This window comes from Oncorhynchus gorbuscha, linkage group LG07 (assembly GCF_021184085.1).
Source record: "Oncorhynchus gorbuscha isolate QuinsamMale2020 ecotype Even-year linkage group LG07, OgorEven_v1.0, whole genome shotgun sequence".
NCBI classification, from domain to species: Eukaryota; Metazoa; Chordata; class Actinopteri; order Salmoniformes; family Salmonidae; genus Oncorhynchus; species Oncorhynchus gorbuscha.
The window spans coordinates 77192639-77253638 of NC_060179.1; the positions used below are offsets into that span (position 1 = coordinate 77192639).

At 42.3% G+C, this 61000-nt stretch overlaps 3 protein-coding genes and 2 non-coding genes across 13 annotated transcripts in view; 1 reads left to right on the forward strand and 4 right to left on the reverse strand.

Annotated features, from left to right (window-relative positions):
- Positions 1–4396: 4396 nt before the first annotated feature.
- On the reverse strand, positions 4397–4512 carry LOC124040514. The gene has a single exon (XR_006839747.1). It is a non-coding gene; the product is annotated as a U5 spliceosomal RNA (small nuclear RNA).
- A 7837-nt stretch (positions 4513–12349) lies between these two features.
- Positions 12350–35383, reverse strand: LOC124040394 (alpha-N-acetylgalactosaminide alpha-2,6-sialyltransferase 1-like). Its single transcript, XM_046357545.1, has 9 exons — positions 35129–35383; positions 33367–33727; positions 33068–33233; positions 27279–27438; positions 16071–16209; positions 14117–14220; positions 13828–13911; positions 13238–13337; positions 12350–12933 (listed from the first exon to the last, which is right to left on the reverse strand). Exons 1-9 carry the CDS (start codon positions 35302–35304, stop codon positions 12721–12723), a joined length of 1503 nt encoding a protein of 500 aa, XP_046213501.1. The 5' UTR covers positions 35305–35383; the 3' UTR covers positions 12350–12720.
- Positions 13630–13758, reverse strand: LOC124040538. The gene has a single exon (XR_006839768.1). It is a non-coding gene; the product is annotated as a U6atac minor spliceosomal RNA (small nuclear RNA).
- An 18056-nt stretch (positions 35384–53439) lies between the features above and the next one.
- LOC124040397 (serine/arginine-rich splicing factor 2-like) lies at positions 53440–58238 on the reverse strand. 2 transcript variants are annotated; one of them, XR_006839716.1, is made up of 4 exons: positions 57683–58238; positions 55846–56152; positions 54562–54658; positions 53440–53987 (listed from the first exon to the last, which is right to left on the reverse strand). XR_006839716.1 is itself a non-coding variant. In XM_046357556.1 (3 exons), the coding sequence occupies exons 1-2, from the start codon at positions 58042–58044 to the stop codon at positions 55879–55881; spliced, it is 636 nt and encodes a 211-aa protein (XP_046213512.1). In that variant the 5' UTR covers positions 58045–58238; the 3' UTR covers positions 53440–54658; positions 55846–55878. The 2 variants fall into 2 exon arrangements, 1 of the variants encoding a protein (XP_046213512.1); XM_046357556.1 differs by having other exon boundaries at positions 53440–54658.
- Positions 58239–58652: 414 nt separating this feature from the next.
- LOC124040395 (E3 ubiquitin ligase RNF157-like) overlaps positions 58653–61000 on the forward strand; it is a 36744-nt gene continuing 34396 nt past the window's right edge. For 2 of the 8 annotated variants that reach the window (XM_046357553.1, XM_046357554.1), the window contains exon 1: positions 58653–59382. In XM_046357553.1, coding sequence (XP_046213509.1) covers positions 59295–59382 — 88 coding nt within the window. In that variant the 5' untranslated portion in view covers positions 58653–59294. The remainder of the gene's footprint in view (positions 59383–61000) is intronic. The other 6 variants (XM_046357547.1, XM_046357550.1, XM_046357549.1 and 3 more) reach the window with 4 other exon arrangements.

A 61000-nucleotide genomic window follows, 5' to 3' on the forward strand; every position in this document is an offset into this window, starting at 1 on the left:
CAAATATCAATGGTCAATTCTAGATACTCCCATCTCAAATACACACCCTCCTGAACAAGATCAGAAAAGACAGTGAGCCTCTTAGGTTATATACTAAATCAAGATAAAGGCAACCTCAGAGGGGACATACAATAGTTACAGACACATTCCCATAAGAAGACAAGCCTCCATTCTGCCCTCCTCCCCTTCTGATATTCTTCATAGCATCACATGGTTTAACAGATACATTGACATATGAAGACAAGCCTGACCTCTCCCCTCTCTGGGCCCCTAGTGACTAAGTCCCAGCAGAGAAGGGATAACTGCAAACTGCCAACAGTATTATCCAAAAGAAGACATTCTAATGACATATCTCACATAAGCATTATTATGTTTTATTTACATCTTATTTATCAATGTTACCTAACAAATTGTGATTCAGCCACGACATTCCCCTCTCAAGGGACATTGTCCCTTCTGGAGAATCAGAACATTAACTTTACACATTTATCTAACAGTAGTTGCAGAGTATATGCATTTTCTTTTTAATCAATATTTAAAATCAACTAAAAAAATCAAATCCCTTCAATGTCAAATACCTTAGCTTATATGTAAGCTTTCTCCCTTCTGAAACTAAATGTACAACCTTTATTCTACAAGACAAACTTGCACAGGTTTAATCACACAGAATAATCCATTGTTGAGGGGAAAAAAAAGAAGAAAAAACATAACATAGAAATACTCCCTAAGTTACATGAGAACCGGTGTCTAAACACAGGCCTCATCACAACATATAGAGCAGTCTTCCCTCTCAGTCCTTATGCTCAGAATAGAGAATAGGTCAGGGAAATCATTGATATTCCAAATCATAATTAACAATCCAACTATGTATCCATCCAAAATTTAGAATGACATCCCTCAGTGATTCAAATTGGTCTTATCACTCAAAGTTAAAATAAATCAATTTAACACACATCAATATTAGCAGAATTTACATTCATATTAACATTCAGTATAATTATCCCATAATTCTACTATTAACTTTTTAAAATCACGATTATAATACAGATCAGTATCTCAATCCATTCTTAATCTAAATTATTATAATCTTACGTGGTGTAGACCTCTACAATCAACCTGATACCACAAAAGTCTAAAACAATTTTATTGGCACAGTTGACCAACCCCCTCTCTCAGGCACTGATTCTTCTGGCGTCCTTTTCATTCTTCTTCAGATAACAGTTCAAAGTGGATGGCCCATGATAATGTCCCAATGTCATTGTCTCATCCTCACACCATCACCTTTACCTCCCATTATGTATGGTCCATTCGTCAACCAATATACCAGCATCATAAGAGAAGTTTATAGAACAGATCTCTCTCCATGCTCACTCCACGTGGACTCCTCTCACACTCCTGAGAGAAACATAAGAGAAAAGTTTATTGATAGTTTAGATCTGATACTGTACACTGATTTCTGGCTTGGTTCCTTTCTCCCGGTAGGAGTGGTTTGGAAGGGCCTTATTCAACACCTTTGTCACTCTTCTTCAGCCAGTTAGAGGGGGTTTTGAGGTACACACACTATTCGCTCCAATCATCTCTTCCATGCATTAAGATACCGTCTGATGTCACTTTTCATGATAACCTCGAAAGAACAGATCAGAACAACAGTTTAGTTCAGTTCATTAACGACATGATAAATTATTACTTTTACCAATTATTCTTAATACACATATCTACACATATCTCAAGGAGAATATCCACACATTGTATTGAAACTATTCTTTCAAATTGGCTTATACTCCCCATCTCACTGTCAACTCCATCGTAGAGCCAAGGATCAGGAAGTTAGACCTATATCCCCTCGGGAATAGAACAAAACAAACACAACAATACAATACACTCAACAATACAATTACACTCCTTCACATATCACTCAAGGTGTATAAACTTCAATCCAAAACCTCAAATAACTGAATCCTCACCCATTTGTTTTTTTACACATATCTAGCCATGAGGGTAATGTAAAAAACAAAACCACTACTGGTACAAAATATAAAACAAAATTTCAAATAACATAATAAAATAAAATCACTACTCTGAAAACTCCACAAAGAAAAATTATTTAACCCATATGGTCATAGGAGAATATAATTAAAGCAGCATTACCCGTAGTTAAAAGCAATTCCCTCTCCTTCTTCACATTGGTCTAAATTACAAGTATGGCTAAGAACTATAAACTCAATCATATTTATCAATTACACAAATTATCTTGAAATCAGTATTACAAATGACCATAAATTCATTATCCAAATAGCTTTCCAATGCGGGTGATCAAGCTACACCGGAAGGTCATCAGAGGTCATACAAAACCCTTCAAAATAGTCAAATAGTTCCTACATGTTGTATCCCGGGTTCCCAGAATATTCCTTTATCAAAATAATTAACGTGTTTAAGTGAACATAACGCGACAAACAAACAGAGGTTTTTTGGATATAAAAGTAATCTTTATGGAACAAAAGGAACATTTGTTGTGTAACTGGGAGTCTCGTGAGTGAAAACATCCGAAGATCATCAAAGGTAAACGGTTCATTTGATTGCTTTTCTGATTTTCGTGACCAAGCTTCCTCATGCTAAGTGTACATAATGCTATGCTCGGCTATCGATAAACTTACACAAACGTTTGGATTGCTTTCGCTGTAAAACATAATTTCAAAATCTGAGACGACAGGTGGATTAACAAAAGGCTAAGCTGTGTTTTGAAATATTGCACTTGTGATTTCATGAATATGAATATTTGTTAGTAATATTATTTGACTGTTGCGCTATGCTATTCAGTGGTTGCTGACGAAAATGATTCCGCGACAGGGATGGGTAGCGTCAAGAAGTTTTAAAAAATCACTCAAATAACCAAATTCAACCTAGCTAATTTCCCAAAACATATGAAATAGTTTTTACTATATAGGTAACAAAACTATAATTAAAATATAAAAAACCTCATGGCAACAGATGTACAAGATCCGCCATGAGAAATGACTGTATAGTTCCCTTAAGGAAAAGTACCTTTAGTCAATCTGCTTTCAGTGTGAGAGCTTCCCATGTCTGGAATACCCTGCCATTAGACACACACAACTGTGATTAATGATGCACTGTCCCTGTAAAAATAAAAACTACTCAAACTGCAATCAACTTTAATGATCTGACATTGTTCCACGTAATGGAAACAGATTATAATTTAGACTACATGAACTTTCCTGCTCAAATTCACTGGTGTTACCGAAACAATCAAACCAAGAATCAATAACCATCAGAATACATTATCACAATGTTTCCTTACTCACATCTGAATCACTTTCAGTTTGACATATCCTATTTATTTTTTCCCAGTGGGCAAAAATATAACCCCTCTCATTTCAACGTTCGTAAGATTAAAACCAAACTTTTCAACTTTCTCTTCTCTTTCCTCTTCACACTTATGAAATGTCCAAGACTTTAAAAATAACACACACAGCGCCAACATTACAACATGTGTCAGTCAATCTATAAGAACGAAAAACATCTCACCATAGCGCCATTATCTCTCCGCTACTATTTATAACTTCTTTAATTTAGGTAACTGTCTCCTCTATTGACACAGTAATTTAAATACGACTCAATTCTCAATACATTATTCCAGCAGATCATTTAGTGAACAGACACCGTCTTGCATCAAAATTCGCTTCGCTATTATTTTTAATTGAATGAATTAGTCATTCAATTTGAACCAAACAAGCTATTTAAAACGTTCCGTTCATATCTTCACCAAACACAAGCGACCGTATCTTTCCAGGCAAAACATACAAATAGTTTAATTACACTCAAAAACTCCAATTTTAGTCAGAGCATTGGCTGGGAACCGAAATCGCGCCTCCTCGCGTGGCAGGCGAGAATTCTACCACTGATCCACCAATGCTTTTGACTGACCAAGACAGTGTTCCTCAATGCAGTGGTATTACCACAGAGTTTCTAAATCAGCTTTTGCCTTTTGGTAGGCCGTCATTGTAAAATAATTATTTGTTTGTAACTCACTTGCCTAGCTAAATAAAGGTTAAATAAATAAATTATAATTATATGATTTTTAAAAAACAAATAAAACGCTGTGCCAATCAAGACAGTGGCAGCACACGCTCATTAGTGGGCTTAGCAATAAATATAGCAAGACATACACTTTCAGCAACTATATGTCTCTAGCGTTCTGGCTACTTAATCAAGTGTTCCAAATCACATATTTCTTTAGGTAGATAAACTCTGAATGAAACTGCACATTGAACACATCTCCAATACAACGTATTGCATGTAGTGTCCAAAGCCTCTAATTACAAGAATGACGAACTACTTAAATCTCATGCATCACGATTGTATTTAAACAAGTGTAGGAAGCCCAGCCGTGAAGCCGGGCATCAAAAAATTAGTTGATACTCATAATGTTCCTCTCCACGGAAATCTTTAGTAAAAGGCGAAAGATTTATGCGATCTGAAGAGAAACCAGAGTGTACTACCGATGTAAAGGGGGTGAAACCATCTAGATTCGCGGCACAATCATTCCCGGTAACGGATTAATATTGTTGCGCACAACAATAACGTGTGGATATAGACATAAATAAGGCGTCCACTATCATGTTCATGTAACTCTATATGTAAATATTTTGGGTGAAATTACGATTAAAAAAATCAAATACCGTTTCCAAATACACATGCGAAGGGGACTCTGGGTAATATAGCATACACTACTTCCTGATTGTTACAGCATTGACGTCTGGAATGGCGCTTTACAGTTTACAACAACAACAAAAAAACCTGCTGAACGAAATTAAACGTTTATTTTTTAAACTTTATAAGTAGTCTGCATTTCACAAAAACAGAGACCGATTTGGCAAATAGGCATGCGCAGTTTAGACCCACATACATCCACAGCTCAAAAACACTTCCCAAACTTGAAATATTACTTTGCCAAAGAGGAATGCACAACTTCAATACTGACAGGTACATCACAATCATGGCTCAAACTGTGGTGGTGTATTACTTATTACTAGGAATAGGTAGAAAGACACATACACGGGCATGAGAACAGCAGTTTAGCCTGGTCGCTCCGAGAGACTTGTACCAAATACAGTACAGTGTGTGCTTGTACTATGATGGAAAACCTGGAATTGAAAATATATTGGTTCCCAGCGAAACATTTTTAAAAAACAAATTAGAACGGAACTTGAAAGGAGAAGAACCGCATACACGAAACGTGGAACGGGTGAACAATGGGACGTTCTTGACTTTTGATTCGCTTAACAATTTGTTTGGGGGGGGTTCAAATCAAACTTTATTTACCACATGCGCCGAATCCAACAAGTGTAGACTTTACTGTGAAATGCTTACTGACAAGCCCTTAACCAACAGTGCAGTTCAAGAAGAAGGAAATATTTACCAAGTAGGCTAAAATAAAAAAGTCATAATGTAAATGTGATGTAATGTACAATGCATGATATTAACCCCCCCCAAAAAAACAGTAAAAAGTGAAATAATAATAAAGATATACTATTTTTAAAGCAAAGCATGAAAACACCTGAAAGCGACAACAGCGCTCATGCAGGAAAATCGACTTTCATTGACACCTTTCTGTGTTTGCAAACATTGGCGCAGGAGGGCAAATTGGTGGCAGAACAAGGGGGAGTTCTTATAGGATGCCAGCAACAAAAAAATCATAATTTCACACTCGTTTTGGAATGTAATTCAATTTTAAGGCACGTATGAATGTCCTGCTTAATATAATGTTTGTATCATCATCGCAATTCAACTGCGTTATACTTAAACCAGTGGCTAGCATTAGCTACAGCCTATAGCAATGAGCATTAGCATTCTACCTAACAACTGATGCATCCAAAATAGCTATTTTGCAAAGATCACAACCAAATATATTCTTAGCGACTGTAAAAGCAAGAATAAAAACATCGGTGTAAGTGTATGAGAACCCCAAAAAGTGATTTTGTTTAAGTAATAAAAAAAAACGTAAATCGAGGCTATGTTGAATGGGCGGTGATGGATTTCTTACTGCCGCCAAGAGTCCGTTTTTCGTGTACTGGAAAAGTCTGTAGAAAGAAGCTTGACATTAATCCATGCCCAGTCCAAATCCTACAGTACAGCTACCAACAGTGGCTCACGGAGAAAATGAACCATTGCGACACACAGTGGTAGTAGAAGCTAGCACAGCGAGGCAGTCGCAGGGCGTGTAACTGTCCACCGGCAATTACTGATGCTGCGTTCAAGACAACTGGGAACTCGGAACAAATGTCAGACTGGAACATTTGTTTTGAACGGTCATCTGACTTTCCGTCCAAACACTTAAAAGACACACCCGATCCCCTCAGCCCTCAAATTAAGTGGACACTTCTGATGATGTATCATGACGTCTGACGAGTATACACTTGCAGGGAAAGGGGCGAGGGAAGAACACAGTTGGTGATACCATCGACGTTGTACATCGCCTCTGCAAGAAGCAACAGCAAAACGATTCAAGACCCAGGGGTATCATCATCCTATTCACTACCAGATTCTATAGGGATGCTGTCTGGAAAGCTGCTGGGAAGAACGCCTTCGTTCAGAGCCATGGTATGCGTTTCGCCGAGCATCTCAGCCCGGAAGACATAGAAAGAAGGAACAAGTTGTGGCCAACGATCAAGATAGCACGAAGTGAGGGGAAGGCTGCTTACTTCGTCGGAGGACGAGGTTTCATCAACGGTTCAGAAATCCATATTCCTCCCTAAAATCTCACCAGAAGGAACAGGTTGATGGTTTCAGCCATGGTATTCTCATTTTCCTTATGTGGTTTACCTAACAAACATCAGGTGATTATTTTACAGGAATACTCAGGTATTTCAATTCATTAGTTTGTTCTTGTATGACCAGAAGTCTTATTTTGTTTACAAACTTACGAAGAAGATTGAAAGCTGAATTTATGTTTTATGTATACAGTAACTAAGATACTGTTTTAAATGGCATACAGGTTTTTGCTTTTTTCAAGAGTCTCACTCAATTTCGGCTGATGCCAACTTCTGGAGGTCACAGTGGGGCATAGATATTTGGCTTTCCCATGGATCTGAACACCCTGCTGGTGTCACTACAATGAAAAATACCTTTGATGGTAATATTCTACACTCGGAATGTGACCCCTTTGGTCACTTTATTTGTCTTGTGATCAGTTACAATGACATTACACTCATTACTGTAAACTTCTACGGGTACAACACCAAACATGAGAATGATGAGTTGCTTGAATCTATAGAGAAACATATACTTCATTGGTTATCTAAATTTCCCAATTCGTTATTATTGATAGGAGGGGACTTTAACATTACAATAGATAACTCAACTGATAGATGGCCCCCAGGTAGGCCAACCAATCAGAATTAGGTTTTAATACTTTTTATGGAAAAGTTTGATCTTACTGATATATGGAGTGAGAGGTTTCCGGCCCAAAGATCATTCACTTGGAGTAACAAAACAGGCTCCAGACAATCCAGAATAGATTTTTGGCTTATATCCAAATGTATTGATAGTGAGTGTGTTACTACAAATACTTGTAATACTCCCCTCACAGACCATAAGGCTATTTACATTGATATCAAAATATTTACCCCTGATACGAACCTTGGTAGAGCATCCTACTGGAAGCTAAATAGCTCATAATTAAATAATGATATAGTTACATTTGAGGTTAAAGATCTGCTCTCACACTTTTGGGAAAGGGCTTGTGAAGAAAAATCTTATTGCAAGAACTGGGAGCTCTTTAAATTTGAGGTGTCCAAATATCTTAGAAAAAATGGTAGTAATCTTGCTAAGACCAGAAGAGCTGAGGAGGAAAAGGTGATCATTAAGATAACTTCCCTTTCTCAGAGGTCCCCAGCTGACCTCTTGGGGGAGAAGAAGATGGAACTAATTGAGTTACAAAATAAACTGGATAATATATATAAATTAAAAGCAGAAGGAGCCTTTATTAGATCTAGGAAAAAATGGATTGAGGAGGGAGAACAGAATTCATCTTATTTCTTTAGACTTGAGACATTTCACTCTAAAAATAACACTATCCATAAGTTAAACATTGATGGTGTTATTACAGATGACCAAAAATTAATCGCTAAATACTGCAGCAATTTTTACAGAAAATTGTATAGCTCTACGTACTGTCAAGAATCCACAGATATGTTTTTTAACTCACTGAATAATGTTCACTCTATCAGTGATATAGAATCTAAACAGTGTGATGAACCCATCAAAGTTGAAGAGATTATAGAGTCTATCAAACATCTAAAGAACAATAAATCACCAGGTGTTGATGGAATTACATCATAATTTTACAAATAATTTTCTGAACAAGTAGCTCCCTTCCTATTTGAAGTCTTTTTTAGAGAGTATTAAAAACAATGTTCTCCCTCCTACAATGAGTCAGGGGTTAATAACACTGATACCTAAACCTAAAAAAGAAGTGCTGCTCATCGATAACTGGCGTCCAATTTGTCATCTTAATAATGACTATAAGATATTAGCCTCACTACTTGCAAAAATAATTAAAGAAGTCCTGGATGCAATCATTGATGAAACACAGTCTGGCTTCATGAGGAACAGACATATTTCTAACAATGTCAGACTAGTATTAGACACTTGACCACTCAGACCTAATAACTGAGGATAGCTTCATATTATTTTTAGATTTTTATAAAGCATTTGACACAGTAGAGCATCAGTTTCTCTTCCACTCCCTTGAGATACTTGGCTTTGGGGATTTTTTTCTGTAAGGCTATTAAGACTCTCAATGCAAATGGTAACAGCTCCATCAAATTGAAATATGGCACCTCACCTAGATTTGAGTTAAAGAGAGGAATTAGGCAAGGTTGTCCTATCTCTCCGTACCTGTTTTTATTAATCACCCAACTTCTTGCAAATTCTTTAAATAATAGTCCTGTACAAGGTATTTCCATAGCTGGTAAAGAAATTATTATAAGCCAGCTGGCTGACGATACTACACTTTTTCTGAAAGACGCTAACCAAATTCCCATATCGATCAATGTGATACAATCCTTTTCCAAAGCGTCTGGTCTATATCTTAACATTAAGAAATGTGAACTCATGGCTGTCAAAGATTGTGTGACACCTTCATATTATGGTATTCCAGTAAAAGAAGAACTTACATATTTATGCATAACCATTACAAAGGATCAGAAGTCTAGAGGCTTACTCAATTTTAACCCTCTTATTCAAAAACCCAGAAGAAACTAAATCAATGGCTACAGAGGGACTTATCAAGGCTGAAGGTATCTCTAGACTAACATATGGTGCTCTATCTTTATATCTTGACCGTAAAATAAGCAAGAAGATAGACCAGATGCTTTTCAACTTGCTTTGGAGAAACCGTACCCATTACATTAGGAAAACTGTTGTAATGAACACTTATGAGAATGGTGGACTGAATTTTCTGGATTTTACTACTTTAAATAATACTTTCAAGATAAATTGGATAAAACAATTCCTAAGAAGACCCACTTCTATCTGGAATTTTATTCCTCATTCCCGACTTGAAATTCCAAGTCGGGAACTCGGGCCACTTTCTGGAGCTCTGTCTTTCCTACCTGAAGATCACTAATGTCATGATTTGACCTTGTATTTTTCAGAGTTCCCAGTTGTCTTGAAAGCATCATTACTACTGATCCCGGGTGTTGATGGCGCATAAAGAGGCCCATAAAAAGAACAAGTAACCTCTGCACTGTACATACAGTGCCTAGTTCCCACTATCTGAGATACCTACTGCAGCCCTTATCCTCCACATACAACATCCGTTCTGCATTCTGTTAAAGGTCTCCAAAGCACACACGTGAAATTTGATTTGATCCCTGTGTCTTTTCAGTTCACTGCAGCTAGCGACTGGAACAAGCCGCAAAAAAACACTCAAACTGGACAGTTTTATCTCCATCTCTTCATTCAAAGATTCAATCATAGACTTTCTTACTGACAGTTGTGGCTGCTTCACCTAATGTATTGTTGTCTCTACCTTCTTGCCCTTTGTGTTGTCTTTGCCCTATAATGTTTGTGCCATGTTTTGTGCTGCTACAATGTTGTTCTCCTGCCAAGTTGTGTTGCTACCATGTTGTTGTCATGTTGTATTGCTACTAGGCTGTGTTGTTGTTGTTGTCTTAGGTCTCTCTTTATGTTTTTTATTATTTTTATTTAACCTTTATTTAACTAGGCAGGTCAGTTAAGAAAAAACTATTATTTACAATGATGGCCTACCCTGGCCGAACCCGGACGACCCTGGGCCAATTTTGCGCCGCCCTATGGGACTCCCAATCATGGCCGGTTGTGATACAGCCGGCCGAATCAAACCAGGATCTGTAGTGACGCCTCTAGCACTGAGATGCAGTGCCTTAGACCGCTGAGCCACTCGGGAGCCCCTATGTAGTGTTGTGGTGTCTCTCTTGTTGTGATGTGTGTTTTGTCCTATATTTTAATTTTAATCCAAGTCCCCATCCCTGCAGAAGGCATTTTGCCTTTTGGTTGGCCGTCATTGTAAATAAGAATTTGTTCTTACCTGACTTGCCTAGTTAAATAAAGGTGAAATACATTTTTAAAAAAAATGAAATGTCTTGATTGAATATGTCTTCACACCCCAGAGTTAATACTCGCTGCGAACACCTTGGCAGCCATTTCAGCTGTGAATAATTTTGAATAACATTCTACCAATTTTTCACAACTTTTAGGAAAACATACAGTATACTGTAGCCATTGTTTTTGTCAAAATCTCTCAAGCTCAGTAAATTTGGTTAGGAATCATTGATGGACAGCAATATTCACACTCAAAACCTCCTGGAAAGCAATTATGGTGTGTCTTTGGCATTACAATTTGTGTAATTGTCCTGCTTAAAAATAAAACTATCCTGTGGCGTGTTTTCCTCAAACTTTTTAACTGGGTTTTGCTAATTTCATATGTATTTTGATCCTGACAAACTTCCCTGCTGATAACAAGTATACCCGGACCAGGCTCCATGAGGGGGCTAAAGAGGGCTTAGCCCCCTCAGTTCAAACTTGAGCCCCATCAGTTTTTGTTTTATGTCCCTATATAAGAAATAGTCGAAAGGTTACAATGAAAAGTTAACATGATTGAGTGACAGGCTGACACAAAAACATTCATTTAATAGGCTATGTTTTGGTTATTTGGATCCCCGGTTTTGTTCTGTTTGCATTCATTCGTTCCAATTCGCGGTTGTGTCGGTATTCTAAGCCAAACTGCAGTTCAGTATTTTTGTTTGCAAAATAACTAGGCTACTACTTTCAGCATTTTATTTGCATTATTTTGGTAAGACGGTTGTGTGTGCAACTGCATTCACATAGGTTGTTTGTAATAGGTGAATTTCCCAATCTATCTTGTAGCCTGTATGCATTACCAAAATGGCCTTGCTGTAGGGCGTTGTCCATTGTGCTGATACAGCGCAGCAGAGATAGGCTACAGATTTCAAAAGCACTCAGTGATCTCTGAGTCTTGGCATTTGAACTTTGTTTATTGTCCCATCGCGCTCTTGCGACTCCTTGTGGCGGGCAGGGCGCCTGCAAGCTGACCCTAGTTGCCAGCTGGACGGTGTTTCCTCCGACACATTGGTGCGGCTGGCTTCCGGGTTAAGCCAGCAGTCTGTTAAGAAACAGTGTGGCTTGGCAGGGTCGTGTTTCGGAGGACGCATGGCTCTCGACCTTTGCCTATCCCGAGTCCATAGGGAAGTGGCAGCGAAGGTCCAAGACTAACTACCATTTGGGGTAAAAAAAATAAAAGATTGGTCCAGCCATGTCTCAGTCAGGCAGATGGCAAAGCATTCCCCGTAATCTCTTAGTTCGGATCAAAAGCAGGAGTTCATACATTTTTTGGAATCGGACATTCGATAGTAGCAAGGCAGGCAGAGGGGGCCAGCTCATCTTCCATGTCCGGGTGTATTCTCACCTGTAGGCAGTGACCAGGTACGTTGTTAGTCAATTCCACAGGTAAAGAACGATGTTGTGGATCAGAAACACTTATACGATTTCTCCCTGATGCTTAGTAGTTCCAAACGACTGTATTTGTGTAAATATTTAGACCTCCGTACAAAGAACATGGACAAAAGTGAGAGACAGAATCAGCGCTTGTACCGTGACAAGCCTCACGGCCACCATTTTCGAAAGACAAGACTTGGAAGACCATTGAAATAGGAAATGGGAACAAAACGTAGTGGCTTTGCCAGCTGCTTCATAATCACAGTGTTTCACACAGTAAAATACTAATCAGTGTGTCTTGAGTCCTTGTACCTCCAGTCTGGCGTCAGTCACTATCAACAATTATTTGAGTTTTATTTTTTTTATTTTTTTTACAAGGATAGTGCACATTAATAATCAACGTTTCAGTGAAAGTGCAGGTTTAGCCAGCCGGCTAATTTTCAACCACAGTCCCTGGGTTGACTATTATGAGTTTAATCCATAACATACAGCATCGAGTCTAGTGACCACCATCAACCCGAGATTCACAAACAGAACACTGGAAATCATGTATATTACAGAAAATAACAATATATCAATTTGCTAACATTGTGTTAACCACACAACTAAATATGAACGTTATTGATCTTACAATTGTTCTTTAGGGTATTTTGTAACAGACACATTTTGATGTATCTTTGTCCACCTCTGCAGACAGACAGGGTTTTATGGTTGTTTTGTTTTGCCCGTCTTTCCCTCTGGGTCCTCCTGTCTCTGATAAAGCCGGATGATCTCGGCGTCATGTAGTTTCTTCCAGGTCTTAATCTCTAGGTTGTAGTCGTGATTAGAGTAGAAGATGACTTTGGTTTTAGAGTTCCTCTCAACATAGTAGTTGGGATATTTATCGTGGTCCTCTGTGATAAATCCATACGCATCCACCTGAGAGGGGAAAGAGGGAGAGAGAAGAGGATCTCCGATGACACCATGTGTCCTATATGTAGACTAGCCCCCAAGTTCAATAAAGAGCTAATGTACCTAATCATTTCTATGGTACACTACCCCATGTTGTGTCTTCTTAAATATAATACATGCCATTTAAGCAGACAACTTTATCCAAACGATTTGCAGCCATGCGTGTGGGTGGTTCCAACTGGAATCGAACCCACATAAGGCCATCAAATAATTCAATGGTGATCACATTAATGTCTCCTTCATTGTGTGTGTTCGTGGGTAACAGACTCACCATGTCACAGGTGTGCAGGGCCAGGAAGAGTGTGAATGCTCCGTTAGTAGGTCTGAATATAGACCACAATGAACTCTTCATCTCCTGGGACCACATGAACCTACAGATGAGGAGCACACGCGCACAGTTTCATTTCAGAAGTCACTTAGAAGCGACTCCTGCACTGCAAGCTCTGAATGTGATCACAGGGTTCTACGTAGCTAGCTTGGCGCTATGACCTTGCTAAGCTAACTTGACTAGTAATTTCTATGGGAAATGCCCCATGTGTGTCTTCTTAAATATAAAATATGCCATTTAGCAGACAACTTTATCCAAAGACATTTACAGTCATGTGTGAATACACTTTTGAATGTGTGGTTCCAGCTGGATTCGAACCCACAATTATCGCGTTGCAAATAGTGTGCTCTACCAACTAAGCCAGAATGGACCACATTCAAGATGCCATGTTGAAGGCCAGTAGACTAGGGCTTTTTCCATCCTTGTCAAGGGGAGTGGTAACCTTCTCTCCTGTCATACAACACCTATTGGACAACAAATTAGGACAAATATTAGCACCCACCAAATTATTATTATTAGACACTTTGCTATACCTTTTGCGGATGTATCTGAGAAAGTCAGGGTGAAGAACATAGAAGCGGGTCTCATCAAACTGTCCTGAGTAGTCCTTCCACGGCCTGCAGATAAGACAGCAGAGACAACACTGAGCAGTGTAGAGGGTGTGTGTGTGTGTGTGTGTGTGTGTGTGTGTGTGTGTGTGTGTGTGTGTGTGTGTGTGTGTGTGTGTGTGTGTGTGTGTGTGTGTGTGTGTGTGTGTGTGTGTGTGTGTGTGTGTGTGTGTGTGTGTGTGTGTGTGAGAGACTATCCACATCACAGGCTTACTGTCTGTTCTTGTAGGGTCCTTTAGAGACTAGTGTCTTCCCAAATAGACCCTGTAGCCACTGGAAATCCCTCAGCCCCTCTGGAATCAGCACATACTTTATACCCTGCACAGAACAGAGACACTAAGCAGTCATCAGAATGTGTGTGTGTGGCTGCATGTGTGAGAACACAATACCATCTGTCGTGACTCTTACAGCCCACATGCAGTCTTATTATATTTTTAAATCATCACTTTGTCTAATAAATCACAGTTTATTTTTATAAAACAAAAAAACAAACATGTATATGATTTAATTCCCTTTGCCTTCTTGGGCCACTGAATTGCTCAGTCCGGCTGTGTGGGCGTAGGTATACAAATGTTTATTTATTTACATACAGCCCTGATTGGGGCCCACCCCCTGCCTGCCTTCTATTCAGGGCAGCATGGCATGATTATCTACAGGGCAGAGGCCCTAACCCGGAAGCCAGGCGCATCAATGTGTCAGAGGAAACACTGTTGAAATGACGACTAATGTCAGCTTGCAGGCCCGCCACAAGGAGTCGTTAGAGCACAATGAGAGAAGGACATCCCGGCAGGTCAAACCTAATCCGGGTGAAGCTGGGCCAATTGTACGCCGCCTCATGGGTCTCCCGGTCACAGTCGGCTATGACACGCCTGGGATTGAACCCGGGCTGCAGTGGCGCCTTAGCACTCATTGCTGAATTTGCGATTTCCAACTTGTTGTGTAATGTTCATGTACAGTGGCCGATGAGCACAGATGCATTTAATCTATAATTTCTCTTCATATGACAAGGATTAAAAGGATTTGCCAGCAGATTGCCGACTTGATGCATGATGTCTAGCTTGCTAGCTAAGATTTTGAAAGTATCAGTCCAATCAAAGCTACTGTAGATAAAACGTGATTTGATGTCATTTTATCTGTGGCCGATGACCTTGAGCCTTCTTGGATGGGCACTTCTAATGTAAGTCTAAGGCAGCACCCAAGGGGCTTGAATTTTCGAGCTCTACCCATAGATTTTGCGGTGACATAGTGTCCCCATGAGTGAGAGAACACTGAGCCAATTACGGCACAACTAGAAAACATTACCAACCCCTACACTCCGTATTTTCCCCTGGCTGCCTCACCACCACAGAAAGCACTGATCTAGGCTGAAATGCAATCATTTTGGAGCTGCCTTACTCAAGAAAGAAAAAAACAGACCATTTGTATGCAGCTTTATTAACTCAATGGTAATAGGTTTTTACATTGTTAGCAAACTGATATGTGACACGTATTGGCTCTGCGCCACCTGCCCTTCAATCATTTATTTAGAATTTATCAGAATACATTTTCCAGAAATATTTTTACGAGCTCCCGTTTATTGTCAATTTGAAATATCATCATTTTTCCATGTCACTATAATGCACTTTAGACTAAATCTCCATCAGAAAGTTTATTCGGGCATCAATCCTCAAGAAGAAGCATTGCAAACCATGAATAGCATGTCCTTTACTTTATAACTCGACATTTACTTCATGAATGGTTGCTGCTGATCGAAGCCAAATCAGATGACTGTCTTCCATCCGAACAATCTCTCTTGCTTTTGGGCGGGGCCACTACCAGAACTAGGATATATGCAAATGAACGTTCATTGATCTATTATAATCAGATCACTTTGTGACTTCATGCAGCGGGGCCAAACACTCTGTGGCAGGCAGCCTAGCGGTTAAGAGTGTTGAGCCAGTAACTGGAAGGTCACTGGTTCGAATCCCCAAAAGGCTCTTACACAAAAAGGGCATTTTCATAATTTCCACAATTTCAGAGTGTTATTTCAAACTCATATAAATCATATAATCAATATAATCAATCATATAGATATCACCAAACTACCAGGACAATCTAGCTTTTTAATGCTCTGGGCCTTTAAAAATGTTGCTGTGGTCTAATACAACAGAAGGACTGTGGTAACCTACCTCGTCATGAGGTGCATTGTGGTAGCCATATTTCTGGAATAGATAAGGAGACTCGGTGATGGCGTGGGCGGTGTGAATGTACACCGACGTTCTATTACCTACGTCCTCCTCATAACCCTTGGTTACGGCACCATTCATCCTAACAGACACAGAGACCGAGACAGACACAGGAAATGGGACAGATACAGCAAGAGAGACAGGGACGGGTACAGAGACGAGGAAAGAGAGAGACAAAGTCATTCATCACTCTTCATGAGCAATCTCCATTACATTATCATGGTCACTGTTATGTACACTCGTCGAAAAAAGGGTGCCAAGTAGATCCATTTAGGGTTCTTCCATTTGTTCCCAGATGAGAACCCTTTTTGATGCTAGGTAGAACACTTTGCAGAGGGTTCTACCTAGAACCCTTTATGAAGGGTTGTTTCTAGAACCCTCCATGAATGATTCTACTAGCCTTATTTGCATATTTTTTTATGACAGTACATTTCATATATCGTAAGAGCTTTCTTTCAGGGCCTAGTTATATTCTAACACAGTGGTAGGAAACTCCTGGTTTACAGGCCACATCAGGACTGAAAGTCACATTTCAAAGCCTTGCAAAGTGATACATAATTCCTATTGAACCCATGAGGCGGGGTTTCAATAGGGGATGTCCTTGTCTCATCGTGATCTAACGACTCCTTGTGGCGGGCCGGGCACCTGCAAGCTGACACATTTCTTGTTAACAAATTATAGTTTTGACAAGTCGGTTAAGACATCTACTTTGTGGATGAAAACAAGTAATTTCTCCAACAATTGTTTACAGACAGATTATTTCTGTGATAATGTTGCGTTAGGAGGTGGGTGAAGGAGTCAGGCGCAGGAGAGCAGAGAAGCGTACTTTCATTGGCAAGTCCACCAACACAGGTATGGCACAATCAAAAAGGTAAAAGGCCCTCGACAACAGATAACCCATACAAACGCACGGAGGAACAAACAAAGCTCCGACAATAACACACTCTTATTAAATCAGTTAAAACAAGAAATAGGGCATAACCTCACAGAGCTATATCACAATAAAATAATAATCCCGCACAAACCTAGGCAGGCAACAAGGTAAATATATACACACAGAAATGAAGGCAAATGAAACCAGGTGTGAAAAGAACCAAAGACAAAACAAACAGAAGAGGAAAAAGGGATCGGTGATGGCTAGTAGACCCAGCGACGCCGACCGCCGAGCGCCGCCCGGAGAGGGAGAGGAACTACCTTCCTCTCGTGACAATTTAACTTATAATTCGGTGTATCACAATTCCAGTGGGTCAGAAGTTTACATACACTAAGTTGACTGTGCCTTTAAACAGCTTGGAAAGTTCCAGAAAATTATGTAATGGCTTTAGAAGCTTCTGATAGGCTAATTGACATCCTTTAAGTCAATTGGAGGTGTACCTGTGGATGTATTTCAAGGCTGACCTTCAAACTCAGTGCCTCTTTGCTTGACATCATGGGAAAATCAAAAGAAATCAGCCAAGTCCTCAGAAAAAAATGGTCTGATGAAACAAAAATAGAACTGTTTGGCCATAATGACCATCGTTATATTTGGAGGAAAAAGGGGGATCCTTGCAAGCCGAAGAACACCATCCCAACCGTGAAGCACAGGGGTGGCAGCCTCATGTTGTGGTGGTGCTTTGCTGCAGGAGGGACTGGTGCACTTCACAAAATAAATGGCATCATGAGAAAAGGAAAATTATGTGGATATATTGAAGCAACATCTCAAGACATCAGTCAGGAAGTTAAAGCTTGATCACAAATGGGTCTTCCAAATGAACAATGACCCCAAGCATACTTCCAAAGTTGTGGCAAATGGCTTAAGGACAACAAAGTCAAGGTATTAGAGTGGCCATCACAAAGCCCTGACCTCAAACCTATAGAAAATCTGTAGGCAGAACTGAAAAAGCGTGTGCGAGCAAGGAGGCCTACAAACCTGACTCATTTACACCAGCTGTCAGGAGGAATGGGCCAAAATTCACGCAATTTATTGTGGGAAGCTTGTGGAAGGCTACCCCGAAACATTTGATCCAAGTTAAACAATTTAAAGGCAATGCTACCAAATACCAATTGAGTGTATGTAAACTTCTGAGCCACTGGGAATGTGATGAAATAAATAAAAGATGAAATAAATCATTCTCTACTAATATTCTGACATTTCACATTCTTAAAATAAAGTGGTGATCCTAACTGACTTAAAACAGGGAATTTTTACTTGGATTAAATGTCAGGAACTGTGAAAAACTGAGTTGAAATGTATTTTGTATTTGGCTAAGGTGTATGTAAACTTACGACTTCTACTGCATAAGCTCAGAGTCGATTCGTCTATTCAGCCCTTTGAACAGGACTTGAACAGGATGACAGAGTTTAGCACACATCCTTTAATAACTCCTACAAAGTCCAACCAGGTGAACCAGAGAGGAACATTACTGTGTGGTTGGTGTTTATTTATTCTTAATACATTGTGTCAGACTACAGTACATACAGAAATGAGGTGTCTCTCTCATATTCTCTATGTGGGTTGCTGAATGAATCCCAATACATGGAACCACACCTTAAGACAATATTGTACAACAAATATTTGATGTTGAAAAAGTCTGCGACACACTGGAGGAGCCAATTATGATGCCAAAGACGTTGTCACAAACAGTACTGAGGAGATCATACATGTACATTGACTATCCTGTTGGTGTTATAATAATTCACCCTGCTTGGACTAAAACCTTACTGGGACAAACACATCCAGTACAGAGCTGGCCAAGAGTAAGGCAGCTTTACCTGGTAAGGTCAAAGGGACAGGGGTAATTCCATGGCAACAGAATTACGCTGAGACTCAGCCTTTCTCACTTTGAAAGGTATACCAACAAAAAAACAATTCATCTCAAAATGTAACTATGCACGAGGACTACTTTTAACCCTTATCACTGAACATTTTACAAAAACCCATTTACAGAAAGAAATATGCAGATACAAAGTTTGGTAACTGAGGTAGATTTTACCCTGCTTCTGTTAGCAAACTTTGCATTTGCACAGTTTTTGCAGTAAACATTTTATTTTAATTTTATTTAGTATGTAAATTGTTCAAAATAGTCATTGTGCATAAGTTGTATGGTTTGTTAACATTTGAAATCCTTTTTAGTTGTTGTTTGGAATACATTTTAAAGTGAAATAATCGAAGTCTCAGCATAATTCTGTTTAACGTGGAATTGACCACAGGTTAAACTCATGGGAGTCTATCTCACACAATCCTGATCCAGAACCAAAAATAGGTTCCAGCCGAAACATCGTTATGGTTGCTGCTGGTTTCAAGATCCATGCGTCAAGACCTTGATGGAGTTTCTGTGAAATCCTCGTGTGTATCTAGCCTGATTTGCAATGCTGTCCGATGCGAAGTGTGCTGTGCATTAGCAGAGGTTCGGACGGAACTCTTCTGACACTTAATTATGAAAAATAAATCGAAGACAAATAAGACTAAGTGATTGTTCAGATGGAAGACAGTGCAAAGACAGCCAGGCATAATGCATAATCTCTCTTGATTTCGGGCGGGACCAGCACCAGAACTAGGAGGATAAAAGCAAATAAACATTCACTGGTCTTTTATAATCAGATCTTTTTATTTTATTTGTGACCGTTATTTAACTAGGCAAGTCAGTTAAGAACAAGTTCTTGTTTACAATGACAGCCTTCACCAGACAAACCCGGACAACACTGGGCCAATTGTGCACCACCCTGCCACGGCTGGTTGTGATATAGCCTGGAATCGAACCAGGGTGTCTGTAGCAGTGCCTTAGACTGCTGCGCAACTCGGGAGCCCACTCAGATCGCCTTGTGACGCTATGTGGTGGGCCAAAAACTCTATCCCTGAAATTCTAGCCATTTCTTTTCTAAACAGCTCTTACACAAAAAGGGCATAATTATAATTTTCACAATTTCAGTTATTTTTGACCTCATATCAATCATATAATCAATCAACCAAGGGGTGCACATTTTTCTTCCCCACTAACACTACACATCTGATTCAAATGATCAAAGCTGGATGATTCCTTGATTATTTGAATCAGCTGTGTAGTGGTAGGGCAAAAAAACTAAATGTGCAACCCTTGCAGTCCGTTTGTGAAACCCCACCATATAGGTACAGTTTTAAATATTCACACACTTATCTTTTTAATCTGATCAGATTACTCAACCCCTGATGTTAACATGTAAACACTAATGCTCAGGCACAATTGAAAAGAATGAACAAGACAATAAAAAAGCTTATTCAGGAAAGGTTCTATGTAGAACCCTTCTTTCCTTCCAAAGAATAGTCAAAGAATCCTTTCTTGAAAAAACAGTTCTCAAAATGAAAAAGGTTCTAGGAAGAACTCGATCCCTCCACAAAGGACCCTTTTGGAACCCGTTTTCTAAGACTGTATGCATTGCACACAGCTATTTTGTCATATTATATTGTTAGTAGAGGTCTATCCTAATTGGCAATATCAGCTTCTGACTGTCGATCCAATATGATTTCACCTACCAATCTACATATAAGCTCATAACCAATCAGTAGCAGTGCGTGTGTAAAATGACTGGGGAAGCCGAGCAAGGAAACAAAAAAAGCGATATTACAACCTGTTGTGAAAATTGAATTGTTTGCTCTAAAACCTGTTAGTTCATATGCCATGTGACCGTGATTTATAGGCCTAAGGCCGAGGCAATGAAAAGACACTGTAGCAGAATAAATTCAACCACACCTTTGTTTCATCACAAAACCGGAGAGCCACTTCTGTCTCGTGAAGTCCACAAAGCATATTGCATGTAACAAACTGTTACTGTAAATGACCTACAGCATGGTCAAGCAAGTTAATGTTTTCAACATTTTTGGACTACTAAACAACTATTGATTTAGAACCACGGAGGTATCACAAAGAAAACGGGAGCTGCCTCCACTATTCCAGCACCATTTCAACATTTCATCATCCTCAAATCACGTATGCCTAGTCTAATACAGTGACAACTAAAATATACCAAAAACAATTTAATCCAATCAATGTAAACTAAATATGTGGCTGTCCGTGGCTCTCTTTTGTAGGTGGGTGCGTTCGTTCGTGCAAGTAGAAACAACATATTGACTCACCCTACTTGTAGAGAAACGCAAGTGCCATCCTCCTCTCTATCATGTTGATGAAATGGTCTATGACTATCATACAGTACACGCTTTTCTTTTTTGTTGTCCTAAACTACCTGGCTAAAATGCTTGCTCGCTAGCCTGTCTTCCTTTCATGAGCAATGTTTGATAGTTAACATTAGCTTTCTACATCGAGCTACATATTGAACTTCCATCCTCTCAGGCCAGGGGCACTGTTGGTTGGATCAGAATCTCTGTTATAATCATCGGCCAGTACAGAGAATTAAGCAAAAGTCCAAATCCCCATCTCCATCCATGGCTCATTTAGAAAAAGGCCATTTTAGCTAGCTAGCTAGCCACCGGAAGACAACAATACAATGAGATGTAACAATTTAAAGTTGTTTCTGTCAATGGTGTATTGCGCTCGATGTGATTTAATTGGTGGGAAGCCAAATCCAAACTGGCTTCCCTTGACACTTTTTGTTGGTGCACCAGGACCAATCACAGTTGAGTTCACTCAGTTTAGCTCAAAGCTGATTGGCTATTATTTTATATATTTTTTTTAATCAAAAGGAGGCCAAATGCTCGCTGGCTTCTCTTGAATTCGAGCTACAGGTGGTAACAATGTCATACTGTTTTGGACTAGACATCAGATAGATGGCCTACACATACAGAGACAGAGGGGCACTGTTTAGCACACTTGGATGATTTCTCCAGTGAGATACATTGAAAGAAAATTATGAAACACAGAGAGACGAAGGATACATAATTGTCTTTTTGTCATTTTTTCCTGGTAAATGTTTTTGTGAAGCCTGGTTTCCCTTGGCATCCATTAATACACAGTGCTTTCGGGAAAGTAGACCCCTTGACTTTTTCCAAATTGTTTTAGGTTACAGCCTTATTATAAAATGTATTAAATCGTTTTATTCTTTCATCAATCAACACACAATACCTCATAATGACAAAGCAAAAACAGTGTATTAGACATTTTTGCAAATTTATTAAAAATAAAAAACTGAAATATTTACATAAGTGTTCAGACCCTTTACTCAGTACTTTGTTGAAGCACATTTGGCAGCGATTACAGCCTCGAGTCTTCTTGGGTATGACGCTACAGGCTAGGCACACCTGTATTTGGGGAGTTTCTCCCATTCTTCTCTGCAGATCCTCTCAAGATCTGACAGGTTGGATGGGGAACATTACTGCACAGCTATTTCCAGGTCTCTCCAGAAATGTTAGATTGGGTTCAAGTCCGGGCTCTGGCTGGGCCACCCAAGGGCATTCAGAGACTTGTCCCAGAGCCATTCCTGCGTTGTCTTGACTGTGTGCTTGGGGTTGTTGTCCTGTTGGAATGTGCTTCGTAGCCTATCATTAAGAGTAACTCTATTGCTCCTGCTGTCTCTAGAGAGTTGAAAATAGCAGGTCTGGGACAGGTAGCCCATGTGTGGGAGGTGGGACAAAGGAGGTATCTAAGGCATATTGAGTTGGACTAGGGGCTCCGCAGTAAAATAAAACAATGATAACTACCCTAAACAACAGTATACAAGGCATATTTACATTAGAGAAACATAAAGCGAGGCATAAAGCAATCATAGGTGTTGATTGGGAGAGCTAGCTAAGACAATGGGTAAGACAACCGGTAAAATGGTGATGAATGGGCAGAGAGGGTCAGTTAACTACACACAGGGCCTGAGTTCGAGGCTGGGGCCGACAGAAACTAAATGGAGTACCGTGATTAATGAAGCAGGCATCAGCTATGTATCCAGGTGATATTAGGGTCCAGTGAACAGCAATAGATGAAACAGGGAAGTCGTTAGTCGTTAATTGTAGATTGTCATTGAAACAGAAAGCCCATAAGGTTACCTTTCAGAATAGCTAAAAAGCTAATGAGCATGTCTCAGCTTAGAATGACAGGGGCGAATTCTAAGACTAACACTGTCAGAGAATTCTATTTTTATTTATTGTCCATAAACCGCCTCAAACGTTGTTTTAAAGAGTTTGGCAGTACATCCAACTGGCAGTACATCCAACTGGACAAACCACGTGAAACCACGCCAGCCCAAGACCTCCACATCCGGCTTCTTGCAAGATGTGGACCAGTCTCTTGCTGAGACCAGACCTGCAGGACCGTCCACCCGGACAGCTGATGAAACTGTGGGTTTGCACAACCGAAGAACTTCAACACAAACCGTCAGAAACCGTCTCAGCGAAGCTCCTCTCTGTGCTCTTCGACCTCCCCAGGGTCTTCACTTCTTTTTTTACGGTTTTGCACTGTAACCGACTTCAGAGAAACGCTCACCTTTGATAGCCACTGGCACGCTGGAGAAGTGTATTGCATTTTATCTATGGAAATTTAAATGCACAGAGAAACCTTGAAGAGATCCAGAAGCCCATTGTCATGGCCGATTGCCAGTGCCTTAAATAGTTTAATAGTAGCTGGCTAGGCTAGTCAAACTAACATTGGCTAGCTTTCAATACATTTGCTAAATGCTAAATGGTCAACGAAGTTACTGTACCTCTTCATACGATCAAGACAGTTCGTACCCCAACTATTTATTTTGTAGGGACACTGTACCCCTGGCAGTTGAGCAAATTTGCAGACATGAATGTTGAAATATACTTTTTATGAGGAAATGTGCGAGAATTGAAGGTGCCAATAAATTATATCGTCATAAGAATCTTTTACCGTCATATATAAAATATCTACCCCTCCCTCGACGGGGATCGATCAACCTCACGTTTTTTCTGCGTGAGCCCACCACCTATAACCCCTGCAAAGTCCAACCAGGTGAACCAGAGAGGAACAGTACTGTGTGGTTGGTGTTTATTTATTCTTAATACATTGTGTCAGACTACAGTACATACAGAAATGAGGTGTCTCTCTCATATTCTCTATGTGGGTTGCTGAATGAATCCCAATACATGGAACCGCACCTTAAGACAATATTGTACAACAAATATTTGATGTTGAAAAAGTCTGCGACACACTGGAGGAGCCAATTATGATGCCAAAGAGTTTGTCACAAACAGTACTGAGGAGATCATACATGTACATTGACTATCCTGTTGGTGTTATAATAATTCACCCTGCTTGGACTAAAACCTTACTGGGACAAACACATCCAGTACAGAGCTGGCCAAGCTTTTCCTGGAAAGGTCAAAGGTAATGGTTCAATTCCATGGTAACGGAATTACGCTGAGGCTGATTTTTCAGTTTAAAATGTACAATGCCTTCAGAAAATATTCATACCCCTTGACTTATTCCACATTTGGTTGTGTCACAGCATGATTTCAAAATGGATTCAATTGATTTTCTTCTCAACCATTTACACACTATACCCCATAATGACAATGTGAAAACATGAAAATTAAATGCAGAAATATCTCATTTACATAAGTATTCACACCCCTGAGTCAATACTTTGTAGAAGCACCTTTGGCAGCGATTACAGCTGTGAGTCTTTCTGGGTCAGTCTCTAAGAGCTGTGAGTCTTTCTGGGTGAGTCTCTAAGAGCTGTGAGTCTTTCTGGGTGAGTCTCTAAGAGCTTTCCACACCTGGATTGTGCAACATTTGCCCATTATTCTTTTCTAAATTCTTTAAGCTCTGTCAGATTGGTTGTTGATCATCACTGTCTTCTTGGTAAACAACTCCAGTGTAGATTTGGACTTGTGTTTTAGGTTATTGTCCTGCTGAAAGGTGAATTCATCTCCCAGTATCTGGGGTAAAGCAGACTGAATCAGGTTTTCCTCTAGGATCTTGCCTCTGCTTAGCTTTCGTCTCTATTTTTTTATCCTGAAAAACTCCCAAGTCGTTATTGATTACAAGCATACCAATAAGATGATGCAGCCACCACTACGCTTTAAAATATGGAGAGTGGTACTCAGTAATGTGTTGTATTGGATTTTCCCTCAGCATAACACTTTGTATTTAGGACAAAAAGTTAATTGCTTTGCAACATCTTTTGCAGTATTATTGTCATGTTTTGTCATTGGTTATCATGTCTTGTCTCTGTGCTTCCCTTCTATTCGTTTCCCTCTGCTGGTCTTATTAGGTTCTTTCCCTCTTTCTATCCCTCTCTTCCTCTCCCTCTCTCCCTCTCTTGCTCTCTCTCCTTATCGTTCCGTTCCTGCTCCCAGCTGTTCCTCATTTACTCTTTTCACACCTGTCCCCTATTTTGCCCTCTGATTAGAGCCACTATTTCTCCCTCTGTTTTCCGCTTCTGTCCTTGTCGGATCCTTGTATGATGTTCGCTGTTCTGTGTCCTTGTCTCGCCCTGTCGTGTTTTATCTTCTTCAGATGCTGCGTATGAGCAGGTGTCTTAGTCTGCTACGGTCGGTGCCTTCCCGAAGCAACCTGCAGTCTATGGTCGAGTCTCCAGTCAGTCCTCGCAACTACGAGTGGATTACAGTTTTTCCTGTTTTGTTTTCTCCTTGATATATATCCAGGATTATTACTTTTGTCATATACTGGATTAAAGACTCTGTTTTCGTTAAGTCGCTTTTGGGTCCTCATTCACCAGCATAACAATTATTTTAGTGGCTTGTTGCAAACAGGATGCATGTTTTGGAATATTTTTATTCTGTACAGGCTTCATTCTTTTTACTCTGTCAATTATGTTATTTTTGTAGAGTAACTACAATGTTGTTGATCCATACTTAGTTTTCTCCTATCACAGCCATTAAACTCTGTAACTGTTGTCAAGTCTCCATTGGTCTCATGGTGAAATCCCTGAGGATTTTCATTCCTCCTCAGCAACTGAGTTAGGAAGGACACCTGTATATGTGTAGTGACTGGGTGTATTGATACACCATCCAAAGAGTAATTAATAAGTTCACCATTTTCAAAGGGATATTCAATGTCTGCTCGGCCCAGAGGAGCGGTGCTGGGTTTCTGTGGTGGACATCTAGGACGCTTCGCTGACCAGGGATTTTCACCAGGGAGGGTCTACGTCACCAGCTTTCTATGCTTCACTGAACGGGATTCATTATCATCAACCCCAGACTGTCTTGTCTGATTACACACACCTTGTTCCCATTTCCCCTATTAGTATGTTATATATGTGCCCTCTGTTCCCTCTGTCTTTGTCGGTTATTGTTCCCATGTCCGTTGGTGGTGTGAGCACCTATGCGTTGGTGCAGCTGTTATGCTGCGTGCTACATATATTATTACGGGTATTGTCCCGTGTCGTTCACCGAGGTTTACCCTCGCTCTTTTGTTTGGGTACAGCCCAGTGTTTTTGTATACATGTTTGTTTTGGGTGTATTAAAAAAAGACTTATTGTGTATTCCTGCGCCTGTCTCCAAATCCTTTATACCAGCGTGACAGGCAAGGAATGTGGATACTTTCTGAAGGCACAAACAAAAACCATTGATTTCAAAGTTGAACAAACTATTCAACTACTCAACTGCTTTTACCAATTTCAAATGAACATTTGAACAGACTCTTCAACTCTATTCACAAGGAATGCTTTTACCAATTTCAAATGAACATTTGAACAGACTCTTCAACTCTATTCACAAGGAATGCTTTTACCAATTTCAAATGAACATTTGAACAGACTCTTCAACTCTATTCACAAGGAATGCTTTTACCAATTTCAAATGAACATTTGAACAAAAACACATTTACACGAAGAACTGTGCAGATACAACTTTTGGTAACAGAATAAAACTGAGGGAGATTTTGCACAGTTTTTGCAGTAAATTATTATTTATTTATTTGCTGTGTAAATTGGTCAAAGCAGTCGTTGTGCATAGAGTTGTATGGTTTGTTCAACTTTGAAATCAATAGCTTTTTTTTGGCATACATTTTAAAGCGAAAAATTGGACACTCAAAATTACATTACCATGGAATTGACCACAGGTTAAACTCATAGGAATCTGTCTCACACATTCTGGAACCAGAACCAAATATAGGTTCCAGCTGAAACATTGAAAAATCGACTTTGGTCTCTATGGGACTCCCTGCCTTAATAAAGGTTCAATAAAATTTCCTGATCATTGTGATGCACAGATGCATGCAGTCATAGGAATATGCACAGGCGCACGCACACAAACACACACACACTGACCGGAACACGTAGTCATGGGCATCGATCTCCTTCCCCATCCGAGAGCCATTGAGGATTCCTCCGTTGGCCACCACAGCACAGCGAATACACTTGAGGTTCCCCCGCGGCAGGAGCAGGGCCTCTCTTGGCTTGGGGATCAGGTTCACCACTGCCTTTATTTCTGTAACCAACCACACACAGTATGTTTTACTTGTCTGTGTCTTTGGGATTCCATAAAGCAAGCATCACTTGACTTGGCACCAGTCAATGGTAGAAGTATCAGGAAGTACTGTACTACTACACATTGTAACAACACAAAAACAGGCCAAGTAGACCTTTTTTTTAAATATATTTTCGCAGTGGACTTCCTCCGGGAGATTCTAAATTGGTTTTGCTAATTCCTCAGTCCTCTCCTCGCAAACTTTTTTAAAATGGTAATGACGGTCATCCAATATGCTGTAATAGAAATAATGCTCCAAATAAATCAATCACCCCCCCATCTTAAATGGTATCGACCACCACTGTAATACACAAATAATCCCCCCCAAACAAGAAAAATAATTGAAGAAATCAATAAATTAAGAAATATCAGAACGATAAATTTCAATGTCTGAATTCAGAATATAAATGTGTGGTGTATATTGACAGTATGGACAATATATAAGTAGGAAATACGTATGTACAGCAATAGATACATAGGAATCAGCTATGTACAGAATTTTATTTATTTAAATGTATTTATTTAACCTTTATTTAACCAGGAAAGGCTCACTGAAATGTGAAATCTCTTTTTCAAGAGCGTCCTGGCCAAGATAGGCAGCACCAAGTCATGAGTAAAAACTAGTAATCTAGTAAAAACCCATAGAATTCACAAGAGTATAACAAAATCATAAAACAGCACATTAAAAACCATTGACAGGTCAGGGAATCAGTCTCAAAATATTTAATCAGTGATTTAAAAACACCAATTGGGACAAGGACTTCCAGTTTTAAAGTATTTTGTAATACGTTCCAAGACGATGGCTCAGAGTATATAAAAGCCCTTTTACCAAATTCAGTTCAGACATTTGGAACAGTTAACAGGATAAAGTCCTGCGAACGAAGAGAGTACCCACCACATTTCTGAACAATAAAAATGCCCAAATAAAATGGTAGTAAACACAAGAATACAGTATGTACAGCAGTAGTTATGTAGGGTGATCTATGTCCAGAATACAGTATGTACAGCAGTAGTTATGTAGGGTGATCTATGTCCAGAATACAGTATGTACAGCAGTAGTTATGTAGGGTGAACTATGTCCAGAATACAGTATGTACAGCAGTAGTTATGTAGGGTGATCTATGTCCAGAATAGAGTATGTACAGCAGTAGTTATGTAGGGTGAGCTATGTCCAGAATACAGTATGTACAGCAGTAGTTATGTAGGGTGAGCTATGTCCAGAATACAGTATGTACAGCAGTAGTTATGTAGGGTCATCTATGTCCAGAATACAGTATGTACAGCAGTAGTTATGGAGGGTGATCTATGTCCAGAATACAGTATGTACAGCAGTAGTTATGTAGGGTGAGCTATGTCCAGAATACAGTATGTACAGCAGTAGTTATGTAGGGTGATCTATGTCCAGAATACAGTATGTACAGCAGTAGTTATGTAGGGTGATCTATGTCCAGAATACAGTATGTACAGCAGTAGTTATGTAGGGTGAGCTATGTCCAGAATACAGTATGTACAGCAGTAGTTATGTAGGGTGAGCTATGTCCAGAATTCAGTATGTACTGCAGTAGTTATGTAGGGTGAGCTATGTCCAGAATACAGTATGTACAGCAATAGTTATGTAGGGTGAGCTATGTCCACAATAGAGTATGTACAGCAGTAGTTATGTAGGGTGAGCTATGTCCAGAATACAGTATGTACAGCAGTAGTTATGTAGGGTGAGCTATGTCCAGAATACAGTATGTACAGCAGTAGTTATGTAGGGTGAGCTATGTCCAGAATACAGTATGCACATATAAATTGTGTAATCAAAGATCTTATTTTCTCAGAGATCAAATTACATTTCAACAGAATAATGCCGATCTTATCTGTTTTCTAACTACATAAATGATTTAAAAACAATAAACATTATACAAACATTTTTAGTGACCAGTGTTCAATGACTCAATGTACATAGGGCAGCAGTCTCTAAGGTTCAGGGTAGAGTAGCGGGTGATAGCCGGCTAGAGACTGTCACGGCTGACTGAAGGACTGGACCAAGGTGCAGCATGGTAAGCGTACATTTCCTCTTTATTCAAAAAACGACGCCGACAAAATGAAGAACAAAAACCAAACCGTGAAGCTTTGGGCTATGTGCCCTGAACGAAGACAAAGTTAACTTCCCACAAAACAGGTGGGGGGAAAGGGTACCTAACGATAGACAGCTGCCTCTGATTGAGAACCACACCCGGCCAAACACATAGAAATAGAAAATCGTAGAACATAGAACATAGAACATAGACTGCCCACCCAAATCACACCCTGACCAAACCAAAATAGAGACATACATCGTTCTCTACGGTCAGGGCGTGATAGTATCCCCCCCTAAAGGTGCGGACTCCGGCCGCAAAACCTGAACCTATAGTGGAGGGTCTGGGTGGACATTTCTCCACAGTGGTGGCTCTGGCGAGGGTCGTAACCCCGCTCCACCTCTGGCTCTGCCCACTTAGGTGGCGCCTCTAGAGCAGGGACCCTTGCCGCCGACCCCAGAGCGGGGACCCTCGCCGCCGACCCTGGACTGGGGACCCTCGTAGTGGGCCCCGGACAGGAGGGAGACTCTGGCAGCTCCGGACAGGAGGGAGACTCTGGCAGCTCCGGACAGGAGGGAGACTCTGGCAGCTCCGGACAGGAGGGAGACTCTGGCAGCTCCGGACAGGAGGGAGACTCTGGCAGCTCCGGACAGGAGGGAGACTCTGGCAGCTCCGGACAGGAGGCAGGCACAGGATTCACCGGGCTGGGGAGACATACAGGAGACCTGGCTCTGGGAGCAGGCACAGGACTCACGGGCTGGGGAGACATCCAGGAGGCCTCTTCCTTGGCCGAGGCACCGGATACACTGGGCCGTGGAGGCGCACGGGTGGTCTCGAGCGCAGAGTTGCGCCACCCGTTCTGGCTGGATGCAAGCTACCACCCGGCAAATGCGGGACGCTGGCACCGAGCACTCCGACCTGTGAATGCTCCGCCTCGACACCGTGAGCATCACCCCATAGCAAGGGGCCTGACCAGTCCCATGCTCTCCACGGTAAGCACAGGGAGTTGATATCCACCATACTATCCACCAAAAAATGATATCCACCATACTAGGCCGAACACAAAAACCAACATAGAAAAACAAACATAGACTGCCCACCCCAACTCACGCCCTGACCATACTAAACCAAACAATAAAATAACAAAACTATGGTCAGAACGTGACAATGGTGCTATAGAGAACCATTAACAAAAAGGTTCTATATAGCACCAAAAAGGGTTCCACTATGGTTTCAACCATTGACTGTAAAAGAAAATGGAGCCATTGATGACATCACCCCATTGTTTCCTATGTGAAGTCTGTGGCACATTTGTAGATCAGGAAGTGTGAAGTGTCGTTTCAGCGGGTTGCCATCTTGCTTCATGGATGAGTTTTTGGAAACATTGCATGCCCAGTTTGAGATACTCTCGGAAGTGACTTTGCAGGCTAGCACAGTGTTTCATTAGCTCATTGAGTATCTCTGTCACGGTTCATGAATCCACTGCCTCGCTCTCTCAATCTCAAGTTGAAAGCCATTAGCAACGAAATGATCGTTATAACTTCTTCTGTGTGTGATTTAAAAATAACCATCTCAAGGACATGGTGTAATAGAAGTAATTATCGGTACCATGATTGTCCTCAAAACATTTTTTATTTATACAATGATTGACCACTAAGTTTGCTATTTTCTCATTCACTATAATGGGGGATCCGGTTTTCTGAAAACAATGCCTGCACTAGACACAGGAACTTCCTCAATGAGCGGGGACAGTCATTCTCCCCTGGTTACAACCATTTTTGGTTCTTTATAGAACCTTTTGAATAACTTTTAAAAAATCATTGTAATTAGCTGTATTACATTGTTAAAATTCCATAGGTGTTACTATTGTGCTAATTCCCAAATTGAATCCGGTGTATATCTCTGGAACAGCTGGGGGTCCCTGAGGAGAGAATTGAGTACCACTGATTTTAGTAACCTAACGTAGCAGCCATAAAAGAAACGCCTGAAGCTAGATCTCTTACATACATACTGGTCTTGATAGGAGGAAAAACAACTGTCGGGGGAGGTTCTCTTCTGCACTGTTCAACCAATCCAGTAAATGTGGAGGAGGAGTTAAGATGGAGCGTCACCTTGTTAACGTCCAAAAGCCGAAGTCTGGTCACAGGCTCTCTTTCCATTTTTGCTGAAAACCGGAACATCAGGTTGTTGGGGATTTTTGTAAGAGGCTACTGATTTAGTAAACAGTTCTCAATTGACACAACGCCTTACGTGAGTCTTTAAATAGATACTGCTATTGGGCCTAATTATATTTAAGATATATTGACATAACAGAACAAATTAGATCAACTGGGATGACACTCTCGCTTGTCACGCTATCAAAGAAGAGCAAACCACGCCCCAAAATATTTGAATGAGTGGGCGCACCTACATTTTAATTATCACTAAAAGATTAAATAACCCTTTTCTGACTTGTAAAGAACCACTGAAGGGCTCGAAGGGTTCTTTGAGTCATTATGGTTCCATATAGAACCAACGAATTGACACTCTCCTCAATCACTTCACACTGAGGAGAGAGGATGGAGTAGTTGAGCAGAGGACAGTCTTTTGGCCAAATGAGAGTCTCCCAATAAGCCTCCATTTGCGTATACCTTGGTTTGAGAAAACAACTGCTAATTGAATGATTGACTCATTGTTCTCATTGACATTTCCTTTAAATCCTGTCTTTTCCATGTTTGAAAGTGCAGCTAAGAGGGAAGTTTGCCATGTAGCTGTGGTCTAACGTTGTAAATTGCTGACTTAATTTTGAGATCATTAAAGAAATTAAAAATAAATGTAATATTGAGAAGTAAAATGACTGTTTAGTTAGTGCTTCCCTCAACCATGCACCAGAATCTGTGTTTTGTTTTGCTTGATTAAATCATTGCGTTACCTTTGTCCTCCTTTTTGGCCAGTCTCAAAATAAAACCTCAGTAATTCAATTTGCATTGACTCTTGTGAAGTTGATGCATGTGTGGGAATTCATTATTCTGCCACTCAAACCGTTTGTAATGTGTGTTTGTTCCTAATGCTCTTATTTAAACATGGGGTAGCTGAGTATGGCAGTGAGACACAAATGCCACTTGCTTTCTCACTTCTCTTGCTGTTTCTTGATTTATGCCATGTTCCTGATATTGCACACCCTTAGCCAATGTAGACCCGCCCTCTTTAATCGTCTGTTACTGTGTACTAAAGGATGAAAGTTTGTCATTGTGTCAAAAGTCTACATGGATGAAGAGGGAGTTGGCCATACGAGCTGCGCTGCCTGCCAAGGGATTTTTTAAAATGGTTTTGATTCAACCTTTATTTAACTAGGCAAGTCAGTTAAGAACAAATTCTTATTTACAATGACGGTCTACACCGGCCAAACCCGGACGACGCGGGTCAATTGTGCGCTGCCCTATGGGACTCCCAATCACGGCCGGTTGTGATACAGCCTGGATAGCCATACTCCTGGACACACACACACACACACTTGCGTGCGCATGCTCACACTCACACTCACACACCTGTGTAGTTTGTGTATTCCATGAAGCCAAAGGGGTTATTGAAGTGAGCTAGCCTGTTCCACTCTGGCACGTTGAGTAGTTCATCGTGGAGGTACAACTGGACATCTGGTATAAAGGCCTGCTGGAAGCCTGGGTCCTTGGAGTTCCGCAGAGACTGGGGACAGGCCTGGCACACACACACACCACACACACCACACACACACACACACGCACACACACACACACATAGAGCTTATTTGGGATGTTTGTTAATATTTGCAAATCCTTGACCAGTGACCAGTCTAAAAACATAGGCTTACCGTCTGTCTCGTTTGCTTGTCCCGGATGTAAACATCCTCAAAATCCCAGTCGGGATATTGCTCGAAGTCCTTTTTTTGCAGGGGGAGCATAGGGGTCTCCTTGTGTGCAGACCTGGGTCCACCTGTTAATCCATTTGTCTGTTTTACAGTCTGCTTTAAAGTTGTTGGGTCAGTCGTCACGGAATTACTTTTTTCTTTGGTTGTGATTGCTGTGAAGTTACCAGCTGCAGTTTTCCTAGTTATATTAATATTTAAGTCCACATTGGAGGCATAGTGGAAGTTTTTCAACCATGCGGGCAAGCCCCACTTTTTAGATGTGTCATAGACAGCCACAATGTTTCCATCACCGTAGAAACGGATCCTGGACCCAAGAATGAGAGAAATACACAATGTGTGTTAATGGATTATTTAAATATGTCCTTAATAACTTTTGATTGATTGATTTGAGAGTGGTAAAAAGCCTATACTTCATGAATGTGCCAAAAACATCTGTAGTATTTTTACTATAGGATATGCCGTCCCCTAGGAAGTAGCTGTAGTTTTAGAAAATGGCTGAATAAAAAAATAATAGATGACATCATAGGGGGTTTTCTTATCTTTTTTTAAATACATAACATCTTGTTCTTTTTTCTCTCACTTATACAGACACCTATACATCCAGCACCATACCAGTGTCTGTATAAGTGTGGGGGAAAAAACAAGGATGTTCTGCATTTAAAAAAAGATAAGAAAACCCCATATGATGTCATCTATCATTTTTAATATGATGTCAAAAAGTGGTGAAGTGTCCCTTTTAACTGGCCAATTTCAACAAGTTACAGACTATGAGGCAAAGCCTAAATTCCACTGAAGTGTAATTTTCACTTAGTTATGCATTGATAAAAAAAATGTTTTGACATAAGTGGAATCTAGGATTTGACCCTATAGGATTCAGACACACAATAATTACAAACAGAAAAACAGCACTTTAGTGTTCTTTTATTTGTTTAAAAATATATATATTTTCAGATAAAAACCAATTTCCCTTTCGCTTCACAATTCCACCACTTTTCAATAATCAGAGCTTTTGGAGCATTTTGATTAAAAGTGATTATTATCCGTTTCCATAAAAACATTACACCACTGTCTTTATTACTATGTAAGTAAGTATAAATGTAATAACAGTGAAACAAGTATTGTAATTAATCATTTTAAAACTAAGTACATGGCAAGGTTAGGGTTACTGCAATTAGCTTACGGTGCAATCCCTTAAGACAAAGATATTGCAGTTAGAGTGCAATATAACTGCATAATGCTCAAAATACGCATCCAAAATAACCCTTTTTTTATACAGTCATTTTGCCGTTTGACTGTAGTTACAGTGAATTATAACTACAAGGCAGTTATTCTGCAATTACCTTGTCCAAAATTCCACTGTCCACTGCAGTCACTGAACTTTTACTGCAGTTTCAAAACTGCAATCTTTTTTTGTATGGGATTACAGTGTAAAACGGAATAGTGTGTGAATAACTACATGTAATTACACTGTAATTACTGCACTGTAATGTAAACTGTTTTCTTAACTTGTATTTGGGTCAAATACCTGCAATGGGCAACAAATACAACAATTGCAACAATAAAAAAATATATTTTGGAGTTTCAGTTTTTTATTCTTGTTGTGAATGTTCCCCACAGTTAAAAAAAAATACTAACGGCTGAATACCGTCCTTTGACTAACTCAACAAGTCAAATATGTTGCCATTTGTTGGTGCAGAATACATACCGGATGCTGTCTTCAGAGATGTGTCCATACAGAAGCACATAGATCAGTGCGCACATGAAAACCACCAGCGCCAAGGGCATAACTCTCCGTAGTCGGGCTGTCATTTCCAAGAGAGAGAAAGAGGATCTACCTAGGTACACTGAAAATGGACTATAGCAATATATTGAAAGAAGCATTTGGTCGTGGTGGGATGCGCTGAACTTTTTTGCGCTGATCTGTTTTGCCTCTCTCTTGCCCTCTTGGCCACTTGCCAGGTTTCACGCCATGGTGCGTAACGACGCATCAAGTGGCCAGAAAATAGGTTGGTTGAAAGCCTTTGTAATTTTACCTCTCAAACACTACTGTACTTCCGAACCCCAAGATCTGTTCTCTAATTAAGCTTAAAGTAATATTTTTAATAGTTAATAATAATGTTGCGCAGTATTTGAAAATTTTATGGCTTTCAAAAGCAAAACATAATACAATACAAAAAGATAAGCGCAATATAATTAATACAGACCTGGCAGACGGTTTGATTGGGATTAGGCTACTGTGTGACTAATTAACTAATAAACAGTGGTGGAAAAAGTACCATACTTGAGTAAAAGTAAAGATACCTTAATAGAAAATGACTCAAGTAAAAGTGAAAGTCACCCAGTAAAATACAATTTGAGTAAAAGTATTTGGTTTTAAATATACTTAAGTATCAAAAGTAAATACAATTCCTAAAATATACTTAAGTATCAAAAGTACAAGTACAAGTATAAATCATTTCTAATTCCTTATATTAAGCAAAGCAGACAGCCACATTTTCTAGTTTGTATTTACTTACAGACAGCCAGAGGGCACACTCCAACACTCTGTATACTGCCATAACCAAACAGGAAAACACTCATCCAGAGGGCACACTCCAACACTCTGTATACTGCCATAACCAAACAGGAAAACGCTCATCCAGAGGGCACACTCCAACACTCTGTATACTGCCATAACCAAACAGGAAAACGCTCAGCCAGAGGGCACACTCCAACACTCTGTATACTGCCATAACCAAACAGGAAAACGCTCATCCAGAGGGCACACTCCAACACTCTGTATACTGCCATAACCAAACAGGAAAACCGGTTGGAGCGAGTGGTCGCATCTGCACGTCGCTCCAACGGGTAGTATAACTTTTTCATTACTTTTTCATTATATTTCATTATATTTCATTATATCACAACGGTTTGATTTGTCTTATCTTAGCAATTTCTTCTCAGCTAGCTACATAGCCGTCTTTGTATCAAAGATAATTGCGTAATTATCGTATTTCGCCGTCCTAACGTAGTCTTCACTAGCCAGCTAGCTAACGTCCACTGATTAGCTGCACTGGAGAAACTGTTACACTCAACTGAACGACTTGATCAGTGTAGTGTTAGCTAGCTACATAGCTGTCTTTGCTGTCTTCGTATCATCGTATCATCGTATCCAAGATAATTGTGTTGTTTAGGTTTAGAGTGTGTAGTCTTAGAGTGATTATCTTAATTTACCGAGGTTAGCTAGCCAGCTATTTGTCGTCCTTAACGTAGGTGACTCTGCTAGCTAGCCAACAGCTAGCCAACGCTAGCCAACGTCTTCTGTATAGAACTCAACTACCCGGTCGCATTCACAGGTTGTATCACATTTTCACTTCATTTCATTACAGTACAACGGTTTGATTTGTTTGATCGTAGCTAGCTACTTAGCTAGCTACATAGCCGTCTTTGTATCAAAGATAATTGTGTAGTCTAGAGCGATTTTCTAGGTTCGCTAGCCATCTATTGTCGTTCTTTTAACGCAACGTAACGTAAACAACACTGCTAGCTAGCCTGCTAGCCCCCGAATAGCAACACTGCAGAAACTATTACACTCAATGGAACGACTTGATTAGTGTAGTGTCAACAACGCACCCATTGCCAGCTGGCCTACTTCAGCAGTACTGTATCATTTTAATCATTTTAGTCAATAAGATTCTTGCTACGTAGCTTAACTTTCTGAACATTCGAGACGTGTAGTCCACTTGTCATTCCAATCTCCTTTGCATTAGCGTAGCCTCTTCTGTAGCCTGTCAACTATGTGTCGGTTTATCCCTGTTCTCTCCTCTCTGCACAGACCATACAAACGCTCCTCACCGCGTGGCCGCGGCCACCCTACTCTGGTGGTCCCAGCGCGCACGACCCACGTGGAGTTCCAGGTCTCCGGTAGCCTCTGGAACTGCCAATCTGCGGTCAACAAGGCAGAGTTCATCTCAGCCCATGCCTCCCTCCAGTCCCTCGACTTCTTGGCCCTGACGGAAACATGGATCACCACAGACAACACTGCTACTCCTACTGCTCTCTCTTCGTCCGCCCACGTGTTCTCGCACACCCCGAGAGCGTCTGGTCAGCGGGGTGGTGGCACCGGGATCCTCATCTCTCCCAAGTGGTCATTCTCTCTTTCTCCCCTTACCCATCTGTCTATCGCCTCCTTTGAATTCCATGCTGTCACAGTTACTAGCCCTTTCAAGCTTAACATCCTTATCATTTATCGCCCTCCAGGTTCCCTCGGAGAGTTCATCAATGAGCTTGATGCCTTGATAAGCTCCTTTCCTGAGGACGGCTCACCTCTCACAGTTCTGGGCGACTTTAACCTCCCCACGTCTACCTTTGACTCTTTCCTCTCTGCCTCCTTCTTTCCACTCCTCTCCTCTTTTGACCTCACCCTCTCACCTTCCCCCCTACTCACAAGGCAGGCAATACGCTCGACCTCATCTTTACTAGATGCTGTTCTTCCACTAACCTCATTGCAACTCCCCTCCAAGTCTCCGACCACTGCCTTGTATCCTTTTCCCTCTCGCTCTCATCCAACACCTCCCACACTGCCCCTACTCGGATGGTATCGCGCCGTCCCAACCTTCGCTCTCTCTCCCCGCTACTCTCTCCTCTTCCATCCTATCATCTCTTCCCTCCGCTCAAACCTTCTCCCACCTATCTCCTGATTCTGCCTCCTCAACCCTCCTCTCCTCCCTCTCTGCATCCCTTGACTCTCTATGTCCCCTATCCTCCAGGCCGGCTCGGTCCTCCCCTCCCGCTCCGTGGCTCGATGACTCATTGCGAGCTCACAGAACAGGGCTCCGGGCAGCCGAGCGGAAATGGAGGAAAACTCGCCTCCCTGCGGACCTGGCATCCTTTCACTCCCTCCTCTCTACATTTTCCTCCTCTGTCTCTGCTGCTAAAGCCACTTTCTACCACGCTAAATTCCAAGCTTCTGCCTCTAACCCTAGGAAGCTCTTTGCCACCTTCTCCTCCCTCCTGAATCCTCCGCCCCCTCCCCCCTCCTCCCTCTCTGCAGATGACTTCGTCAACCATTTTGAAAAGAAGGTCGACGACATCCGATCCTCGTTTGCTAAGTCAAACGACACCGCTGGTTCTGCTCACACTGCCCTACCCTGTGCTCTGACCTCTTTCTCCCCTCTCTCTCCAGATGAAATCTCGCGTCTTGTGACGGCCGGCCGCCCAACAACCTGCCCGCTTGACCCTATCCCCTCCTCTCTTCTCCAGACCATTTCCAGAGACCTTCTCCCTTACCTCACCTCGCTCATCAACTCATCCCTGACCGCTGGCTACGTCCCTTCCGTCTTCAAGAGAGCGAGAGTTGCACCCCTTCTGAAAAAAAAACCTACACTCGATCCCTCCGATGTCAACAATTACAGACCAGTATCCCTTCTTTCTTTTCTCTCCAAAACTCTTGAACGTGCCGTCCTTGGCCAGCTCTCCCGCTATCTCTCTCTGAATGACCTTCTTGATCCAAATCAGTCAGGTTTCAAGACTAGTCATTCAACTGAGACTGCTCTCCTCTGTATCACGGAGGCGCTCCGCACTGCTAAAGCTAACTCTCTCTCCTCTGCTCTCATCCTTCTAGATCTATCGGCTGCCTTCGATACTGTGAACCATCAGATCCTCCTCTCCACCCTCTCCGAGTTGGGCATCTCCGGCGCGGCCCACGCTTGGATTGCGTCCTACCTGACAGGTCGCTCCTACCAAGTGGCGTGGCGAGAATCTGTCTCCTCACCACGCGCTCTCACCACTGGTGTCCCCAGGGCTCTGTTCTTGGCCCTCTCCTATTCTCGCTATACACCAAGTCACTTGGCTCTGTCATAACCTCACATGGTCTCTCTTATCATTGCTATGCAGACGACACACAATTAATCTTCTCCTTTCCCCCTTCTGATGACCAGGTGGCGAATCGCATCTCTGCATGTCTGGCAGACATATCAGTGTGGATGACGGATCACCACCTCAAGCTGAACCTCGGCAAGACGGAGCTGCTCTTCCTCCCGGGGAAGGACTGCCCGTTCCATGATCTCGCCATCACGGTTGACAACTCCATTGTGTCCTCCTCCCAGAGCGCCAAGAACCTTGGCGTGATCCTGGACAACACCCTGTCGTTCTCAACTAACATCAAGGCGGTGGCCCGTTCCTGTAGGTTCATGCTCTACAACATCCGCAGAGTACGACCCTGCCTCACACAGGAAGCGGCGCAGGTCCTAATCCAGGCACTTGTCATCTCCCGTCTGGATTACTGCAACTCGCTGTTGGCTGGGCTCCCTGCCTGTGCCATTAAACCCCTTCAACTCATCCAGAACGCCGCAGCCCGTCTGGTGTTCAACCTTCCCAAGTTCTCTCACGTCACCCCGCTCCTCCGTTCTCTCCACTGGCTTCCAGTTGAAGCTCGCATCCGCTACAAGACCATGGTGCTTGCCTACGGAGCTGTGAGGGGAACGGCACCTCAGTACCTCCAGGCTCTGATCAGGCCCTACACCCAAACAAGGGCACTGCGTTCATCCACCTCTGGCCTGCTCGCCTCCCTACCACTGAGGAAGTACAGCTCCCGCTCAGCCCAGTCAAAACTGTTCGCTGCCCTGGCCCCCAATGGTGGAACAAACTCCCTCACGACGCCAGGACAGCGGAGTCAATCACCACCTTCCGGAGACACCTGAAACCCCACCTCTTTAAGGAATACCTAGGATAGGTTAAGTAATCCCTCTCACCCCACCCCCCCTAAGTTTTAGATGCACTATTGTTAAGTGACTGTCCCACTGGATGTCATAAGGTGAATGCACCAATTTGTAAGTCGCTCTGGATAAGAGCGTCTGCTAAATGACTTAAATGTAAATGTCATCCAGAGGGCACACTCCAACACTCTGTATACTGCCATAACCAAACAGGAAAACGCTCATCCAGAGGGCACACTCCAACACTCTGTATACTGCCATAACCAAACAGGAAAACGCTCATCCAGAGGGCACACTCCAACACTCTGTATACTGCCATAACCAAACAGGAAAACGCTCATCCAGAGGGCACACTCCAACACTCTGTATACTGCCATAACCAAACAGGAAAACGCTCATCCAGAGGCAGGGCTCCGAGTGGCCGGGGACTTTAATGCAGGAAAACTTAAATCAGTTTTACCTCATTTCTATCAGCATGGTAAATGTGCAACCAGAGGGAGAAAAAACTCTAGACCACCTTTACTCCACACACAGAGACGCGTACAAAGCTCTCCCTCGCCCTCCATTTATATCTGACCATAATTCTGTCCTCCTGATTCCTGCTTACAAGCGAAAAGGATCTGCCCCTTTTTTCCCATTTTCGCCTAAAATGACATACCCAAATCTAACTGCCTGCAGGACCTGAAGCAAGGATATGCATATTCTAGATTACATTTGAAAGGAAACACTTTGAAGTTTGTGGAAATGTGAAATTAATGTAGGAGAATATAACACATTACATCTGGTAAAAGATAATACTAGTGATTCTCTGATCTACCTCTACGTAGACAACACCATTCTGTATACTTCTGGCCCTTCTTTGGACACTGTGTTAACTAACCTCCAGATGAGCTTCAATGCCACACAACTCTCCTTCCGTGGCCTCCAACTGCTCTTAAATGCTAGTCAAACTAAATGCATGCTCTTCAACCAATCGCTGCCCGCACCTGCCAGCCCGTCCAGCATCACTACTCTGGACGGTTCTGACTTAGAAGATGTGAACAACTACAAATACCTAGGTGTCTGGTTAGACTGTAAATTCTCCTTCCAGACTCACATTAAGCATCTCCAATCCAAAATGAAATCTAGAATTGGCTTCCTATTTCGCAACAAAGCATCCTTCACTCATGCTGCCAAACATACCCTCGTAAAACTGACCATCCTACCGATCCTCGACTTCAGCGATGTCATTTACAAAATAGCCTCCAATACCCTACTCAACAAATTGGATGCAGTCTATCACAGTGCCATCTGTTTTGTCACCAAAGTCCCATATACTAACCACCACTGCGACCTGTACGCTCTCGTTGGCTGGCCCTCGCTTCATACTCGTCGCCAAACTCACTGGCTCCAGGTCATCTACAAGTCTCTGCTAGGTAAAGCCCCACCTTATGTTAGCTCACTGGTCACCATAGCAGCACCCACCCGTAGCACACACTGTAGCAGGTATATCTCACTGGTACCCCCAAAGCCAATTCTTCCTTTGGCCGCCTTTCCTTCCAGTACTCTGCTGCCAATGACTGGAGCGAACTGCAAAAATCACTGAAGCTGGAGACTCTTACCTCCCTTCACTAGCTTTAAGCACCAGCTGTCAGAGCAGCTCACAGATCACTGCACCTGTACACAGCTCATCTGTAAATTAGCCCATCCAATTTACCTCATCCCCATACCGTATTTGTTTATTTATCTTGCTCCTTTGCACCCCAGTATCTCTACTTGCATATACATCTTCTGCACATTCTACCAATCCAGTGCTTAAATGCTATATTTTAATTACTTTGCCACCATGGCCTATTTATTGCCTTACCTCTCTTATCCTACCTCATTTGCACATGCTGTATATAGATTTTTCTACTGTATTATTGATTGTATATTTGTTTATTCCATGTGTAACTCTGTGTTGTTGTATGTGTCAAAATGCTTTGCTTTATCTTGGCCATGCCGCAGTTGCAAATGAGAACTTGTTCTCAACTAGCCTACCTGGTTAAATAAAGGTGAAATAAAATGGAGAAAAAAAAATCCAGTGTAGCAGTGTATGTGCAAATATTTAGACTGATCCAATGGACCATTGCATTTCTGTTCAAAATGTTGTATCAAGACTGCCCAAATGTTCCTAATTGGTTTATTAATACATTTTCAAGTTCATAATTGTGCACTCTCCTCAAACAATAGAATGGTATTATTCCACTACAGCTACTGTAAATTGGACAGTGTAGTTAGATTAACACAAATGGAAGTTTTCTGCCAATATCCAATATGTCTATGTCCTGGGAAATGTTCTTGTTACTTACAATCTCATTCTTATCGCATTAGCCTACGTTAGCTCAACCGTCCTGCGGGGGACCCCACCGATCCTGTAGAGGTTAAAGCAGGAAGCACCAGTGACTCAGGTCAATAAAAAGAGTGGTCAGATGAAGCAGATGCTAAACTACAGGACTGTTTTGCAAGCACAGACTGGAAAATGTTCCCAGGATTCTTCCAATGGCATTGAGTAGTACACCACATCAGTCACTGGTTTTATCAATAAGCGCATCGAGGACTTCGTCCCCACAGTGACAGAATGTACATACCCCAACCAGAAGCCATGGACTACAGGCAACATCCGCACTGAGCCAAAGAGTAGAGCTGCTGCTTTCAAGAAGCTTATAAGAAATCCCCCTATGCCCTGCAAAGTGCCAGCTCCAATGCGTGTCGATGTGGCAGGGCTTGCAAACTATTACAGACTACAAAGGGAAGCATAGACGAGAGCTGCCCAGTGACACGAGCCTACCAGACGAGCTAAATAACTTCTATGCTCGCTTCGAGGCAAGTAGCACTGAAACATGCATGAGAGCATCAGCTGTTCCAGATGACTGTGTGATCACACTCTCCACAGCCGATGTGAATAAGACCTTTAAACAGGTCAACATTCACAAAGCCACAGGACCAGACGGATTACCAGGACGTGTACTCCAAGCATGCGCTGACCTACTGGCAAGTGTCTTCACTGACATTTTCAACCTCTCCCTGTCTGAGTCTGTAATACCAACATGTTTCAAGCAGACCATCATAGTCCCTGTGCCCAACAACACTAAGGTAACTTGCCTAAATGGCTACCGACCCATAGCACTCACGTCTGTAGCCAGGAAATGCTTTTGAAAGGCTGGTCAGGGCTCACATCAACACCATTATGCCAGGAACCCGAGACCCACTCCAATTTGCATACCACACCAACAGATCCACAGATGCTGCAATCTCTATTGCACTCCACACTGACCTCTCACACCTGGACAAAAGGAACACCTATGTGAGAATGCTATTCATTGACTACAGCTCAGCGTTCAACACCATAGTGCCCTCAAACCTCATCACTAAACCAAGGACCCTGGGACTAAACACCTCCCTCTGCAACTGGATCCTGGACTTCCTGACGGGCCGTCCTCAAGTGGTAAGGGTAGGTAACAACACATCCGCCACGCTGATCCTCAACACAGGGGCCCCTCAGGGGTGCATGCTCAGTCCCCTCCTGTACTCCTTGTTCACTCATGACTGCATGGCCAGGCATGACTCCAACACTATCATTTAGTTGGCTGATGACACAATAGGCCAGATCACCGACAATGTTGAGACAGCCTATAGGGAGGTCAGAGACCTGGCTGTGTTGTGCCAGGATAACAACCTTTCCCTCAACGTGATCAAGACAAAGGAGATGATTGTGGACTCCAGGAAAAGGAGGACCAAGCACACCCCATTCTCATCGACAGGGCTGTAGTGGTGCAGGTTGAGAGATTCAAGTTCCTTGGCGTCCACATCACCAACAAACTAACATGGACCAAGCACACCAAGACAGTCGTGAAGATGGCATGACAAAACCTATTCCCCCTCAGGAGACTCAGATCCTCAAAAGGTTTTACAGTTGCACCATCGAGAGCATCCTGACGGGTTGCATCACTGCCTGATACGGCAACTGCTCGGCCTCCAACCGCAAGGCACTACAGAGGGTAGTGAGTATGGCCCAGTACATCACTGGGGTCAAGCTTCCTCTGACACCACCTATACCAGGTGGTGTCAGAGGAAGGCCCTAAAAATTGTCAAAGACTGCAGCCATCCTAGCCATAGACTGTTCTTTCTGCTACCGCACAACAAGCGGTACCGGAGCGCCAAGTCTAGGTCCAAGAGGCTTCTGAACAGCTTCTACCCCCAAGCCATAAGACTCCTAAACGGGTAATCAAATGTCCCAGACTAATTGCCTTGTCACCACCTCTTCTACGCTGCTGCTACTCCCTATTATTATATGTGCATAGTCACTTTAATAACTCTACCTAGATGTACATATTACCTCAATTACTTTGACACCGGTACCCCCTGTATATAGCCGCATTGTTGGTTAAGGGCTTGTAAGTAAAGCATTTCACTGTTGTATTTGGCACGTGACAAATAACATTTTATTTGATCATTTACAAGCGAAGCATGTGTTTAGTGAGTCCGCCAGATCAGAGGTAGTAGGGATGACCAGGGACGTTCTCTTGATAAGAGTGTGAATTAGACAATATTCCTGTCCTGCTAAGCATTCAACATGTAATGAGTCCTTTTGGGTGTCAGGGAAAATGTATGGAATAAAACGTACATAATTTTCTTTAGGAATGTAGTGAAGTAGAAGTTGTCAAAAATATAAATAGTAAAGATACCCCAAAAAACGACTTAAGTACAAATACTTTGAAAGTACTACTTAAGTACTTTACACCACTAATAAATAAATGCATAGGCATGTGACATGTAAAGACATTTTTAGGAGAAACATTTCAAATCCCAAAAGCGTTAGCAATACATTTAATGTGTAAGCTCAATAAAGCCTTACTGTAGATGTGTCTTATTGTCTTTGGAGAAGATGTTGCACAATCCTTCATGGAATGGAAGGCTGATGTCATCGCCTTATCTGTTGCTTCTTCAAAAACAGTTTCAAACTTAGTGTAAAAATCATGCAGTATGAATGCAGTAAGTATGCAACTCTGCACAGCTTTGATTTCTGTCTGTAAACGAAAAGGTCTCTACAAATAAAATATATTATTCATTATTATTATTATTACAGACATTTAGTCAGATTACATTGCCAGCCACACACTTGCACACACAGGGGAAACGACAAAATCCAGAATTGATACAACGATGACGCCATTACTTGTATCAAATACACAGTGTTTATTGCTTTGAATGGTATATTAAAGTAATATACAGCAGAAGCCGTGTTGGAGTATCTAATGTAGATGTTTGTGTTCGCACCAATGATGTGTTTGTTCAAACAGAGGCGTCTAGAGGGAAATGGTGCTCCATGGGAAAGGGTGCTCCATGGGAAAGGGTGCTCCATGGGAAATGGTGCTCCATGGGAAAGGGTGCTCCATGGGAAAGGGTGCTCCATGGGAAAGGGTGCTCCATGGGAAAGGGTGCTCCATGGGAAATGGTGCTCCATGGGAAAGGGTGCTCCATGGGAAAGGGTGCTCCATTGGAAATGGTGCTCCATGGGAAATGGTGCTCCATGGGAAATGGTGCTCCATGGGAAAGGGTGCTCCATGGGAAATGGTGCTCCATGGGAAAGGGTGCTCCATGGGAAATGGTGCTCCATGGGAAAGGGTGCTCCATGGGAAAGGGTGCTCCATGGGAAAGGGTGCTCCATGGGAAAGGGTGCTCCATGGGAAATGGTGCTCCATGGGAAAGGGTGCTCCATGGGAAAGGGTGCTCCATGGGAAAGGGTGCTCCATGGGAAAGGGTGCTCCATGGGAAATGGTGCTCCATGGGAAAGGGTGCTCCATGGGAAAGGGTGCTCCATGGGAAAGGGTGCTCCATGGGAAAGGGTGCTCCATGGGAAAGGGTGCTCCATGGGAAAGGGTGCTCCATGGGAAATGGTGCTCCATGGGAAAGGGTGCTCCATGGGAAAGGGTGAGGAGAGATAGCAATGGACGAGATAAGGATACGGCCGAGGCAAGGCAGGGAAGAGCTGAAAGGAGAAAGATCTGTTCAGATAAGAGTTTGATGTGAGGCTTGCTGAAACTGTTGGCTTTCATGGGTGTGTACGATATAAGAACCTCGTATTTTATCAGACCAATCAAATCACTCAGGCCCAACTATCCAAAGCCTGATTTGGCATCACCTCAGAATCTTTAGAGAAGAGTATGTGCCTCAAAACAGAGTGGACCTTTGAAACAACACCCCCTTGGAAACCCCGTGGACCATGTGAATGCACTTTAATCTTGATTGTGATCTTTATGTGGGATTAACATAGAGTAGAGTTTGGGGAAAGTAGAGTTAGACGTAGTACAGTCGACTGTGAGTAGACTAGGGGTTTAGATGGAGTAGAGTTGCTCCTCCACGTCTCTCTCTGACACCTCCCCAAACGTCTCCTGGTTCTCCTTCAGCTGCTAGAAGATGGCTGCCAGCTGCTCCCGTTGCACCCTGGGAAAAACACAAAGGTTTACAAATCTGAGTGTCCACTCTGCTGCCCTCACCTGGCCAAGGAAAAAGATAAAACACATTGGAACAGGCTGGTTTATAAACATCAAGTCTAGTCTACATTCATGCACAGATGGTTAACGACAACTGGTTCATGAAAAAAAGTGCAGAACCTAGGTCAGCAAAGCTAGATGATGGTGCAGCCTAGACAGAAAAAGCTATACGGACATTACTTACCTGTAACCTAACATTTAATTTCAGAATTAGTTAAATTTGGTTACGTTTTAGATTTTGGTTATTTGTTTTTCAGGTCAGCAGTATATGTATGGTCTCTCCCAGCCCAACTCAGCCAAGCGTAGCATGGAGAAACACAAAACAGTGAATATGGTGTGAGTAAAATGACCACTGAAATCATATGTTCATACTTTACCATGCTTTTATTACCATGTCTGTCTGTCTGTCTGTCTGTCTGTCTGTCTGTCTGTCTGTCTGTCTGTCTGTCTGTCTGTCTGTCTGTCTGTCTGTCTGTCTGTCTGTCTGTCTGTCTGTCTGTCTGTCTGTCTGTCTGTCTGTCTGTCTGTCTGTCTGTCCGTCTGTCCGTCTGTCCGTCTGTCCAATCGGTTTAGAGATAGGTAAAGTCAGTGGTGAACTCTACCCTGTAGAAATAGAGATCAGGATACAGATGTTACAGACAGACACCAGGCCTGGTTGAGTCTCTGAATACAGATGTTACAGACAGACACCAGGCCTGGGTTTCTGCTGGAGTAAAATTAAGCTGCCCTCCAACAATGATCCAAGGTCTGATTTGTGTTTCTCCCTCAACTCGTTGGGCGGTTTCCTCCTCTTTCTTTCTTTCACCTTGTTTTCAGAGCCTTGGTCAGTAATAAGTCCCCAGTGGTGCCGTGGATAGAAGTAGCTGCTATGCAAAATCACCTCACAGAGACAACACTCACTGACACTTGGAGAAAGGGAGAGGGGTTGTAAGGTAGCAGAGGACAAATCAATCAAATTCAAATCAAATTTATTTATATAGCCCTTCGTACATCAGCTGATATCTCAAAGTGCTGTACAGAAACCCAGCCTAAAACCCCAAACAGCAAGCAATGCAGGTGTAGAAGCACGGTGGCTAGGAAAAACTCCCTAGAAAGGCCAAAACCTAGGAAGAAACCTAGAGAGGAACCAGGCTATGTGGGGTGGCCAGTCCTCTTCTGGCTGTGCCGGGTGGAGATTATAACAGAACTTGGCCAAGATGTTCAAATGTTCATAAATGACCAGCATGGACGAATAATACTAAGGCAGAACAGTTGAAACTGGAGCAGCAGCACAGTCAGGTGGACTGGGGACAGCAAGGAGTCATCATGTCAGGTAGTGGTCCTAGGGCTCAGGTCCTCCGAGAGAGAGAAAGAAAGAGAGAATTAGAGAGAGCGTATGTGGGGTGGCCAGTCCTCTTCTGGCTGTGCCGGGTGAAGATTATAACAGAACATGGCCAAGATGTTCAAATGTTCATAAATGACCAGCATGGACGAATAATAGTAAGGCAGAACAGTTGAAACTGGAGCAGCAGCATGGCCAGGTGGACTGGGTACAGCAAGGAGTCATCATGTCAGGTAGTCCTGGGACATGGTCCTAGGGCTCAGGTCAGTTGAAACTGGAGCAGCAGCATGGCCAGGTGGACTGGGGACAGCAAGGAGTCATCATGTCAGGTAGTCCTGGGGTATGGTCCTAGGGCTCAGGTCCTCCGAGAGAGAGAAAGAAAGAGAGAAGGAGAGAATTAGAGAACGCACACTTAGATTCACACAGGACACCAAATAGTACAGGAGAGGTACTCCAGATATAACAAACTGACACTAGCCCCCTGACACGTAAACTACTGCAGCATAAATACTGGAGGCTGAGACAAGAGGGGTCAGGAGACACTGTGGCCCCATCCGAGGACACCCCCGTACAGGGCCAAACAGGAAGGATATAACCCCACCCACTTTGCCAAAGCACAGCCCCCACACCACTAGAGGGATATCTTCAACCACCAACTTACCATCCTGAGACAAGGCTGAGTATAGCCCACAAAGATCTCCGCCATGGCACAACCCAAGGGGACACTGGACAGGAGAGGGTTATAGTGAGTTGGAAAGACTATTTACAATGGCCGTGTCTGAAATCTGTCTTGTCTACTACATCCGAAATCTACATACTGTGTACTAATCATACTACATAGTATTTAGAACATACTTTTTTATTAAAAATGTATGCAGTAAGCAACAAAGATGAACATTCTAAGCTCATTCATACTGAGAAGGCATCATGTAATGCAAAATGGCGCTTGTTCCATGCCGCATTCACTATTTGGATAATTAGCTGTTGTCAAACGCATGTGGGTCTCAAAAGACTATCGTCTTCCTCAACAGTGTGCTGCAAATTCTACGAGATGAAAAGCTGAAATTAGTATGACATCCTGGCCTTTACTACATTTTCTAAATCTCACATCCTATAAAACATATTTTGGCATACCCAAAAAGACTACTATTTAGAACACAAGTATGGGTATTTGGACATGGCCAGTTACTGCTGGTAAGCAGTGGCACTTAAATAAGTGGAAAGGAGAGGAGACTAGGAGAGGAAGCCACGTCAGAGTATTGAGATGCTGCCCAGTCCAGTACAGACCTCTGCTCCTCATCCAGCTCCTCATCTTCTCCATCTGGCTGGTCCGCTGCATCCTGGGGGCGTATTTCATGGGCGCACATTCTGCGTCCACTTCTTCCATATCTGCTAAGAGAAAAGACCACCTTTCAGGGAACTGTAGGTGACCAAAGTATCTTCCTGGAATGTCCACCGACGCTGAGGCGGGGTTTGAGTTCCAGCACTGTTGGCCAGACTGTCAGAGATGAAGAGAGAGAGGAAGAGAGAGATGGAAGGAGAAAGTGAGGTTAAGAAACATTGGACTCAGGGCCAGCTCCAGGCACAAGCAGCATAAGTGGTCTCTAAGGACCCCTGACCTTATGGCTTGGTTTTTGCACCGTGTCAACCATGGAACCTTATAAATACAGGTGTGTGCCTTTCCAAATCATGTCCAATCAATGGAATTTACCACAAGTAGACTCCAATCAAGTTGTAGAAACATCTCAAGGATGATCAATGGAAACAGGATGCATCTGAGCTCAATTTCGAGTCTCATAGCAAAGGGTTTGAATACTTATGCAAATAATGTATCTTTTTTGTTGTTGTTGCTAAAATAAAATAAAAAATAACAGTTTTCGCTTTGTTATTATTATTTTTTTGTGTAGATCGAGGAGGAAAACATTTCCAATTTAGAATAAGGCTGTAACGTAACACGATGTGGGAAAAGTGAAGGGTGTGAATACTTTCTGAAGGCGCTGTATGTTGTGCTGCTGCAGTGATTTCATGCCAGTCAAAGCTTATGTAAATCAATTATATAGCTCATGTTTTTGACTTCTCCCTTTATCTGCTAGGTGCTGATCCAGCACTCGACTGTCTGTCTGACCAAGTCTCCTCTACTCCTCACTATTTATCTTCTCCCCCCCATTGCTTTACCTCTTTATTCCACTCTCTCTCAGAAGGCTACTGACCTGACACCTGACTCCCCCCTTGTGTCACCTTTGACACTCCCAAAGGAATAGGTCCGCTCCCTTTCTCTTTCCCTCCCTCCAAGGTGCTGACTGACACCGTAGTGTTTCTTCTCAGTATCTACAGTGATGGTTTAGTCAGTCAGACACAGTGGACTGGACTGCCACCCAACGTGCACTTCAGAAAATCATGCTGCAAGTAGCTTGTAGGCTACTAGCAGCATGGGCATGGCTAATTCAATTAGAGGTGCGGCTCTTGTAGCCAATCTGTGTGACCGTGCTTCTACACCTGCATTGCTTGCTGTTTGGGGTTTCAGGCTGGGTTTCTGTACAGCACTTTGAGACATCAGCTGATGAAGAAGGGCTTTAGAAATACATTTGTAAATTAGTTGGATGTGCAGAACTGTGTATTCTGATACATCAATAATGTTATAATTAAACAAAATAGGATAGGCTACTCATACAGAACATTATATTACCATAATGCCAGATTTCACAATTTCCTCGTGCGCGGCAGCGTGGATCCCCTCCTTCCAAACTGTCCTTCTGTCCGCTGCCACCGGATCCGTTATCTTCCCCACGAATCGGCATTCACTGTCCTCCTCCGGTTTGTCCGCAGAGGTTAGCCCTGCTACTGTCCCCTGTTTCTCCGTAAGATTTACCGACGGTCCTGATTGAACTAATCCAGTTTTCATCTCATCGCTCCCTCCTCCCCTGAGTGATCTGCTTTGGATGCTGCAAAGCCAGAGGACGAGTCAGCAGCAGTGTCGTTGTTACTGAACAACGAGGTCACCAGAGTAGTGGCAAGAAACGTGAAGAGAATATAATATATAATATAAAACTAAATTCCATTGTTGCTGACAGAAAGTGTGTAGAATATTAGAGTCAGCAAAAGATGATCTTCTTATCATATTGTCTTCTATTTTTGTCTGTAGGCTCTACCGCTTAGCCTATACCGGAGAAATACCGTTAAATTAGCCTTTCCCCGGTATTCTCACTCATGTGGTAGTCAGTCTCAGTTTGCCTCCCCGCGTCCGGGTGGCTTTGTTGCCGTAATATTACCGATAACTGTGTCCACTAGTGTAGCTCGGAGAATGTATGGTGTTTTCAAGTCAACTGGTAACTCGTACAAAACGTTGTCAAATCAAGACGTCAGTGATCTTCTTTGGATGACTATTCAAAACGATTTTACCCAGTCGGAGCTATTTTTCTCGAGTTTCCAGTTGTTAAGGACTCAATGCAGACGGGATGATTCCGAATTCCCAGTTTTTTTGAACGCGACAGAGGTCTTAGGAAAGAAAAGGTGCTTTGACCACGGTGACACGCATGGAATGGAAACGTAATGTCCGTAATCGATGCAGTGCACAGGTCTATGGTCCGTTACAGTGAACGGCCAAAAGCGGTGAGGAGCGCACTTCTCAAACGGTCAGTGCTATCCGGGGTACTTAGGACGTCCCTACACTAAACCCTCACCTTAACCTCTACCTTTAAACGTTTTAAATGTCCACTTCAAAGGTTAAGGGACTTCCCAATGATCCCGGATAGCACTGATCCTTCTCAAATCTAACAATATTCACAGCACAACCATGTCGTCAACAAGTATTGGAGTGGCACACACACCAAATGACAAGTCTGTGCATAGCTGTCAAGGCAAAGGGTGGCTACTTTGAAGAATCTCAAATATAAAATATTTTAATTTGTTTATCAATACCCCATAATGCATGATCCCATGTGTTATTTCATAGTTTAAGTTCACTAGTATTCTACAATGCAGAAAATAGTTAAAAATAAAGAAAATCCCTTGGATGAGTAGGTGTATTCAAACTTTTGACTGGTACTGTACATCTCTTTTCCATTACATTTTAAAACTAGTTTTCATTAGGAAGGCATATATTTAAATATAATTTTACTTTGCAAGTCGGTCCAACGCTCTAACCACTAGGCTACCTGCCGCAGATGAAGTGTTATCAAAAGCAATCTCTTTTTAACGTGAAAACACAGAATCCTACTCATTACTCCACATGCCTATCTATGGTGCTTTCAAGACAACTGGGGGAAAAAACGAGGTTAAATCATGACGTCAATCTTCAGGTCACAAAGTTGGAGTTCAAGAAAGATTCCAGTTCCCAGTTGTCATGAACGCACCGAAGTCAGAGATTCTCTACGTTCCCAGTTGTTTTGAACGTGGCAATAAGTGGTTAGCTGATGTTAAATACCGATCCAGGCGTTGTAAGATCCAGCAGTCGTCAGCAATGCCTGGGCAGAGGAACGCAGCCATGACGTGGTTAGCTGTTACATAAAACACCCAAGGAGGTGCACGTTTTGTCTTTTGCCCGAACACCACACAGCTGAGATCTGTTAGGCGTCAGTAACGCCTGGGCAGTGGAACACGCCCAATGCCTTAGTAAGCTTGACCCTAGCAGCACCAAAACACAGGGACCGAGTATTGGGTGACCATTACATTGCAAGCTTCTCACTTATACGTTGCCCTTTCAGCATGGCATACTTTTGATTGAGAAAATGGCATATGGGTATAGAGCAGAGGTATTCAAATTTTACCAAGGTCGGGAACCTGCTAATTTTCTGTTCTACATAATTCATTGCACCCACCTAGTGTGCCACGGTGAAAGCACTGGATTATAAAGGAATGACACTAATTGAGATCCAAATCGATTTGAGTCAAGGGCTATGCAGTGGTTCTCAAACCTCTCTTCATAAACCCAAGACGTTTCAGTTATGTTGTTGCCCTGAATTAGCTTACCTGGCTCACCTAGTCAAGAGCTTGATAATGAGTTGACAAGTAAAATCGTGTGTGCTAGCGCTTGAATAGCTCAAATACATAGAACGGATGGAGGTCCCACAGGAAAGGTTTGAGAACCACTTGTATAGAGTTAGCACTGTGTCAAGAACTGGCTTGTACAGAGTAAAGTAATGGGTCTCACATTGTCTTTTGGGCACATAAGGTCTGTAGACCTATAGACTTTGTGTTTAATGGAAGATGAGCAAAGAGGAGCGCTGATGCCCATATTAAAGCAGACACATACTTGGTAAATATGGCCATCAGCTTCATTCAAGGTGTAGCAATACAATCATTGACTAAATAATATTACAAACATGTTTTTTTCATTTTCAGAACTGTAGAATTGCTAAAATTGTAGTATGCTGTAACAACTCATGAGGAACCTAGTTTGAAAATCACTTAATGGGTATTGGCTATCGGTGTGAAGGAGCCATTACCGACAGGACTGTTAGGGCAGATCTTGTAACAAAACAGTGAATCAAATGAACCACAAATGTTTATTAGCATTCACCTAAAGCAGTTACAAGAAATCTTGCGAGGGTACACAAAATCCACAGATTCATTTGTTAAGCTAGTGGAATGCCCTTCATCAAACCCTCCCCTATCGAGCCTTTTCCATCAACAATGTACAACCAGCTCACAACAGAGGGACTAAACCACAGTTGGGGGGGGATAGGCTGGTGGAACAAGCTTGATCGAACAAGTTAAAACACAGCGATCAGGCTGGTTCCACCAGGCTAGGGAGAGAGAGAGAGAGAATGGGAAAAAGGAGTGTATTTGTACATCAGGAATGGGAAGAGACCATATGAGAACAACACAGGGGGAGAGATGGCGTGATCAGATCTACCACCACCAGACTCTTACAAACCAGAACAAGGCAAACGGCAGCAGTAGCACCAAGACGAGCGCCGGGCACTCACAGGGTACCGCAACACCCCCGCCAGCCACTGCACTGCCACCTCACCATCAGCACTGCATCGCACCTTAACAGCTAACCAGCAATACTCAACTGCTACACAACTGCGCCTAATGCACAAAAGATAACAAGAGAGGAGGGTTAGAATTCACAGGAAAGCAAACTTAGAACAGAGAAACGGCAAGAAAAAAAATGATATAGTAGACGTACGTTAGGCAAAAAACAAAAACACTGCTAGGCAGGTTAACCAATTACATAACACGTGACATTTGATACAATATTGGTTTATTATTGCTCCTTCTCACTTCCCTCTACATGTTACTGCTTTTGCTTAGAAAATAATGGAAAATATTTAGGGGCTATTCACTCTCCCTTTGCTAAAAATCAACTCTGCAAAAAAAACACACAACTCAAAAAACAGAATCTGTCTGTAGAGAATAAAAGACTACTAAATACAGAGAAAAGCTGTAGCTACTTCACCATAAAATGTTTTATTAACAAGATCAAATCAAAATTCAACAAACCAGCACTAACAATAAGACAAAATCCAGTATTCACCTCACAAAACCTTTAAACGTGTCCTCTACTCTAGTCATGGTAGTTACATCGCCTTGGTAATTATATAGTAGAGTCTTTCTGGGCAACTGAAACCAAATAAATCAGTTTAGACCAAGTCACAATAACCTTTTGGTCAGTATTCTGTGGGGCATAGAGGGGTGTCCACTGGCAGACTTATGATCTGGTTGGCGTCCGCAGAGAAGAAGTCTCCATCGTATCTCACCTGGAAAGAAAAGACAAGCTGTGTTGGTGGCGGTCAAATGATACCCTGCTAGTTTGAGAACAGTTTGATTGTCTAGTTGTGTCAATCTAAAGTCAAATGTACAGATCCGACCATTCCACCAAGGACTTGTCGGTTTGTTTTTAAAATGCTGATTTAACATGTCAATTGTCCATGTTACTGGTACAGAACTGACCCTTTCCCTTGTGGGCAGGAAATAAGTTCGTAACAGCATCAGTCATCTTCACACTCCAAGGGCCCCCAACCCAAAGCTACCGCTCAATATCACAATTGTTTGCTTATTTTTACTCAGGCATTTATTGGACAACAAACCTTGGGGTCCTCCCTCCTTCACCAGTGAGACCACAGACACAGCGGTACAGCCAGCAGAATTCTGTCTGTGGTCCTGTGAAAGTTCCGTACCTCACCACCACCTCACACCTCACCAACTGACCGCACGGACCACGCGTCGCCATTGACGACCTGCTCCATAGCAACCGCCATCGCACCCACCAACTCAGCAACAGGCAGGTCACATGGGCGGGTCGCGTCACACCACACTAACTGCTCTCACACTGCCACACCCCCACCTCTCTGTTTGACAAGAGGACCGCAGCTTGGAGGAGAGAATTCCACATTTAGGTAAACGAATGTTTGATTTTAGCACCCCGCCATAAATATAGCATCTCAAAAATAATAGGCCCAGTTTATAAATATTGTAAACCATTTTTGCCTACTTTACTTCTGACCTTCCATGTAGATAAAATCCTAATGTTGGCTGATGTGTCAGTTTGGTTGGATGTAAAACATTGGTAAGACACCCACACACTCAAATAAAAGCATTCAAGTGTACAGATATCCAGATTTATTTCCTGACTTGACCTTTGTACCCTGCAACTGCATGTTACTTGATGTGTGCACTGCTTTCTGAACTGGTTCTAAAACCTAGTTTACAACCGTAGTTTCCCCTGCAACAACCCAGGGTCAGGATTCTGCAGTCTTGACTGGTACGCTGCAACGCTGGTGACTAAACAAGACTAAAGTGTCACACTCAATATCAGACTGTCAAGGCTGCAGAACACTGTCCAACTGCATTTGAATTTAAACCTACTCTGTAGTCTCTCCTACACGAAACAAACTATCCTTACATATATGTGATGGTCACACCCCTCCTCCCCTTCCTTGTGTACCGTTTTAATGTCTCCGGGCTGGAGCTGTTGTTACTAGGAGTCGGTTCCGTTGTCCTCGGGGGACTTGGGCCTGCTCTTGGACCGCGACCTGGATTTGGAGCCTCTGTTGGAAGCCGGGCTGCGGGAACGGGACCTGGAAGCACCACGGGACCTCGATCGAGATGGGGACTTGCTCTTGCGGGGGGTGCGGGACTTGGAACGGGATCTAGAGTCGGAACGAGACCGGGAGCGGCTGTAGTCACGGCCACGGGAGCGGCTCCTGCTCCGGGAACGACTGCGTCTGCGCCGACGGGGGCTGGCCGAACGACTGAGGGGGAAGAGGAGAAACATTGAGAAATCTTTACCCAGAGAAATGAACAGCAACACGGGTTAAACAAGTCCCTGTCCTTTTGCTAGACTAATTGGAGATTTGCAACTCACAAACGCAACTGAAAACATGGTACCTAGCTCTCTACAAAAAGTAAACAAACTACTTCCCCAGACAAAAACCCATGCAAATGCTTAACTTGCCTGGCGAAGTAGTTTGTTTACTTTTTGTAGAGAGCTAGGTACCATGTTTTCAGTTGCAAATCTCCAATTAGCTTAGGTTTAAAGTAGGAGTCCAGTGAAAAAAAATTGCAATTTCAAAAACTCCTACCCAAATAACGTGGACTCATCCTATAGTTTTATTTGTGTCCAACTCATAAAAAAAAATCTAAAACCCCACCTCAAATTTTTATCTCGTTTGAGATGGCAATTTCCCCAGAGGATGATGTCATCCCGAGGGTTAGTTTACCAATCAGCGGTCTACTTGCATTAATATTTTTAACAGCGGTATATGCCCACATTATTCGGTTGGGGTACACCCACACCACTTTAACATACCGTCCAACTTCAGTTAAAAAGCAGTTCTCAGCTGTTCGCAGCCAATAGCGAGGTAACGGCACACAAGCTGCACACCATGCTTCTACACCTGCACGTGCTTGCTGTTTGTGGTTTTAGGAAGGGCTTTATAAATACATTTGAATTGACATTTCAGCCTCAACAACAAAAAAACAGGTCGAAATGTATTGTTTACGAGGTTTAATGCTTAATGAAATAATTTGGTAATGACTCAAATTGCAATCATCCTATTTTAATTGCCAGTAAGAAACTGCTAGCCATTGGCTTCTAACAGCAGAGAACTGGTAGCTAAATAACAAGCACCAACAGGGCCGATCGCCCTCTAGCGGCGAAAGTAAGAACAGACGAAATTGCAGTCAGGATTTGTTTTTTACATTTTGGAGACTACCGTTACGTAACTCAAAATAAACTTAACACAGTATGTAAATGATAAGTACAGGAGATTACAAAATGTATAAACATGCTGGAAGTGAATGCTGTAATTAAATAATTAACTATGCAAAAGAGAAAAACCCGTGTGCATTAAGGTTATAGACACCTGGCTCAAATAAATGCCATCTCTAATAACACTGTTGTGTTCAGTGATTTAAGCAAATAAACGCATGGGCCACTAATTTAAGTTTTAGGGAACTTAATAAACCATTATTTTTTAAAGGAAAATTACTTAAAATATTTCATAGAAATGTGGAAACACGACTAAGTTTAAGTATATTCTCTGAAAATATCTTATTATAATGATTCATGAAGATGTTATTCACTAGGGTTAATATTTTAATAAGATAATTCAAATCAGAAACATTTGTAATTTTGGGTATATAATTTTGTCAACAAAAAGATGAATGTAATGTAAATGTAATGATGCTTTGACTGAACTTGTCCAGTTACGTCATCGTTGCTGTAGTTTTCAACAATTGCTAGTTACGATGTTTTAATTCAAACTGAACCAAAAACGTACCTCCTGCTCCTGCGACCATAGCCTCCGTGCCTCCTAGGAGGTCCACCGCCGCCTCGGCGCCCGAAGTGAGAGTCTGGTGGACGGCCATAGCGCGCCATCTGGACTCGCAGTTCCCGCCCGTCAAGCAAGGCCCCGTCCATGGCGTCCATCGCGTCTTCGGCGTCGCGGTTATCGTGGAACCGCACGAAAGCGAACCCGCGGCTCTCCTTGGTGTACCGATCGCGGGGGATGTACACGTCTCCCACCCGGCCGTACTTCTCGAAAACTCGTCGTAGTGTCTCGGGAGAAGTTCGGTAGGTGAGATTGTCCACTTTGAGCGAGGTCATACCCTCGACATCGGGCGGCGGCCTTCCGTAGCTCATCTTTGCTCCTCAATGTGAAACAGCCAGACGATTACAAATCGAAAACAGACTATTCAGGACTTGTTTTCCGATTAAAATAGTTATTTTTGGTCAAATTCGATGTTGTTTTGCCGATTTCCAGGCCTACCTCACACACGTTCTCTCAACTCCTTGCACGTGAAATGGCGGCGCCAGAGCTTCCTTGTTCTGTGTGGGCGGGTTCAGAACTCCTCCCGGTGCCCTACAGTGCCCCCTAGAGGACTGGAGGAGTACAACAGTTAACGCTCTCTGATCATGTCAAGGTGGAAATAGCAACATTGTTCAAGTGTATTTGCTACATTAGGTTATACAAAAGCGTACCGTTTGCACATTATAGGCTGCAACGCTGTAGCTATCTAGCCTACGTGGTATGTTATCAGTTTCTCATATTATTTTATCACTGTTCAGTTCAGATACAAGTCTATACTTGCCAAATTGCCTATCAATAATGATGCGTGTAGCCTAAATTGATTGTCTATTTCTGTCCAAATTTCAAAGACACATTTAATTATATATATATATATATATATATAATTACGCAGCTCTGCATGTCGTTGTAACAGTCACTATACATTGCATTATTAAGCCATCATCTGCTGCAGCATTGCAGTGATTCGTTCCCACATTTGGGGAAGGTCACGTTATAGCGAACCGGGAGCTGCCTGCCTGCTGATATTGTACTGCGCAAAACCCATAGTCCGGATTTGTGCCTGACGTCATGGGTAGCCACCATTAGATTCGTTCTTTGACAATTGGAGCACGGAGAGTCCAAGCAAAGATAGCCATCAGCATCCCCGCACGGCCTTACAAACGGGAGAGAACAAACAGAAAAGATGTCGAGTGGACCGTTATACGGCGCTACATAGGGAGATACCTCGTTTTCCTCCTCAAAGCGGCCCCCGAAAAGCGCTGCAGTGGAGAGGAGAATGCGTCGCTAAGTGAAAGGATACAAAGCTTTGCTGTTAAAGGGACGCAGTTGTTGCTTTTCTGCCTCTAAACAAATAGTGACAGTCCCACGGGGCTTTGGATAAAGCAATAACAACAACTAATCCCCAGAACGAGCACAACAACTAGGCTACGGCTGCTAACGGCAGGGAACCAAGGACATAAACCAAGAATAACAATGGAAACGGCAGCAGGAACTGGTTTAAGTTAAAGACAATAGAGTTTTTTGAGAATAGCGAATGTTTTCTTGGTATGTACGTTAATTTGAGATTTTATATTCTGTGGAAATGGGAGCTTTGACCAGCAGACAAAATGCAGGAGTGGAAGAGGTCGATGTACCGTCCAACTCGGTGTACCGCTATCCACCGAAATCTGGTAAGTGGTGCCTGTGCCTCATTGGCAACAGCAAACTCATGAATAGGAGCGACCCTAGCCTGGAAACGCCACATTAAACTCTATGTCAGGCATAAATTCGTTTATCAGGATAGTTTCCTGTCATTAGCTGTACAAGCCAGAATGTTGAATATAATTATATTTTAAAGGCCCTTTGCAGTCAAAAACATGATTTTTCTCGTGTTTTATATATATTTCCATAATGAGGTAGGAATAATACTGTGAAATTGTGAACATGATGATATACCTTTTTTTGTGTAAGAGCTGCTTGAAGATACCGCCTGAAATTTCAACCTTTTTTGATGGGATGGAGTTTTGGCCTTCCATGCTTATAACCACCATGTGTTAAATGCACTAATAGACCAATAAGAAAGAGAGTTCCAAACCTCTCTGCCAATAATATCTCATTTTCAGTTTTCCCCTCTCAGACCACTCCCCAAATTCTTGCTTGAGAAATTGCTCTTGCTAAAAAGCTATTTTTGTTTGTTTTTGACCATTTCAGTTGAGACCAATCACAGTACTTAATTGTTACCCAGACAATATTTGATATTAAAGTGTCCACTTACATTTTTCAAATGACCGATTTTAAAATCAGTTTATTTATGGCCCTGTAAACCCTGCCCTTATGCTAGGTATAAGATACAACATGAGTGGTAACGGATGTGTGTGTGGAGGAGGGTTGATATCCAAGGACACAGAGACAGCCAGTGTAACCAGACTCCCTGTCTGCCATTCTACTGCATCTGAATCTCTGGCTGCAGGTCCTTAGATTATGTAGAGGAGTATGTCTGGCTGCAGGTCCTAAGATTATGTAGAGGAGTATATCTGGCTGCAGGTCCTAAGATTATGTAGAGGAGTATGTCTGGCTGCAGGTCCTAAGTATGTCTGGCTGCAGGTCCTTAGATTATGTAGAGGAGTATGTCTGGCTGCAGGTCCTAAGATTATGTAGAGGAGTATGTCTGGCTGCAGGTCCTTAGATTATGTAGAGGAGTATGTCTGGCTGCAGGTCCTTAGATTATGTAGAGGAGTATGTCTGGCTGCAGGTCCTAAGATTATGTAGAGGAGTATATCTGGCTGCAGGTCCTAAGATTATGTAGAGGAGTATGTCTGGCTGCATCCTTAGATTATGTAGAGGAGTATGTCTGGCTGCAGGTCCTGCAAGATTATGTAGAGGAGTATGTCTGGCTGCAGGTCCTAAGATTATGTAGAGGAGTATGTCTGGCTGCAGGTCCTTAGATTATGTAGAGGAGTATGTCTGGCTGCAGGTCCTTAGATTATGTAGAGGAGTATGTCTGGCTGCAGGTCCTTAGATTATGTAGAGGAGTATGTCTGGCTGCAGGTCCTTAGATTATGTCTCCCTTTGTCTCTGGTTATGTCCAAAAATGGCACCCTCCTTAACTGTGCTACTTCTGACCAGGGCCCATCGTTCACTATGGGTATAGGGTACCATTCCAGACTCAAACCCTGTTTCTGCAAAGGGAAAGGATCACTGCCGCTACCTCGCTCTCCAACCAAGGTGCATAAATTTAAGCGCAAACTGAAGAAGAGAGGCTATTCAGCAACACTTGGAGGACAATGAAATTAAGTAAATAAACATCTT

What these genes read in the sequence shown, in the direction of transcription:
- LOC124040397 (XM_046357556.1), bottom strand. Translation starts at nt 58,044, where the DNA reads ATGAGCTACGGAAGGCCGCCGCCCGATGTCGAGGGTATGACCTCGCTC. An exon ending in TATGGTCGCAGGAGCAGGAG is followed by an intron (nt 56,153 to 57,682) that starts GTACGTTTTTGG and finishes CTTCCCCCTCAG; the next exon opens with TCGTTCGGCCAGCCCCCGTC.
- LOC124040394 (XM_046357545.1), bottom strand. Translation starts at nt 35,304, where the DNA reads ATGCTTCTTTCAATATATTGCTATAGTCCATTTTCAGTGTACCTAGGT. An exon ending in GGAATACACAAACTACACAG is followed by an intron (nt 27,439 to 33,067) that starts GTGTGTGAGTGT and finishes GGTTGGTTACAG; the next exon opens with AAATAAAGGCAGTGGTGAAC. An exon ending in GCCCATGACTACGTGTTCCG is followed by an intron (nt 16,210 to 27,278) that starts GTCAGTGTGTGT and finishes TGTGTCTGTTAG; the next exon opens with GATGAATGGTGCCGTAACCA.